This window comes from Lissotriton helveticus, chromosome 3_1, assembly GCF_964261635.1.
Source record: "Lissotriton helveticus chromosome 3_1, aLisHel1.1, whole genome shotgun sequence".
Classification (NCBI taxonomy): Eukaryota; Metazoa; Chordata; class Amphibia; order Caudata; family Salamandridae; genus Lissotriton; species Lissotriton helveticus.
The window spans coordinates 786,166,871-786,238,959 of NC_136061.1; the positions used below are offsets into that span (position 1 = coordinate 786,166,871).

The 72,089-nt window shown below is 44.4% G+C and overlaps 1 protein-coding gene across 3 annotated transcripts; it reads left to right on the forward strand.

Moving 5' to 3' along the window:
- Window positions 1-6,846: 6,846 nt before the first annotated feature.
- On the forward strand, window positions 6,847-42,953 carry CALCB (calcitonin related polypeptide beta). 3 transcript variants are annotated; one of them, XM_078683761.1, is made up of 5 exons: window positions 6,847-6,907; window positions 7,932-8,027; window positions 9,329-9,460; window positions 14,280-14,468; window positions 42,471-42,953. In XM_078683761.1, exons 2-4 carry the CDS (start codon window positions 7,942-7,944, stop codon window positions 14,440-14,442), a joined length of 381 nt encoding a protein of 126 aa, XP_078539887.1. In that variant the 5' UTR covers window positions 6,847-6,907; window positions 7,932-7,941; the 3' UTR covers window positions 14,443-14,468; window positions 42,471-42,953. The 3 variants fall into 3 exon arrangements, with proteins under 3 accessions (XP_078539887.1, XP_078539888.1, XP_078539886.1); XM_078683762.1 differs by having other exon boundaries at window positions 14,283-14,468; XM_078683760.1 differs by lacking the exons at window positions 14,280-14,468; window positions 42,471-42,953 and adding an exon at window positions 11,155-14,264.
- Window positions 42,954-72,089: the final 29,136 nt, after the last annotated feature.

A 72,089-nucleotide genomic window follows, 5' to 3' on the forward strand; every position in this document is an offset into this window, starting at 1 on the left:
CAGACCCCCAAGATTCTCCGTGGTACACTGACCACCAAATACTACACAGTTAACTGCTTCAAAAGCACCGCTCACCTGGTGCACACAGGTACAATTGCGTATTCTCCACTTCCAACTCTTGAAGACCAACACAGTTAACTCCTGGGTTACGCCCGTAGGACTCCGGTGAAGGGTCACTAGCAGCTTGGTCACTCTGATCGCGAGAGCGGAGTAAGTCATAAATTTCCCCTCCGTCCACCCGCTCGACCAGAGCTACCCTTCTGTGTCCTTACTACCCTGTTAGGGGAGGACGACCCTATCACGGAGTCCTCACGGAGTCCCACCAGATTCGCCAACTGATATATTATAAAAATAACATAAAGGACTATACCTACCAATAGCCCCAATCCCATTACCAAATAATCAGTCAGTTGGCAGTGAAGAAAGTTCAATCTTTTATTAAGCAAAATACTCTATAGAGGAGCCTTGCCAACCCTCACCCATCAGGTGCGCAGAGAAGACTGTTGGCTTGTATTCAAACATGAGGTTATATACTTTTCGGTTCAACCCATATAATTACTGTAAAAGGAAAAACACCAGTTGGCCCTCGAGCACCAGGATAGGACCATATATGGCACACATGACCAGTACAAAGCTTAACTATTTATTACTGGGAAGGTCCGGGTGACTCCCTTTCGTCTTGGTGCCCGGGAGTGTAGGCACGGCGCCTCCAGGAATGCGCTTATCGCTCCCAAAGCCAAATGCGACCTTGAGTCTCAGGACAGTCAAGTAAACAGCCTACTTTCAGCTGCTCCCAGTAACTCAGATGAACTGGGGCTTGACAACTGCCAGAGATTAACACATGATCACAGCCCGTGTTCGAGCATAGGTTCGAAAAATGGCGTTTGTATGGTTCTCGGCCTACTCTGTTAGCAGTAGATATGCAAGGAGCGAATAAATGTTCTCCTCCCTGCAAAAGCATACATATATCAAGCAAAAGAGGGTACTTATAGATGCATCATGCTAACATAATATAGGTCCGATACTCCTTATTTATGGGAAATCTACTTTTTATCCCTCAGTCACATTTCCTGAATAGCGTTTATTTACTTTTTACATCTGACTTCATAGGAATACATTTTACAGTGAGCTGTCACACAGCCAATGATCCATGTACAGAAGCTACAGAGCGTGTGGTACCACGACCTCCAGGGCCAATTCTGCATCACAAAAACAATCAAAAATGACATGCTGTCTGCTCGCCTCTAATAAGTTATAGTGTCATTTAGCGCATGAGAAAGAGCTGACACCCAACCTATGTATGGATGAATTTGTTGGGTAGTTTTCAAAGAACAAAAGGGCCTATATCACAGATAAGGTTTGATGTCCCTACTTGTGCCACTGCACACTTTTGCACACTTTTAAACAAATGCACGGGGTGCAAACAGGGGACAGTGCACACTATTATAATTAATACACTGCCCCCGGGCAGCTCAGCTAGGAACTTGCGCCTGCCCTTGGGGCAGCTCATTTAGTAAATTACAAAGCGGCTGTTAAGACATCCTGTGTTTCACAATGCAGGCAGCATGCTACCACTTTAAAGAGGGGAGAGAGATCCCCCTGTGGGTAGTTGCAGTGAGTGACTGTGCCTGCCTGCGGAGTGATGTCTTGGGGGGAATCCATGGAACGCACTGTGCCCCCTCCAGAGGACTGGATTAAGGTGGCAGACTGACAGTGCACCACCTTTTTGTGGTGTACTGTCAGAGAGCATTCTATGGTTATGTTTGCATTTGTGTCCACATCCATAATACGGGGTGGGCGTAGAGGCACAAAGATTCCCTCATTTGCATTGGGGCACGGCCCCATGAATATGAGAAAATGCCCTCTGAAGACAGCACTGACTTTATATGTGCACTAGCGCAATCAGTAGTAGAGAAGCGGCTGCACAAGTGTCTGAAGGCCCTTCTGTAATACCATAGTGCTCCGGGAGTGCACATAGCCAGCGCACACGCCTGTTGTGCCTCTGAGGGACTCTTGTGTAATACTGCCCCAGAAGGTTATGTCTTTCACTGCAATTACCAGTTTTACAATTGCCAGGCATCAAAATTGCTTTCAGTTGTCAAGAATATTGCTTTCTGGTTATTTCCAAACCTGTTGCTGTTTTATGAACTTTTTGTTATCAATGGAACTACACTGCAAAAGAAAGCGATGAAAATAAACAGTGAAAAACTTCATTGTGTACAAAAAAATAAGTGTTGGATTAGTTGCAAGGAGTAAATATCTAGTCTTCCTAGTGTGAAGTTGTCAAGGCTTGGGTGTGTTAACAGGAAGGTCCTTAAGCTTGAACTACTATTACAATTTGCTTGGTATCTATGTGCTTGTGTTGAAGCCCGGGTGCTGAAAATTATGAGGGTTGGGGCTGACAGTATGTACCTCATTTCTTACTCTCAATTACCTCTCTACATGTCCTGTGTGCATGTTTAGAATATGGTATAATCTAGATCTAGAGCTTGTAGGCTACCTCCAGAGCTGCACAAAAATTGAGCTCGCATTTGCCGAGTATGATAAAAAAATTCCTGGAACGGGGCCCCGTGACGTCAGAAGGGGTAGTCTGCACACTCAGCTGCAGTCGGTGGGCGTGCTGCCAGTATACTGATGTAATGCTTCCAGTATAGTTCCTGGCGCACAGGCACCCCCTTTTGGAAGCCTGCTTGTACTGCCTGGTCATGGTGTGCGCGGTAGTCTGGAGGCGTGTTCAGACTGCACAAAAAAACACTGAACTCCTGAGTCCTGCCAGCAGCGTCCGGGCTGCAGCGAATGACTTAAAGCCTCTCTGAGTCCCTGCGGTGCCATAAAAAGGCTTTCTACTTAGGTACTGAAACCATCAGACTGATTTACCGGCTCCTTCGCCCCCTCCCTTTCTGCGGCCCTGAAGCACGGGCTGCAGGCGGGCAGTGCGCGCCGTGCAGAGCTGTGGGACTGTGAGAGAACAGGGGGACACCAGTAGAGCGGAGAGCGGGAGTCTTGCTGGGCGAGGGGCTATGGGGGCGCGTGCCACCATCTTCCGAGACAGGCACCATATTGGGGGGGCGGGGGGGCACTTCATTGCATACTGCTTGGTAAAGTGAAGCCCAGAGAAAGGGGCTCTACGCCCTGCACATTACTCACCTCTGTTTGCTTTATTTAGACCTGCAGAAGCAACGGGTGTCCGGGTCAGGTGTACAAACCTCGCTTCGGGCATCAGTCTCCTTCTAGTGCTCGCTGTGACACTGGGCTAATGAGGCGCACGGAAACAGGTGCTCTACTCCACCCCCGGGATCAGGGAGGCCATATTTCACCACTGAGTGCCTGATGAGACACCGGGCAAAGGCCTGGATTTTCAAGTGCATTGAGTCACGCGGGAAAAAGGCAGCACCCCCCAGCAGGTGCTCAAACATCCCCGCTGGGCCAGGTTGCGCATGAATCTCCCTCAAGTGCTCGGTGTGACACTGTGCAAATGCAGTGCGAGGCAAGTTTAAAACCCCCACTTCGGGGGCAAGCATAAATCCATCAGTACCTGGTGACCCCAGACAAATGTAGCGCCCGGAGGCGGAGAGGGAGCTTTGGGCAGCTCTCACTCTGGAGCAGCGTTGTGAAGAAGAGAGTTTATTTCAACAGTTCGTACCAGAAGAGTAATTCGTAGCGCCTAGCTTCTCTACAGACACTAGAATTGTATCAGAATGTCGTTCTGAAGAAAGGTTCTTTGTAAACTCGGAATGCTGAGCTATACCTCTAACATCTAAAGACCTACTGTTCAATATATGTTCTATCTCTTCGATAAGCCTACAGGATTTATTTATTTACACCCCGACAAGCTAGAGCGAGAAGGCTACTCCTCGCCGCAGAGGGGCCGCTGTTTGATCTGTCCACCCTCCCCTGCCTGTGCACAAGGCCTGTCTTGTCTGTGTGTACACAGAGCGGGCGGAGAGGGCCTCCTTTGTTGTTTTTGTGAATACGTAACCTTTTCAAAGTGATATTTGCCTTGCAGCACAATGCCTCAGATTTATTTTGAATAAAGTGCAAACGATGACCCTTTGCTCGCTGGGTACTCGAGCTCCTCCCCCCCTGCGCAAATCTAGTTGATGCCTGTGATATATTTTAAGAGCTGATGCGCGCGTGGGTGGGCGGTGGTGGGGGGCGGGCAGTGAGAGATGCATCACCAGATACGGAGCGAATCAGAATCTTACTTTTGTTCTGCATTAAAGAACAATATTTCAGCGCCCTCCAGCCCTGTTTTCAATGAATGGGGCTTGAAAGGAAGCAGAAAATGTACAAAACTCAGCAATGAGATTTATTAATGGTGGTAAACGGCCACACTTTTCAAAAGTTTACGACTGATAAACTACCAAACACTGTGAACCAAAAATTCAAAGTCACTGACTGTCGCAGAGTTACTTGACTTTGACTGAATTTGGGCTGGGGGTCTCTTCCTGAGGGCTTTCCAGGCTGGCGGTTTATGAGCATGGGTGTCTCAACGTCAGGACCAGCATAGTGGGGGGCTAAATGCCCCATTCTAGTTCAGCTTCTCGGGTAAGAGCGGGGCGAGGGGCGGTTGTGGTCAAGCGCCTTCTCCCCGACGCCACCCTTGCGTTAACTATCAGTGCAGTACCGTGACAGGACAGGCAGTGCTGGTCATTCTTCTGTGCACCACGTATGCGCGCATTCCGGATCCCACGCATGCGCAGTCTTGCCGCACGTGGTTCTGTTTACACAGCACACGGTCTGCGCCTACCACGAAGACTTACTATGTGTGCTCTCTGTGTTTGCACGTTACATTCCCCGCACCAGTCAATCATTGTCACGTGTACTTCACGTGTGCACTGAGAGATTCCAGAAGTAACCACTGTAAACAGTACATGCTCGGACCTACTCACACTATTTTGTGTAATCGCTATGCGCATAGGGCCTTACCTGCACTAGCACATATATTCGATGGGTACACCGCAACTGCCCTGCATTCCTACTACCGTGTCTACACAGTACTTGTCCTTACCCTCGGGGGTATCATGTGCATAGGACAGGTCCTGCACCTGGCAGGCGCGATCATGTGTACTCTCTGTACACTTTGTATGCTCTACATCTCCCAAACGCTGCCTTGGGTAATGTGTGCATACGGTGTATCTCGCACTGCCCTTGGCCAGTGCCCTTGCACATTGTGCTGCGCATCCAGCACTTGCCAGCACTTGTCCAGTTCCGCTAAGTGTACTCGTTGTGGATGCAGCTACCGTGTGCCTATTTACCACACCCATGTGTGTTCTGTATATGTAGAGTACGTGTATTGTACTTGCCCGCCAGCCCTGGCACGTGCATTTTATGTGCACAGGCGCCATTCCATACAACTACCAGCAGTATAATGTGTGCTTATGTGTGACCAACTATTGGCACGTGAGTATCTACTCATATATGTACACACAGTGCATATCTTGCACCTGCCCAGGGCTGCCTTGTGTGAAAGCCCAGGTACTGCACGTGTCCAGGATTTATCTTTCCAGCACTACCAAGTGCACTCCGTGCACGAACAATGCATGTATATATTAATGCCAGTGTGCACCGAGTGTGTGTAGTGCATGTCCTGCACCAGTCCAGGACTGCCGTATGTGGTGTGTGTGTGTGTGCATAACAGCACTGTGTGCATTATATGTGTAGACAATACACGCCCTGTATCCACTCAGCACTACCTCTTGGTGAAGGACGCCTATACGTCCGCATGCAAACAGTCCATATCATTCGCATGTTCACCAGTAACGTGTGTGCTCTCAGTGTACAACGCAGCCCCGCACCAGTCCCTCGCTATAGTTTGCATTATTAAACCACAAAGCGTGTGACCTGTACTACCCAGCACTAGCACATGCATTCTGTGTGTAATAACTGTATGGCATGTATCTACCCAGCATGACCATGCAAACTGTGCGTGCGCTCATTACGTTCCCTGCACGTGTTCAGCACTGCCACGGGCGCTCTTTGGGTGCATAGTCGCCCAGGTCCTGCAGCTACCCGCCAGCACTGCCGCATGCGCTATGTTTGTGGAAAATGTATGTCCTACCTAGCAGTGCCACATGCACTTCATGGCTGCAACCTGTATGTCCTACACTTGCCCACTTGCACGGCTGTCTACACTTTGTGTGCGCACGGTGTCATGTGTATTCCTTGTGTGTACAGGCATTGTCCTGCACTTGCATAGCAGTACTGCCACGTGTACTGTGTGTGTGTATCGTGCATGTCATGTGTAATCCACCTGTTCAGGGTGCATGTCTTCCACTTGCCGGTCATCAATGCCACGGGCACTTTACGTGTGTAAAGTGCACGCTCTGCACCTGTCTAGCAGTTTTAAGTGCACACCATGTGCGCATAGTGTGCATGCTGCCCAGGGAGGGCTCGCGGCCCCTGAGCTGTCAGTGTCTGCCTCTGTCTGCAATGCAGCAGGGTTTGCAGCAAATGTCGCTTCTAATAAGTAAATAACCCATCCCGGAGTTTCCCGTCCAGGAGGATAGAGCTCTTTGGCGGAGGAAGTCCATAATTAATGGCCGGGGATGCTTTGGCTTACTTTTCATTAATCGCCTGTGGTTCCCCCCAGCCCCCCACCGCCCATGACATCAATGCTAATAGAACTGTCAGCCGGTCAGGGCACTTGCACATTTTATGAATGGGACGCTCGGTGACCGGGCAATGACGCAATTCGGACGCCGTGGGACCCTGGCACCCGACTGATTGGCTGCACCCTGTTCGCTCAGGGCACTGATTGGCTGACGGGCACTGGCCCGCCGCCCACACAGTCACACACTCTACTGCTGATGGCGGTATAAAGGGGCGGGCTTGCCATTCAGGAGCAGCACCACTGGGAAGCTGAGCGCTGTCTTCATCGCGGTCCGCTCTCTCCAGGGACAGGACGGTAAGCATGGCTCTTGATTATAGGAAAAGGCATTGGCGGAGGATATGGTCCTCACTTGGGGAGCAGGAGTGACTCTGCTATTTATTTTACCCCACAGGACTTAGAGAGCCCTGTGAGGAAGTTATTATCTTTGAAACAGGATGAGAGACAGAGTCGGATGGCAACTTTTAACAAGTGTATAGATAGTTAGATGGATAGATAGATAAATAGATAGGGAGATAGATAGATAGATCTTTTTGGCACTCTGGAAAAACAGATTTCCCGTGTCACTGTGAGTGCTGTACCTGCACCGTTACATCTTTTTTCTGGTGCTTGGATGACTGCATTTCTCGCTGTGCATCGGGAACGTAAAGTGCCTGAATGCAACGAGCTACTCACATCTTGCGAAAGTGAGGTCTCTGCCTGTGAGCACGGTGTTGGGTAACTCAACTTGATGTCTCCAAAACACAAGGTAAGGGGCCTTTATGGGGTGATCCGGTGAGGAAAGCCTCGTATAGGCTCAAAACCCCAACCCCAGCGCCATCAAAGAAGCAATGTCTGCTGCCATTGGCTGACCCTTTTAATTTTAAAATGTTCTCATTCACCTGTTGTAGCCGAGCGCGCATCCTGTTGTGCATCGGAATAGTTTCTTTGTAAAGTTTGACAACACGGTGACGCCAGGATGCGATCACTAGCTTTGAGAGCAGCCTAGCTGTCCAGGGCTTTCTACAAGCTCCCCTGCCGCCAGCATCCATCACAGTGCAATTCTATGTTTAACAGCTTTATGGCGCTTCCAAATTGATCGATTTTTAACCGAGAAGATGTTTCATTTAATTTATAATTACTGCAAGAGCTTTCTGTTTCATAAACATTGATCTATTACAGTACCAGGGCCCTGAGTGGGCCATAACTCCGAGCTGCAGCACAGGGACATTAACTGCGCACAATGGGCGGATGCAATTAAGGACAGAGACACTCACTGATTGATAATGGTGTTTGGGAAACGGATGCACAAGATCACACACTGTGTTTAACTCTGTTGCAGAGGAGGCATCATGGTCGTGCTGAAGATCTCCTCCCTCCTCGCCGTGCTAGCCTTCGTGGTCTGCCAGATGCACAGCTCTCACACAGCGCCGGCGAGGTAAGTGTCTCCCTTGCAGCCCGCGAGAACGGCAGCGCCCACGCAGACCCCAAACCTGACAGACCGTTCGACACAGGGGACCCCCCAAACCTCTCATACCGCCTTCAGAGCTTTGCGCGCCACTCACTGAGTGCAGGCGGCCTTTGGTGCAGGGTAAACTGCACGACACTGTCCGCATCCCTCACTGCATCCCGCGGGGACAGACAGCTCTCGGCTGCGCACCTCCGGGCTGAGATCCCGGAGTACCATATCCGGAGCTAGAACCTGTTGGATAACTCTCACATGTTCTTAGGGGGGTCTTTCGGAAAACCGTTATTTTCTAAGGCTCTCTGGAGTGCCTCTTCCCCCATCACAAGCATACAGCACTTCCCTTGGGGTAGAGAGCGGCAGACCTACCCCGAAAGTGGCCATATATTTCTTAATCAGGCTGTACAGAATAGAAGTGCAGAGTGCCACCCGGCCTCTACTGCCAGCACCCTATTCCACCCTAATCTACAGCTCCGGAAAGAGAAGATGATGCATTCCAATCTGCGAAACACCGAAAATTACTTACTTATTTTGCTGCATGTATTCGTATGAGTGCTTTTAAGCGAACCAATAAAACCCCCTGAAGCCCCCCTTAGATTTAAAATGTCCTCTGTACCCGGCAGCGCGCGCTTCAGTTAAGTGACATCTGCAACTATGTCCCTACACAAGTGGTGGTGGTGGTGGTGGGCAGTGGGGGAGAGGGGGATTTCTCGGCAGAAGTGGGCTCGAAAAACATGTATAAGACAGGTGAACATAACACGGTGGGCGGTGCTTAATTTGTAAATGTTTAATTTGTAAAGGTGCTCAGAAGCCCACGGCCAGAGCTGTTAAATGTTAGCGCGCAGAATATCAAAGTTGCTTAATCTTCAATCCACTGGAGGTTTATTTAATCCACTGCTAGACACCCCCTTAATCTCACTCTGACTGCTTTCTTCTTTCTCCCGTTGTGACGGTTTCCCCGTCTTTCTCTTCCTCCCTCGTTCCCTTTAGTGTGTTTTCCCTCTCGCGAAATGTCCGAGCAGGAACAATAAATTCCGGTCCCCCAAAATAAGTGCCGGAAGGCCCCACTAGTAACCACCGCCTCAAATTAAGCACTAACTGCGCGTAAAAATAGATCATGAATTTGGGATGTTTCGGGTTACAAGAGCCACCGATGAGCTTGTCTACTCTTGTTTTCAGTGTGCGCATTTGGCGGTCACACTTATTGCACTGTCGCCTGGATAGTCCCTAATCACATTGCCTCTTCTGTGCTCACCTCTTGCTTTCCCTCCCAGGCCCGGGTTAGAGTCGATCACAGACAGAGTGGCCCTCAGTGACTACGAGGCCCGGCGGCTACTCAACGCGCTGGTGAAGGAGTTCGTACAAATGACGGCGGAAGAACTCGAACAGGACACCGAGAGCAACAGGTAGGAACACACCTCCCCCACCCCCACCATCGCCGCGGATGCAGAGTCAAGTAGACATGTACTTACGTGTGGGGCACTGCTTTGCACGGACCATTTGTGGGCGATGACACCCTGAAGCAGCGCGAGGCAGGGCTTCTTTGCGCAGTGCGCTGGCAGCGTGCAAGGGTGCAGCCATTCCAAGCTGGCCTCTCCCAAGCACAGTAAGAGACTCTTCCTGTGGGTACGGGTTATCCAGATGCTTGCTCAGCTGCACTTGCGACGGGAAAGGGTCGACTGTCAAGTTAAGAATGACAACATAGGCAGGAGCGTGTGATTGCTCCTCCCAGACGCGTGCAACTTGAGATAGCTGCAGACCGCGTCCAACTCTCTATCTGGCCATCACATTAAATGGCCAGAAAGAGAGTTGGCCATATTATGACGTCACTATTCCGGTGACATCACTCCTTCATACCTGCCAACTTGAAGAACAATCTCACCGTGTGAGGAGGGGGCGGGGTCTCGTGCCAAGAAGTACCTACGAGGCACTTTTGAACCCCACCTCACTCCCAAGCCCCCTCCTCCGCAACAAAAAAACGTGTTGAGGCTGGAGCCGATGTCCTGGGGTGTTTTCACAACCCGGCTTAATAGACGTGGGCAGTTCAAAGCCTGGGAAAACCAGCTGGAAAACCACATTTTACAGTGGTTTTCAGCTCGTTTTCCCTGCCACCGTGTGATCTCTGCTCCTCTCCGTGAGACAGTGTGATGGGAGGTATCGTGTGTCACACGCTGGCACGGTGTGAGTTGGCTGGTGTGCACCTTGCATAGTTCATAAATGTTAGGCCACGTTTCTTGTCTTTTTTAATAAGATCATCCTTCTTGTTCTATCAAAGAGCTACGCCATGACAAATAACATGTTTATCTATTTTCAATGACTCAATTGTAGCAGAGCATGGCAGTCCAGGTTGAGTTGAGATTGCAAATGTTTACAACATGGTATGTTTCCCCTATCAGTGCTGGGGGGGGGGGGGGCTAGGGAGGCACCCCTGTGTCCCAAGTTTTCTCTGTCGGGAGCCTGCATGTTTCTCCCCACTCGGTGGCATGCACGGACTGCACGGATGCACCCAGCTCGCCTGCCTGCAGTGGAGGCCATTAATAATCCCAGGGCGTGCACCCATTGCACTCAGCGATGACTTCATTCCCAGGGCCACCCGGTCGATGGTAGATGCATGCACTGCATTTCAATGCGCTCCACTGGAAGGCAGCCCTCGAGCATGAGCACACCCCGACCTGACCGCATGCTGACGCCAAACCCAACTACCCCCAAAGCAGAGAATGCACACCCAATATGCACCGGCCACTTTTCCTTATTACGTTATTATGCATACAACCGCGCATGTTCGGAATGTAGGTTTGCAGGATTATGTATGAGGCATGGTTAGCAGTGCATGCAATCTCCTTAATAATGTTTGCACTAACGTGTTATGAGCTGCGACTGCCGATGCATGTATTTATGAGAATATAAACAGTTCTGCACTCTTGTTTTGATAAAGTCTGACTGCCGGCGCATGAAGTCCTGTTACAGAAAAAACAGTCTGCTCCAACTAGGCATGGGAAGCGGTGCATGTGACCTTTTATGTTGACATGTTGTTGTTGCAGAAGTGCACGTTCGCATGCGTTCCTTTCCTCCTGCTGGCATGTTCTTTTTCTCCCTGCAGCATGGATAGACGCATGTCCAAGCGGTGCTCGAACCTGAGTACCTGTGTGCTGGGCAAGCTCTCGCAGGAGCTGCACAAGCTGCAGACTTACCCTCGCACCGACGTCGGCGCCGGAACCCCGGGCAAGAAGCGGAACGCGCCCAGCGAGCCGGAGGCCGAGCGCTACGCACAGTACGGCGACCCCCTGGGCGAGCAGTAGCCGCGCCCGCCCGGCCGCCCCGCCCCGGCTCCATGCATGGCGGCCTCACATCCATGCTCAGCTTTCGGCAGAGAATGTTTGAGACGGACCCGGGCTCTAGGGGGCGCCAGGAGCGCAGCACACTCACCCCAAGGCAGACACTTTCATACCAAATAAAATCAAACATGAGCAGCACTACTTTGAGATTTCAGATGATTTACTTAGAAGTTTATGACAAGAAATCTGAGCGGGGCTTTACATTTCTGGCTAGTACATGTGACAAAAAAAAACATGAGCACTTCTTTCATGCCTGGTGATGTACTTGTTCAATAAACCTATTTTTCTACAAGGAGGAGGTCTGCTGTTTCATTGTGTTGCAGGTTCAGGGGAGCTCAGACTTATGTTTGTAGTAGAAGAATATGATGCACAAGCTTCATTTGTTTACTTTTCTACACCTGTCCCTTTTATAAAGCCCCGTTTAGCCAGGCCAGGCTCTAATTCTGACAAGAGGCACTTCACACGCTAGCACACACATTCTTTACTTCACATAGCCATCTCTTGCAGTGCGTGCCACTTCAGACGTCTCAGGTAAGAACTATGGAAATGTTTCTTTTGTCGACATATGTATGCCATTGTTTCTCAGCTGGGAAGCAGGTTTATGTACAGAGGGTGGGGCGGGGCATTCTCTAATGTGATTGTTGCCAGCTGTTTTTGCCTATTATTTACAATGCCACGTCGCCCCTGGGGTTTTAGCAAATGATACCTAAGTGTCTTGCCCGTGACTGTGCTGACGGACGAATGACTACGTCACCGGTCGTGGCAAGCATCGACCAAGGCTGACTAATGACCTATGACGTCATCTCTGCGGCGCCACTCAGGACATTGTATTCGTTGGGTGGTTTGCATTTCTTGTTTATTTTGGCATCAGCATAACTCAGCAAGCCCTGCCCCATGAATTAAAGGCACGTATAAAACCAGATGGGAAATGAAGCGAGGTCAGTGATTTAAGAACCGTTCGCTAGGGTATTACCAACAACACCCGCCAGCAGATATTTTCGAATAATTTTTTTTTTTTTTAAATAGGCTCTAAACATTATTATCACTAATTTCTCTTGAAGGACAGTAAATAAAAAGGGAAAACAAACGACATCAGCTAGATTATGTATGTTTAAATTAGTAAATAAAAAAAGAGTTGCTTTTGAAATGACATCTGTTCTTGTCCAGCCTACTTACTGACCCGCAGGTGAGCGAATATTTGATTTTTTAAAATAGAGTGTCGAAAACTATTTCTCAACCTTAAAACAAAAGTTCAGTTTCTTTTCCTATGAAACAATATATATTTATTTGCGTCGTGTATAATAGTGTTGGGTTTAACGAGGAAAACACCGTCACGAAGAGCGGCGCCTCCCCCAAATGTTTTTTGGCTCCGTAATTGGTGGCCGATTGTTAAGTTTTTCGAGCCGCCTTTAGACCCATTGTTTCTCATACAACAGCTTTACGCCCTATGTGCTTACACATAATAAAAATAAAAAAACAAGCCCTTCTGGCTTCAGTTTTCGACGTCTGTCAGCGTTGCAGAGGGGGAACGGCGAGCCGGTGCTCGAAGTAGGTGCCTGTCCCAGAGCAGCGCAGCCTTGCCTAGTTAAAGCTCTACCCCTGCTGAGTATGGAGTGCCCTCCCACAATGACCATGAAATGCTCGCGAGCCTTTACTGTCATTTAGGAAAATTAAACTGCACGTCCCAAGATGCAAAGGAGAGGTAGCTAAAATAGAAAGCCTATACTGTTGCCATGTATTAGTGAATGTCAAGTTAATACTAATATATCCCTTTGTGCGATGAGACATATTTTGTGAGCAACTCTTTGAAAGCAATTCTAATACAAGCAGGGCATTTAAATCACTTGAAACCCCTGGAAAACGCCCTCTCGCTCTGTAGGTTCATTCAAGTATTCACGCGATATTAGGCAGCTGTGAACTTGGTCGAGTCAGGTCTGCAGAACGACTGGAGCATTACAGATCAAAATGGCTGCTTTGACATATTTGTGAATGGCTTACTGTTTCACCAAAGGATATGTTAAAAAACATTTCTTCGGGTCAAGAAGAATGTCGGGTGAATTAATGGCTGATCCAATATTTTGTCTCTGCGGAATTCCCACGAGAGATTGAAAATTAAATGCGGTTTGTTGAATGTTGCAGAAGCTTAACACAACCAGTAAGGTTGGTCTCTTCTGCCACTCTGTTTCACTTCGCTGGCCGGCAGCTCAGATATGGTGATGGTGTGAGGCTCTCAATGCATGGATCATAGCAGCAAGTAGTAGTAACCTGTCTAACTTGGCAACCTGATTGGCTGGCCGTTGTCGAGCTCACTAATCAAAATAGCGGATTTTATGATAGTTTGGCCATAGACACCTGACTCCTGGTTACTGAAAAGAACCCCATTGTAAGTAAGCACCTTATCAAAAGTTTGGACCATAATATCCTCTCTGGGGATTTAGCATTTTTTGCAGAGGGCCCTTAATTAGAGTAACCAAAAAGGCTGGTGACCTTTTAGTGAAGTTCACCACAGAATATCCACAATAAATTAGTTGTGAATGCAAGGTTCCATAAAGAACATGGAACCCATTCTATCTTCTAGAGTAGGGGAGACAACATTATCTTTTAACCTTACTTTTGGAAGAACCAATTAAATAAAATAAAAAAGAGTCCTTAACTTAAGTCCAAAACCATTTTATCTTATGTTTCGTCTGTACATATCTAAAGAAATTTGACAGGAAAAACTTCCTTGGTCCGACTGCCTGGTACAAAAATAGCCCAAATGCTATTTTGTGGGTCAGGATTGTCTGATACTGGCTTCCCAAGGATATAACCCAACCAGGTTAGGCTATGTTGTCTTTAATGCAATCTCCAAGACGTCTCTCTGACATAGCTCTTGTCTTCTTTTCTCTAGTAGTGTTACAGCAAAGAAGCGAGCATGCAATACTGCTACCTGTGTGACCCATCGCCTGGCAGATTTCCTCAGCCGGTCTGGAGGGATTGGCAAGAGCACATTTGTACCAACAAACGTAGGAGCGAAAGCATTTGGCAGGCGAAGAAGAAGCATCCACGTGTAAAGTTCTTCCATTACAGTAGGAATAAGGTAAGACCTACACAAGCTCCTATTGACCTATTTGTATGTCCACTGATTGGGTTCCTGAGAGTTTTTGCAGTCATGGAAGAAACAAACATTTGGATTTCCATATGAACTTAGCTAGAGCCCCATCATATAGAAGGCTTTTGTGGGTCAATAGCATCCTGTCACAGAACAGCAGTGCGGAGGTAAAGCATTACAACAGCCATCTGCCGGGAGCAGTAGGTACCAGCGAGAAGTAATGATAATAAGAGACCGGAAGCAGGGACCTGGGTGTCTAGGGAGGCTCACAGACAAGCCTAGTACAGCATAAGTGATGAGCGAGTGTACTACCATAATAGTCCAGTGCTTAATTTGGGGAAAAAAGTACCAAGGCCCTCATCAGGAGATCACTGAAGCTTCCACCACCCATCGCCCCTGCCAGCGCTGCAAGTGACAGTACAAAAACAACTACTAACCATCACACTCCTACAAGTGTGACAATTCAGACTATTTAGGCTATCCAAAACTATAAGTATGGCTTGGAAGGTAGGTATTAGTCATTTTTAAGGTATATTAATTTAACAACTGTTGCGCTCGTCTCTAAATTATACAGACTGCGCCACCATGTGGCAGACTGTCATAACAGCCGGTGTTGACAATTAGGTGACAGTGCTGAACAACAGAACCCACCAGCTCAAATTAAGCACTCCATAATATCTTGTGCACCACAGGGAAAGCTTCATCACTTATATGTCTCATGGCCTGCTTATATGTCCAGTGACCTGGGGCCAAATTCAATTTATATATAACAACAAGGGCACCCATTCGAGTCAGCACAGGACTCCGGGGAACATATTAAAGAAAACAACAGTGGTCCCATGCACAAGAGAAATAATGGCACAGAATAAATATAGACACAATGGAAGCTATATTAAATAGTGACTTGTCCAGCCGGACAGAGGTCCAATTTTTACTTTCAACAACGAATGTTCTGAAGAGATACCTTCAACATTTCCATAGAGAGGGGCACAAGCCTGTACCCAAACATATACAATTTGGCATAGAGAGGAAAGTAGTAAGAGAATAGAACAGAATTTTTAGGCAGAAGGTGTTATTTCCTGTAAATATTACAATAACAGAAATTCAATTTCACACCATTACTCGCCTAACATGGCAATTTGTACATTTCGTGGTATATGGTGTTTTAAAAGTCGACGACGTTTCGATCCCATTTAAAGAATCACAGGGATCATCATCAGGCCAGAATATTGCCTAATTATTACAAGTCATGATAGCCTAAAGAAGAGAGAGAAATAAAGAGATCATACACGGTACAATATAGAAAAATATGGAAAAAGGTGCATTGTGAGAGAACTGTAAGGTGACATGGTTATAACTTCAAAAATTGGTGATGGGACTGTTGCCTTAAAGGTCCGAAGCTCTAAATCCTTATTTGGAAGAGACGGAAGTGCATACTATACATGCCATCTAGTGATAGTCAAGCAAGGATCTATAAAGTGAATGTGATGGTATTCACAACCATAGTGGAGATCGAATGTGTAGTTTTACAGTCGTAAGTGCCAGAAGTGAAAATCGGCTGGCGACGATAAACGGCGAAATGGTCGTGAGGCTAACAGTGTATTGACAGTTAACAGTGGTGAGCGTTGTTATAAATTTACAGACGCATGTGCTAACAATAATGCGCTATAAACGACGATAACCTGCGGGAAGGGTGAGACTAATGGTGAATTGGTCGTGAGGCTAAGGGTGTATTGACAAATAACAGTGGTGAGCATTGTTGTAGCTTTACAGACGCATGTGCGAACAAGTGATGCGATATACACGACGATAACCTGCGGGAATGGTGAGACTAATATTGAAACAACCGATACCCGCAGGTTATCGTCGTGTATATCGCATCACTTGTTCGCACATGCGTCTGTAAAGCTACAACAACGCTCACCACTGTTATTTGTCAATACACCCTTAGCCTCACGACCAGTTCACCATTAGTCTCACCCTTCCCGCAGGTTATCGCAGTTTATAGTGCATTATTGTTAGCACATGCGTCTGTAAATTTACAACAACGCTCACCACTGTTAACTGTCAATACACTGTTAGCCTCACGACCATTTCGCAGTTTATCGTCGCCAGCCGATTTTCACTTCTGGCACTTACGACTGTAAAACTACACATTTGATCTCCACTATGGTTGTGAATACCATCACATTCACTTTATAGATCCTTGCTTAACTATCACTAGATGGCATGTATAGTATGCACTTCCGTCTCTTCCAAATAAGGATTTAGAGCTTCGGACCTTTAAGGCAACAGTCCCATCACCAATTTTTGAAGTTATAACCATGTCACCTTACAGTTCTCTCACAATGCACCTTTTTCTATATTTTTCTATATTGTACCGTGTATGATCTCTTTATTTCTCTCTCTTCTTTAGGCTATCATGACTTGTAATAATTAGGCAATATTCTGGCCTGATGATGATCCCTGTGATTCTTTAAATGGGATCGAAACGCCGTCGACTTTTAAAACACCATATACCGCGAAATGTACAAATTGCCATGTTAGGCGAGTAATGGTGTGAAATGGAATTTCTGTTATTGTAATATTCACAGGAAATAACAGCTTCTGCCTAAAAAATCTGTTCTATTCTCTTACTACTTTCCTCTCTATGCCAAATTGTATATGTTTGGGTAAAGGCTTGTGCCCCTCTCTATGGAAATGTTGAAGGTATCTCTTTAGAACATTCGTTGTTGAAAGTAAAAATTGGACCTCTGTCCGGCTGGACAAGTCACTATTTAATATAGCTTCCATTGTGTCTATATATATTCTGTGCCATTATTTCTCTTGTGCATGGGACCACTGTTGTTTTCTTTACTGGGGCCAAATTCGTCATGTTGTCAGCTCCTTCGTGTTACACCCTGCTGTATCACAGGATTTTAGGAGCCTGCTGGGGATACTCCTGGGCCCATGGTGATTTGACTGACATGATGTCCTGGCATTACAGTTTATAGCTTCACCTCTAGGTTGCAATGTATTTTGTACCTCACCCATGTAAAATGTTGTATTGGAAACATGTGCCATATATAGTTAGTGGAACATTCGTCCTTTAATTTCTTCCTGTTATTTTGGGGCTCATACTTGCAGTAACAATTACAATCACATTAGCTTGAAAAAGCCTGACCTGCTGCCTTTGTAAAATGTCTGAGAATTATCATGAAGTCACCGAGCAGCACAAAATAGGACGTCAAAAGGATCATACATTCTAAAAGTAGTGCAACAAAGTAAACAAAAAATACCAAATCAAGGTAATAAAAATGTCTAAAATTGACAAAATGTATTAGTGAACAGCCACAAAAAAATCAGTTAAAGTAAAACGAAAAACAGAGAAAACGTTGCTTAATTTTATTCTATGAAAGTAATGGGGCTAACCAAAGGCATTGGGAATCCATGAAAATTTAGGAAAAGTGAAAATGTCGAGTCATTTTCCAAGTACCACTGTTGGTCTTTCTAGGGGGGCTGAAATGAAAAGTTATGCTGATCATCAAATAGGAGCTGGTGGTGTGGCCCAGTATAAAAACTTACCTTCAGACAAAGTGCTCAACCCTTTCCATCATTTCCCATCTCCAGGCTGTGTTTGGCAAGGATCCCGAGAGGCTGGATAAACTGAGTCAGAGCCACACTGAGAGCCTTGAAGGTTAGAGAAGCTAAACACCTCAAGGTGTTGATGCCTGATAGAAGGTCAGTGGGTGCACTCGGTGGAACCGGTCAGTTGCTTCTCCTGTTGCAAGTTATTCGAAGTGGAAGCACAAATCTCTTCACTAGGCACTGGTCACAAACCGCAACATAGTAATGTTCAGCTTTCTTTCTTGTGACGGCCTGTGAAGACGAGGGTTTGCAAGGATGGAGAGCTCAGAGAACAAGCAAGGTGTGAGTTGAGGCTGATGAAGTTGCATTGAAGTTGTGGCATTGCCGTGGGAGAGTTGAATGCAGCCAAAACACACTTTGTAATGATTTGAGGAAATTTGTAACTGGCTAACTAGGTTCAGCAGGTTAGTTGGAGCTCTTACTCTGGAAATGTACTGGCTGGTTGCCTTCTGACCATGCCCCAGAGAACCACTGAGGCCTGGATTTGAATGTGAGTGCTCCACTGCTTTTGAATTGTAGCTAAGCACAGCCTACCATTTGGCAGGAACTACTTCTTCAAGCCCTTCTGATTATCTCTAGCGTCCTGGACACCACAGCTTCTAGCACTCAAGCTTCTTGGCACTTGGAGTTCCCATCTGCAGTTAGGTAAGGTTTCCACCTCTGCACCATCTTAATTAGCAAATGGAGTTCTTCACATCTGGTAGAAAAGCGGGCCAGTCCTTGGAGGGCACGGGTGCAAGTGAGATGGGCTGTTCCTTTCCTTTGGTCATAGAGCCAGCCTGTTTGTACTCCCAAATTTGCCCCAATGGTTATGAGCAAAACCCACACCTTCTCCAGAGGAAACTCCATAGTTATGCTGTGGCATATTTGAAACCCACTGGCTCTACCCACATATTTTTGTCAACACTCGCCATTTTAATGAAGTTGGATTTTCAACATCCTGGTTCAATTGTTTTAGGCCTACTAAGGGTTCTTGCCTACCATCCGGGAAATCCAGAAAGACCACCCCTTACTTCATCCAGAGTAACTTTCTTTACTTTGATGAATCACATACATGGTAAGTGGTCCTATTTCTGCCCCACCATGCAACCCTGCTCATTTCTTTCTGGAACTGTTCTCGACTCTGTGTGCCTTCATGTTGACCATTCTATCATAGGAGTTTCCCAGATAGTTTCATCAGCATATACATTGGATTTCACAGGTATGGTCCTAGACTGAGAGATGTAGATTGTGGGAAGCTAGGATCGAAACATACATTTTAACCTTTGCAAACTATATTTTTGTAAAAAGGTCTCAACATCGTATGCTACATTTCTGAGATTTAACCCTATTCGCTGCGGCGGCTATTCCGCCGCAGCGCTAAGGGGGCGTGGCGGCGACGCGGCGGTCCCATGCTCGTGACGGAACCGCTCCGTCACGGCACGCGGGTGAGCTGTGCTTGTGACGGAATGGTTCCGTCACGACCTCGCCCACTCAATAGATCGCACCGCGCAGGTGCGAAATCAGCGCCGCGTCGGCGCGGCCGCGGGGCCGTGACGGAACCGCTCCATCACCAGCACAGCCCACCCGAGGCTCGTGACGGAACAGTACCGTCACGAGCATGGGAGGAGTTAATTATGCTGTTTCTATTTACCTACTGAAGAGTATTATGCTTGTGGCTGCTTTTCTTAATAAAGAGTCAATTCTTTTTAATGATTGAATCACACAGTGGCTTGTTGCCCTGCTGTGTACTATGTGATGACAATTAAGCACGCATGACAGATACATATAAAATGTTGACACATGTCAACATTGATTTTGTTATCTACTGCAAAATCCATGCATTGACCAAGGGCCTTATTACAGGTACGGCGGTCCATAGGACCGCCGTACTTGTGGTGGCCGTCTAACCACCGCCACACTGCAGGCCCACCCACAATATTACGAGTTGGGCAGTCGGACCGCCACAGGACCACTACGTCTGCCGGGGTAACAGGATCCCGTGGCAGTCACGCAGCGGTAGGGGAGCTATAATATGCTACCAGTGCCACTGCGGCACCGATGAGCATATTACGAGTTATCTGTCCGCCATCCCCTTCATGGCGGTGAGCCCGCCAATGAAAAGGGTGTCAGAGAGGCAACAAAGAGGACCCATTTGGGCCCGTGTTGCTCCTGTGCCTGGTGGTGCATGCTGGGGACACATGTTGTGCCCCCCTGGATTTGCACCCCCTGTTCCTGTGCGGTGTGGTGTAGGAACATGCATTCTGCGCTCTTACAGCTGCATATTAGGATCTCTCATGAGCATAACAGCCCACCACCGTGAGTCCGCCTCAGCACCTCCCACCTGACCAAGATTAAACTTGTAATCCGACGGGCAGGTCAGCATGGCCAGGGTGTTCCTCCAGTGGACGGCGCAGTGGCAGCGCCGCTGCAGGACCACAAAAGTCGTAATAAGGCCCTAGGTCTCATCGGGTCTTTTTCCTGCATACACATGCATTCACGTTAGAGATGCATTTTAATACAAATATACCCCTGCATGCTTACCAGGTGGCCAGACCACAGCCAAGCCACAGCCCTTTTACAGTGTGCCAATAAGTTGGATGATGATGGTTCAGTAAATGCCTGAGGCAAAATAATGGCCTCAGCTTTCAGCTAAAGTTCAAAATGTGAATTTTTAAGCAAGCATTACACCTGTGAGTTTACAGCTTGCAGATGCCTTTCACTCTCACACAGCCTCTGAAATAGGCTTTCTAATGTTCGAAGTTTTGGTTTTGAACACATTCGTTCCAAGACTGCCTTCCGTTCTTGCTTGTGGTATGGAATTTTGTGAAATTGAGTTTGGGGGTTATAGTATGGTATATTCCTATGCCACTGTCTGGGAGCCTAACTACCACAATTGTTTAAGTTTTATACAGGATAATGTCGTGCTTCTGTTGCTACCTACACTTGAAAATATGTGCTTATGTACAACTTTTGTTAAGTACTGGAATGTAGCAGCTTCTTTCCCCGAGTATTTAGTAGAACAGCTAGATTTTAAAATCAAAAGTGATTTATAATAAATTCACTTAATTAAATCACTGACTGCCATTTGGCTATTGATTCTCATAGATTTATTACACTACCCCTATTCTGTTTTCAAATAGAGGGAGTAAGGGCTAGGCCGTCTGAGTGCCAACCTTGGAGATATGAAAACATAGGCAAATGGGCCTCTCAAAACCTCTTGTATGGGCAATAGTCTGAAGCCCTTAAGGGTTCTCTCGCAGATTAGCTAGAGAGGCTATACATTTATGGAAATCAATAGCCAATGAGCAGTGAGTAATTCAATATATGTTAGTTTGTTATAAATAACTTTTGATTTATATGTAGCAATTGAGGTGTGTGCACGGTGACTTTAAGGTGTTCCTCTTACATTTGAGTGCTTTGAGACACTTCTCATTTTAGTTCATGTGAAATTCTTGTCTTTGCTTGTGGTGCAATTGTTGTCCTTTTTTCAGGATGCAAATATACATCAATTGCACTTTTGGCTCCACACCAAGTTTACCTCCACTATAACATAAAATAAAAATAACAAATGGATTAGTCAATTTTATGGCGTTATTCACCACAACTCTTAAGGGTTAATGTAGGTTTAGACTCAAAAGTCACTGAAATAGTCTTCCACCACTTGAGGTTGGGAGATTTCAGGGTAAAGAGGGACCAATGGCTTCTTAAATGTACTTCTAATCTTTGTTTCGCATAAAGTCAAAGCAAACTTTCCGAAGATCTAGGCAGATTTAAGTGAATGTTTTTAGTATAGAATTAGCTTAAACAATCTGTATAAATTGGTAAAAATTCATATATGCTAACTTTATTACCTAAAGCTCATGTCTTTTTAAATGAAAATGGGAGTCAATCAATCAATCAATCAATCAATCAATGCATTTGTATGGCGCACTACTCACCCGGAGGGTCTCAAGGCGCTGGGGGGAGGGGGTCCGCTACTGCTCGAACAGCCAGGTCTTGAGCTGCTTCCTGAAGGCGAGGTGGTCCTGGGTCAGGCGGAGGTGGGTCGGAAGGGAGTTCCAAGTCTTGGCGGCCAGGTAGGAGAAGGACCTTCCTCCTGTGGTGGCTCTTCGGATGCGGGGGACGGCGGCGAGGGCGTGGCTGGTCGATCGAAGCTGGCGTTTGGGAGCGTAGAAGTTGAGGCGGCTGTTGAGGTATCCTGGTCCTTGGTTGTGTAGGGCTTTGTGTGCGTGGGTGAGGAGCCGGAAGGTGATTCTCTTGTTGACCGGGAGCCAGTGCAGGTCTCTCAGGTGTCCGGAGATGTGGCTGCGGCGGGGGATGTCCAGGATGAGTCGTGCTGAGATGTTCTGGATCCGCTGGAGTCTCTTCTGGAGTTTGGCGGTGGTTCCGGCGTAGAGGGAGTTGCCGTAGTCCAGACGGCTGGTGACGAGGGCCTGGGTGACCGTATTCCTGGTCTCGGTGCGGATCCATCGGAAGATCTTGCGTAGCATGCGCAGGATGTTGAAGCACGACGAGGAGACGGCGTTGACTTGTCTGGTCATGGAGAGGGAGGAGTCCAGGATGAAGCCCATGTTGCGTGCGTGGCCAGTTGGTTTGGGTGCGCTGCCCAGGGCGGAGGGCCACCAGGAGTCGTCCCAGGCGGAGGGTGAGGATCCCAGGATGAGGACTTCCGTCTTGTCCGAGTTCAGTTTCAGGCGGCTGTTCGACATCCATTTGGCTACGTCTGTCATCCCTTCGTGCAGGTTGGCTCTGGCGGTGGCGGGGTCGTTAGTGAGGGAGAGGATCAGCTGGGTGTCGTCGGCGTAGGAGATGATGTTCAGGTTGTGCTGGCATGCGATGGCTGCGAGGGGGCTCATGTAGACGTTGAAGAGTGTTGGGCTGAGCGAGGAGCCTTGAGGAACGCCGCAGATGACTTCAGTGGCCTCTGATCTGAACGGGGGGAGGCGGACTCTCTGTGTCCTTCCGGCGAGGAAGGAGGTGATCCACTCCAGTGCCTTTTCCTGGATTCCTACGTTGCTGAGGCGCTGTACTAGGGTACGGTGGCAGACAGTGTCGAAGGCCGCGGAGAGGTCCAGGAGGATGAGGGCCGCTGTTTCTCCGTTGTCGAGCAGGGCTCGGATGTCATCTGTGGCTGCGATCAGGGTGGTCTCGGTGCTGTGGTTGGCCCGGAAGCCAGACTGCGAGAGGTCGAGGGAGCCGTTCGTCTCGAGGAAGGCGGCCAGTTGCTTGTTGACGGTCTTCTCGATGACTTTGGCCGGGAACGGGAGCAGCGAGATGGGGCGGTAGTTCTTGAGGTCGGTGGGGTCTGCTGATGGTTTCTTGAGTAGCGCGCTGAGTTCGGCGCGCTTCCAGCTCTCTGGGAAGGTGGCGATGTCGAAGGAGGTGTTGATGATGTCCCGCAGGTGGGGTGCGATGACTGCGTCGGCCTTGTTGAAGACGTGGTGAGGGCAGGGGTCTGTCGGAGATCCGGAGTGGATGGAGTTCATCGTGCGGATGGTGTCTTCGGTGCTGATCGGGGTCCAGGCGCGGAGGGTGGTGGTGGGGGGCGGTGGTTCGGTCGTGGCGTGCGTTGGTTGAGTGCTGAAGCTGTTGTGTATGTCCGCGATCTTGTTGTGGATGTAGGAGGCGAGGGAGTTGCAGAGGTCTTGCGAAGGGGTGATGTCGTTGTTTCCGGCGTTGGGGTTGGAGAGCTCTTTCACGATGTTGAAGAGTTCCTTGCTGTTGTGTGCGTTGTTGTCCAGTCGTTCCTTGAATGCGGTTTTCTTGGTGGCGTGGTGGTGTTTTCGGGTGGCGAGCTTGAGGGCGGTCATGTTGTCCGGTGTTGGGTCTCTGCGCCAGGTTTTCTCGAGTGCTCTGCAGTTCTTCTTGGAGCTTTTGAGTTCGTCGTTAAACCATGGGGCTTTCTTGCTGCCGGGTCTGCTCGGCGGGGTCTTCAGCAGGGCGAGGTCGTCTGCGCAGTCGCTGATCCATTTCGTGAGGTTGGTGGCTGCTTGGCTGGGGTTCGTTGTGCTGGTGGGAGGGTTCTTGCTCAGGGAAGTAGTGAGCTGGTCTGCAGTGATCTTGTTCCAGCTTCTGCGGGGAGCCTGTTGCTGGTGATGGTGGAGCGTGGTCCTTCTGTAGCTGAAGTGGACGCAGCGGTGGTCCGTCCATTGGAGTCCCGTGGCGTGGCTGAAGGCGATGTCCTTGCTGGAAGAGAAGATCGGGTCGAGTGTGTGTCCGGCGTAGTGGGTGGGGGTGGTCACCAGTTGCTTGAGTCCGAGGTTGGCGAGGTTGTCCAGCAGGGTGGTGGTGTTGCGGTCGTTGTTGTTCTCCAGGTGGAAGTTGAGGTCCCCGAGGAGGATGTAGTCGGCTGAGGGGAGGGCGAGCGGGCTGACGAAGTCGGCGATGTCCTCGCTGAATTGTGTGCGTGGTCCCGGGGGTCTGTAGATGAGGGTGCCTCTGAGGGTGGTCTTGGGGTTGACGTGGATCTGGAAGTGCAGGTGTTCGGCGGGTGCGAGGTTGTCGTCGGTGTTGGTCGTGATGCGGATGATGTTCCTGTGGATGATGGCGATGCCTCCTCCTGTCTGGTTGACGCGGTCCCTCCGGATGATCTTGTAGCCGTCCGGGATGGCGATGGCGATGTCGGGCGCTGAGGAGGCGTTCATCCAGGTTTCCGCGAGGAAGGCGGCGTCTGGGTCTGTGGTGTCGAGCAGGTTCCAGAGCTCGATGGCGTGTCTGTGGACGGAGCGGGTGTTGAGCAGGATGCACTTCAGGTGGGTGCTGCTGGGGTTCGGCTTGGTGGGTGCTGGTGTAGCGTGGGTCCGGTTGCAGGTGAACTTGCAGGAGTGGCAGCTGAAGGGTCCGTGGGTGCGTCTCGGTGTGGCTCGGTAGCAGCCCGGGGTACGGGCGGTGTTGAGTATGTTGAGTTCGGTGGAGTCGTAGGTTCGTCTGGTCGGCTTCCGGCGGTGGGGGCCAGTGGTCCTGGCACTGGGCGCGGTCCAGGCGCGGACGGGTGCAGACGGGCTTACCTTTGGCGCACCTTCGGCGCTCAATCGGTGCTCCCGCTGCGCGCGTCCGCTGCGCGCGTCCGCTGCGCGGTCGCTCTGGGGGCGTCATAAGAAGGGGGACGGGAGGGCGGGTCTGCTGGGCTGGGCGAGCGTCTGGGCCAATGGGCCGGTGGTGGGCGGGGCCGCAGGGGGCCAGCGGCGGGAAGAGTGGCGAGCGGGTGGCTCAGCTGTGGCTGGGCCGCTCGGGGGTGCTGGGGGGGCGACGGTGGCGGCAGGCAGGCAGGAGGCTGGCAAGGAGGCTGGCAATCAGGAACAGCGGGCGAGGGAGCAAGGGGGTGACCCGGCCTCGAGAGGCACAGTGGTCCCTCCCGCGAGCGACCAGGCACTCCCCTCAAGAAGGGGGACGGGAGGGCGGGTCTGCTGGGCTGGGCGAGCGTCTGGGCCAATGGGCCGTGGTGGGCGGGGCCGCAGGGGGCCAGCGGCGGGAAGAGTGGCGAGCGGGCGGCTCAGCTGTGGCTGGGCCGCTCGGGGGTGCTGGGGGGGCGACGGTGGCGGCAGGCAGGCAGGAGGCTGGCAAGGAGGCTGGCAATCAGGAACAGCGGGCGAGGGAGCAAGGGGGTGACCCGGCCTCGAGAGGCACAGTGGTCACTCTGTAATCTCTGTAATTATTTGAATTTTCTGGTGTATGGAATTGTGTTTTAATTATGTACTTTATGTGAAATTCTTCGGAATTCTAAACCATAATAGAATATTGAATTGAAAAGGCAGATTTAAGTAGTACAACAGTTAGATAGGCAAAAAAGTCAAATAAAGAAAAAAAGAAAAAAAGGAAAGTGCAATTAAGGGCTTTTAAAAATAAAGAGTTAAAGCCATAAGTCAAAAAACAAAAATAAAATAAAAAACAAAGTATTTTTTCCCGGACAAATAAACAACTTAACTGATGAAAATGACTCCTTTCTACCAGACAGGCAATTACAAGGACCAAGCATAAATCCTTACTAGTAAAGTAAGTATCCGTGATGGAAAAATGTTCTGACTAAGCCATGTGTGCACCTAGGCCCTTTGCACGAATTTTACCACTGGTATCTATGTTTTGTATATGAATTTCTTGCACATTGCTGTTTTGCAGTAAACTGATGGAGGCCATTTAGGGGTCGCAGCTGCGGCTCCTGACTTGCCCCTTGAACCCCTGGAACTGTTTTTGCGATCCCTGGCCTCAGAGGTGGCAAAATCAGTGCATAGAACACAGGGGCTGCTTTTCCTACTGGATGCTGGTTGGAGGTCCACTTGCCTGGTTTCTGTCAATTTTCTTATTATACAAATAGTGAATAATATTATTCACTATTAGTGTAATAAAAAGTGGAATACAAGAGCAGGAATAGTACCCTATCTGGGAGCTATGGTAAGTAAAAATTGCTCTTAAATGTATCCTGTATGCATGCTTGCAGGTGAGAGTGTTTTTATGTGTGCAAGAGTCTGTGAATGTGTTTGTATGTGTAAGCATGTATGTATGAGTCAAAGTAAAGGTCAAATCGCATATGGTAATTTCCGCTACCCTTGGCATTTTGCTGAATTGACATCCATGAGTACATTTAGAACATGTTCTTTACATTTACGGCAATATTCCTTTATTACTTTTGTATGAGGGTTTTTTTACACCTCAGCAAATGATTATGGTCATGCGCACTAGGATTGTCTGTATTCTCACCGGTATAAATTCTCGGGATGGAGAGGGAATGCCACTTTAAATACTGATTGAAGACACTGTGGTTCCGATTCACAAACTACATTGTTTTAGTAAGTGAATTAGTTCCACATTAGTACGTTCTACAACAATTGCAATTCTCAAACTATGACTGCAGTCCTCTGCCACTACGATGTTTCTTGTATGGAAATCTCTGCCACCCTGGCCAAGACCTCCACAGATGTAAGTACACTACTTTGTAGTAGTGTGGACGGGATTGGGAATAGAGGTTGGGAACACAGGGACTAATTACTCAACAAAAAGTGGGTTAAGGGGAACTTAAGGAGGGCTTTGGGAGGGACATGCTAATACAAACAGACATCCACAAAATAGTAAGACCATTGCAATTCCTAAGTTTCACTTCTAAAGTTAGTACAGTCCTAAAACTGTCAAAATAGATGTAAATATACTTCAACCCTGACTTGGACCAAGTCAGGCACCACACATGGTCACTCACTTCCATAAAAAAACAATGGAGTCACAGGAAAAAATGACACCCCATACAAATTAATGATGTTAAATTAATTTAATTTTATATATATATATATATATATATATATATATATATATATATATATATATATATATATATATATATATATATATATATACATATATTTACATCTGTATATTTTACATTTAATGATAAACTTAATTTACATCATGCTTTGGCATTTTTTTAAATACATAATTTTTAACCAAGCTCACTAAAAATGGGACAGAAAATAAAAATATTAGTGAGTGAACAATATTTTTAAAATTGTTTAAATAGTAGTATTTGTAAGTTACATTCATTTTACATTAATGTATTATTTAATTCATATTTAATTTGATGAGTTAATGTGCTTTAATCCTTTTTTTGTTAGTGTAATAATTCCCTGTTAGTAGTAAATATTTTTTCTTATTTTACATTTATATTGTACATTAATAAAATTTAAATTCCTTATTTTACATTTATAAAAAAATAACAATATTTTATTTAAAAAAATAAGTTGTGAACTTTATTAGATTTCTTTAAACTTTCCCAAAGGGAGATCACCACCTTGGTGATAGAGATCTCTGCAAACCGATGAAAAGTTATTAGTACTAAATTTGTACTAAAATCGTCTGTTGTAGGAGGCACCAACTTCAACTCAGAGGGTTTAGACATGCAAAGTTACATCTAGGTGTGAATCTCCACTCAGAAATGGTTAACAGGAAAAAAGTGGAGAGTTACACCTAAGAGTAGGAGTGTATCTAAATGTGACTAAATATACACATGTTCATTTACCTTTACGAATCTGCCCCTGTGAGAGTCTTGTTGAATCTGTGACACAAATGCTACTTCATTTTAAATCTTTGCAGTCCTTCTGATATGATAATCTCAGAACAAATTAGGAATATGAGGACATCTGACAAACTTGTCAGTTATGTCAGGTCTTTTGAATTCTGAACATGTATCCAAATTGTTCTGAATTCTTTAGTTGAATGTTGATGCACAATGCATTTTTTTATTTAAAAAAAAAAAAAACACCTTTATTTAGCGTTTTGTGAAACATATAGCAGAGCACTGAGTTCAATTGTGTGATATATAGGGTACAATTTCAACATAGCAGTTACAACATATTCCTTAAAGCACAGTAGGGCAACAGTTGCTTGCAACAACGTATCTAATACATGACAGAGCCCTGTCTAGTGCCATTCCAATGCACCAGTCCATTGACACCCTCCCTGCACTCCCTCCAAAACATGTATACAAGAAGAACAGCGGGCCCACATACTGCATGTGAGCAGAGTATGTCTCGGACCATTGATGTGCATGTTGATGTGCATGTTGAGTCCCTTTAGCCCACTCCTGTTCCCGTTGTGTGTGGGGGGGTCTTGCTGCTGTAGGGAAAGAAAAGATCGGAAGGGACCCCAAATGTCTTTAGGCCTGGAAGAAGGCAGGATGGTACTAGCATGTAGGTCACTCTTCATAGAGCAGGTGGTTAAGCATTGGATCAACCTATGTGTCGTCGGGGCCCTTTTTCCGCCCCAGTGGATTGCGACTTCTCTTTTAGCCAGGAGTAGTGCGATGGCAGCAAATCTGCGAGTGTTAGGGGGGAGCTGGACTACATATCCCAAGAGGGAGATTTCATGCTAGGGCTCCATCGGGACCTGTATCATTTTGCTTAAAATTTTGTGTACCTCAACCCAAAAAGTGTGTATGTGGGGGCACGTCCAGGCAAGGTGGGCGAAGTCTGCTTGTGGGACTTGGCACCTCTGGAAGCAATGCGGTCTGGTGGATCTATCTTGTGTGCTCGGGCTGGTGTGACATAAATTCTGCGTAAGACTTTAAAGTGGATCATTTTATGTCTGCTATTGAGTGACACCGTTTTAGTCGCCTTGCAGCAAGCCGACCATTGCTCATCCGTAATTGGGTTACCTAAGTCCGATTCCCATGCGTTACGTATTCTTTCGTCATCCACTGGAACCAGGTCGGCACATTCCTTATATAAGTGGGATATAAGGTGGATCCCTTTGCTGCTACTTATCACCATTGTGAGGGGGGGAACGAGGGAGGCTTTAGTGGGTAGTCAGGGAGCTGATCCCGCAGAGCAGAGCGCAATCTAGCCAACACAAAACTATCCATACATGTGGCATCAGGGAATGTGGATACATCATCTGGATCAAATATGTGGCCAGCAGGAAACAGATCCCCCATTGTGTTAATGTTGAATTTAGTGCAGGTCCTTTGAACTAGTTTATCACCAGTTTTAGGTAGTCGGTTGGCGTTGGGGAGTGGGGGGGAGGAAGAGTATAGTGTCTGGGTGTGTGTAATATGACTCAGCTTAGCCCATGCCCAACTAGTGGTGGAAACTGGCTGTATATCTTCGGGGTCTCTAGGTATACCTGAAGGCAAAACGGTTGCCAGGGTGTTACGTATAACAAAGTCTGACTCCGGGTGCAATTATGTAATCCTGGCGTCCGGGTGGTACCATGTCTGTGTGAAACTACATTGTGCTGCCAGAAAGTACAATTGTAGATCGGGGACCCCATATCATCCTCGATCACAGGGGAGCATCATTATCTGCCATCTCACCCTGGGTGTCTTGTTGCCCCATACTAGCTGGATTAGGTGTGGCCACAGAGTGCTGAATAATATATTTGTGAGTGGGATTGGTATGTTGTGAAATAAATATAAAAACTTCGGGAGCACAATCATTTTTATAAGGGCAACACGCCCCGCCATGGAGAGTGGGAGTTTGAGCCAGGAGTCTATTTGCACCTCCAGTTTGGAGATCCCCACTCCATTGTTACATCGTATGATCTGGTCTGTATCGAGATGGATGTGTATCCCCAGATATTTTACTGAATCAGTGCACCAGTCCAATGGGAATTCCGGAACCCAACGGGCCGTTCCAGCGATGAGGGGGAAGATTACCGATTTACGCCAGTTTATCCCCAGGCCAGAGAAGGAGCCAAAGTGGAGGATTTCTCTGAGAAGTGGGTCCAGGTTGGTTTGAGGGTCTCGTACATATAGGATCATATCGTCTGCATATAAGGAAACTAGTAGTGGGCCCGTGTTGAATTGTAAACCTCTGTATAGGTGTTTTTCCTTAAAATGCCTAATCAATGGGTCCATCGCTAAAATAAATAATAAAGGGGAAAGTGGACATCCTTGTCTCGTGCCGCGTGATAAGGGAAAGGGTGCTGATAGAGTACCATTAAGCCGGAGCCTAGCTGTAGGTTGTGTGTATAACAATGCTGTGGTGGCGATAAACCCCTGTGGCATTCCTATGCGCTGCATTATGGAAAGAACAAAGGGCCATTCCAGGGAGTCAAAGGCCTTTTCGGTGTCTAGCAGGATTGCTGCCCTGAGAACCTCTGGATTTATTCTGTGCTAAGTGTTAAAGAGGGTACGGAGGTTGAAGGCGTTGTATCGGTGCGGGACAAAGCCTGATTGAGCAGGGGATATTATAGATTCCATAAGCGATGAGAGGCGGCATGCCAATGCCTTAGCGAAGATCTTATAATCTAAGTTTAGCAGCGACAGGGGACGATATGAGCCACATAGTAGTGGGTCCTTGCCCGGCTTGGGGAGCAAAATAATGGCTGCTTCTCGGAGGGTAGGAGGGAGCAGCTGTTTCTCTAGAGCTTCAGCATAGACATCTAATAGTCGGGAAGTTAGGAGATCTTTGTAAGCTTTGTAAAATTCGCCTGTAAACCCATCCCATCCGGGGGCAGTGGATACGTTTAGGGCCATAATGGCTTCATATATACTATCTGCCGTGATGGGCTCTTCTAAAAAGTCTTGCATGAATCTCTCTAAGTATACCAATGCTATCTCGGAAAGGTACGACTCATTTCGATCACGTCCCAGCTTGGTAGTATACAGTGTTTTGAAATATGACAAAATTCTTTCTGGCTCATCAGTTGATCCGTAATTGGGTGCCCTGATTCGGAGCTCAACTCTGTGATGTATGCTTTGGCGTATGGGGGTTGAATCATTTGAGCTAGTACTCATCCAGGGCGGTCTCCCTCACCATAAACTTTAGCTTTGTGATATTTCCCCATGTAAAGCATTTGCCTGTCAGCTACCTCTCTGTACTCCAAGAGCAGAGCTGCTCTCTTAGTACTGTAGCTTGGGTCCGCAGTCACTCTCTGTGCAGCATCCAGTGTGTTCAGTTCTTTTTCCAGCCGTGCAAGTGTGCCACGTAGGTCGCGAATCATACCCGAACTCTTTGAAATGCATACTCCCCTCATGTAGGCTTTTAATCCCTCCCACAACACTGCTTCAGAGTCTACAGAACCTGTGTTTATTTCAATGTAACCTTCTATGGCTTCTTAAAGTCCTTGTCTGAACATCTCGTCATCTAATCCGTGGTTTGGGAACCTGCACTGCCTTTCGAAACCCTTCAGGGCGGGGGATCATCAGCGATAATAAAACTGGGAAGTGATCAGAATATGATCTGGGCAGTGTTTGTATCTTGTGGAACCATCTAGAGATGTCAGGGGATGTTAACCAATAATCAAGTCACGTCCATGTGTCATGAGTGCCGGTATAGTGTGTATATGTGGTGTGATCTGGGTTGCGCACACGGCCCAGGTCAAGCAGAGAGAAATGTCCCACAGGAAGTGCAAGGCTTTTTGTGCTCTCGGTTTAGGTCCGGGGCAGTGGAGGTGCTATCGGAGGCCGGATTGAAGGTAATATTAAAATCACCCCCCAAAAGTAGGGGCGTTGAGCCCAGTTGTAACAGTTTTGAGTGAAGAGCATGGAAAAAATCAGGAGAGTCAATATTAGGACCATAAATGCAACCCATCGCTACCTTATAGCTAAGCAGCGTGCCCTCCGCAATTGCAAATCTACTTTCGGCATCAAAGGTTATAGAGTGTCATTTGAAAGGGAGTCGTTTATGAATGAGAACGCCCGTGCCCCTGGCATTGCTGCTATAGTTTGCAAAAAATCTGTTCGGCCCGCATGTGGATGCAAATCTGGGCTGATCACCAGGTGAGAGATGTGTCTCTTGTAGGAAGGCAATGTCTACCCTATGCCGGATCAAATAATGCAGGACCTGTCTCCGTTTGCGGTTGTCGTTCAAACCCCGAACATTCCATGTAGCTAGGGTAACCCTAGAAAGGCCAAGGTTGTGACCTAACTGTGCCATAACAGAGTTTTGTTTAAGATAATGAAGAATAACTTGTGCTTGTACCAATCAAAAGCTTCTGTGAACAAACATACCATAAACTCAGTGCAAAGCAAAAACAACAATTCCCCACCCACCGCCACCCACCCAGCCTTCCCACCCATTCGGAGAGGCAATACCAATTTTCCGGAAACAGTGCATGGTACCAGTAGATCCCTTGACATGCTAAGAACCGTACACTTGGGGTACATGCTATTGTTATCAAAACAATCTCTGGGTGTACACCAAAGGGGGGTTGTGCACTATCCAACGGTCTAGTAACCAGTAAAATATGGTACCTTTTTAAAGTAAAATCCCAGCATTTACTACTAACAAACAAATGCGCAGCAATGTAAGCAAATAAAACATTCAGCCATGGCCCGAGCTTGAGAACAGTTCTGCACTGGCGTCCAATCCACAATGTGTGGGGCAAGAGATAGTGGAGTCCGTGGGGTGTTTGTTGTTAAGTTTGTAAGTATGGCAGAATTCTTGCACCTCCATCGGGTTCTCGAATATTCTGGAGTGGCCGTTGACTTCCACCCGTAGCCTGGCAGGATACAGCATACCATATTTGAATCCCAGGTTTTTAAATGTTGCCTTAACACCAAATAACTTTCTTCTGGCGTCTTGAACCATGGCAGTAAAGTTAGGGTATAAAGATAGCTTGGAGCCCTTCCAGGAGAGGTCACCCTTTTACCGAGTCAGTCGCAATGCAGTATCCCTGTGTCTAAAGTTAACTATTCTTGCAATAATGGGCCTGGGATAGGCCTTTGACCAAGTGGCCTGTGGGCGCGTTCCACCCCGAAGCCGGGGGTGAACGCCTCTTTGCCGAAGAGATCGGTCAGGATAGTTTCCACCATATTAGTCATATGCCCAGCGGCTGTGGACTCCGAAACGCACACGAGGCGAATGTTGTTACGGCGACTCCTCGCTTACAAATCCTCATTTTTTATCGCAATTTCTTTGAGTATTCGTTCCATGCGATCAATTCTTTTCAGGGATTGGCCCAGCCCGTCCTCCAGGTCGGATGTGCGGGACTCCGCTACGTCCAGACGCCGATCGTTCATCTGGATCTTTGTCCCTAAGTCTGCCATATGTTTGTCTAAGGCATCAAAGCGAACATCTAGTGGCTTGAATCCTGCCCTTATCTCCAGTAGCAGTGGACCCAGTTGGCTGGCATCATCCACCAGGGCGGTGGGCATCTGCCCGCCCGTTGCCATGTTGCTAGGATGGTCCGAGTTGTTTCAATTATTTTTTCAAAGGGGAGTAGGCGCTGCTTAGGGTCTTTGCGACCCATACCGCGATAGCACTAGAGGGTCTGTATTATAGGCTATTATTTGGATTGAGTCAGAAGGGTCCCTCGATGAAAGTCGACCTGCAGGCCAATTTTCCTCAGTATGAGCTCAGTACTCCGTCAGCGAGTGGACTGGGCCAAGTGCACAGGAGCTCTCCGTGTGGATATGGTATTGTCAGGACAGGTCACGGTCAAATCTCTAGGTATCCGGCAGCTGTTTACGGCATCTGGGTGGACCGCTAGCGCGATGAAAAAAAAGATTGCTCCTTGACAGTGTAGTTATTTAGCCCTCTGCACTAATCCAGTGTCACCAGGCGGGGGCAGGGTTCCCATGTAAGTTTTTATGGTGTCTGGATGGGTTGCTGGCGCCCCGAAAAGGGTTCCCTATTAATACAGTTATTGGGGCCCGACTAGCTAATATGGCTTCACAAGGCAGGGGCAGGTCTCTGTTTGGTATGTGAATCCTACTGGGACAGGGGAGCCGGGGAGGGACGGGGGGCCCAACGTGCATTCAGCTGCCAGACCACAGTAGCATTCAAGTCCCCAGGAGCGCCGGATGATCTACCTACGAGAGGCCCTGGTCTGGGCCTGCATAGCGTTTATGGGCATCAGCGCGTAGGCCCTCCTCCCGCTGTCTTCGCTCCTCGCGGCTCCCGGGGTGAGAAGCGTACTCCGTGCCGGAGGCCTTGCGGACCCCTCAGGCTGCGGGACGCTAGTTGCTGATCCGTGCGTGTTCTGGGTGCCACAAAGTTGCCGCCGCCACTCACCGCACTGCCCCCGTCCGAATCCCGCCTGTCTCCTTACTCTGCCGCTAGGATTGTGGTTGGGCGTTCCGGTCGGGCCGCCATTTTAGGGAGCGTGTCTGTTTGTTACAGCACTGTTCCCTTCAATATCTCCCACTCCAGGCTTATTCGTTCGCCACCAACACTGCTGGAATATCACACATTGGTCCGCCGGCTGTAATCATATTATGGGTCGCATTGGAATCCGGGAAATACTCAGATGGTTACTCCGACCGGGAGAGCATCAGCACAGTGCGGCCATTCCGGTCGGCGGCTAAGCCATGCCCCGATGTACAATGCATTTTTAAAAAGGTTTTTGAAACGTAAATAAAACAAACCTTTAAAGCCTTCTGCCCTACTACACTCCACTTTCTCATACATACAAAATCCATATGGAACTTCATTTTAGAAGGCTCTTTAAAAACCCAAGTTTACCAACACCAACCAGAGATGGAGGTCCAGAACTCAGCATCTTTTAGATGATAAGGCCGTGGAAGGGGCTACATTCCTAGAATTATATACAAACATGAATGATTTTCAACTTTGTGGACTTTAGGATAAAACAAGGGACTCAAAGATGCAATTACAATTCTTTTAAATCAGTCAAGCAGTCTTGCTGAAGTTTGGCAACATTTCCAAGTCAGTTAAGGGATAGCCTGAGTAAACAATCATGTTGCCCCACTTACTTTCCCCAGCTCGTTCTGGAGGCGCAGGATGTCAGAAAGGACTAGGGTTTTGTCTCTGCAGCAGGGGTAAAAGCATACCTGAGAGTGACCTCTCTTTCATGTTGCCAGTGTTGCTTCTTTAGTTGTATTGGCAACACTGATCAACAGTCATCAATTTTCTTTACCACGTCAGTGTCGTGTTTGTAATAAGCATTGGCTTCATTCAAAAATGAAATAGTCATTTGAAAAATATTGTACAAAATGTGTAGCTGTGGAAAAACAAGTTCATGATAATATATATAACATAGTGACCCTAATGTGGTGTAATTGATAATCTTTTCGCCATCTACATGACTACACTGAGTCAACGACGCTTATGGTGGTTTTAACTAAGGTCAATAAATCAAAGTCTCCATACTTATGTAGGTTGAAGAGTGTTAGTCAATCTTGTGTTCTTCTAAGTAATACTCAGAGCTTTCAATGTAAGGCCTCTAATTTGAAGAACTTGTCTTAGAATGATTACCGACCTCCCAGTTTGCAACTATCGCCCAACTCTACAATTGTCTACTGTGCTCAGAGCTGAAGATTTTCTACCCGTTGCAGTTATTATTATCTTCCTAGCCTAAGAATAACTTGGGGACCGATTACAAGTAAAGTAAAATTCCATGTTGAGATTCTGGGCAACCAGAATTACCGATACTGGCTGGAATCTCTGCATAGAATAACTGTATTTATGAGTTTTACCCCACAGAATGGGGAACTACCACAGCTTGAGTTGAGGGCAGATGCCATCTACCCACTATTTTCAGAGACTACCTTGCTGCAAAGCTGGCCCCTTTCAGCGGAGTGCCTTTTTCCGTTCCTACTGCTCCTGCAATTCACAGAAATATACTGAACTCGTCCAGGTGTAATTTTCTGACACTAGGGCACTTCCAACATCACCTGCACATTGCTTTTGTTCCAAGTAGCAACGTATAGGGGAAGGGGATGATCAAATTCCAGCTGGGCCCATAGTAAAGGCCAAAGTTAAGGGGCAATTAGGTCTCTGTTTGTTGGAAGATCCTGACAAGAAACTATCAGGAGCCTCACACCTAAATGTAATGGAGGGGAAACAAAAGGAACACTGCGTATCACTTCACAGGTACTTAAGAGAGGCCTGCATTTGACTTTGTTCAGTCCCTGTATCTATGAGATATGTATGCACTGTAGGAATCTCAGATGTGTTGGTCTGTCCCCGTATTTACACAAATAACAATTTAAATACCACTATTTGCTTTTATTTATTTTATAGTGCTTTAACACTGCTCATCCCAGTACAGGGGAAGGGGATGATCAAATTCCAGCTGGGTTCATAGTTAAGGCCAAAGTTAAGGGGCAATTAGGTCTCTGTTTGTTGGAAGATCCTGACAAGAAACTATCAGGAGCCTCACACCTAAATGTAATGGAGGGGAAACAAAAGGAACACTGCGTATCACTTCACAGGTACTTAAGAGAGGCCTGCATTTGACTTTGTTCAGTCCCTGTATCTATGAGATATGTATGCACTGTAGGAATCTCAGATGTGTTGGTCTGTCCCCGTATTTACACAAATAACAATTTAAATACCACTATTTGCTTTTATTTATTTTATAGTGCTTTAACACTGCTCATCCCAGTACAGGGCGTCACAGCACTTTACATCACACGTACATAAATTGACAATAAATACATTGCATAAACGTATATACATTGTTACTGTACTATATTAGAAGGATTACAACTTATGAACTGCACGTAACAAAGGGATCTCTGTCTTAAACTCAGTAGCCTACTCAATCATTTCCATAAAATAAAGATCTGTCAGCTGTGTGTTACATAATGTGCTTTGCGGGAGACATATTAACCCTCTATGCTACTTTGATTTGAAATTGGGACTAGGCAAAACGCAGATTTCTCCAGCAAAAACATTATGCTCTAGAGGTCTCTTACCATTATTATTATTCCCTGAGATTTAGCTGGCACTCGAAGATCTCTGCAGCAGGTGCCTTAACCCCATAAGATATTTTAAAATACAGACATTGCAACTAATTAAGCAGGAAAGGTTTACTGCCACGTTTCTCCTGGTTGCCAATTTCTTTGTGGCATGGTGTAAAAAAATAAAATGTATAAATTGATGCCCAGATTTTGCATTGGGGATACAACAGTATGTTGGTACTACACCAATGCAAATTTTAAATTGTTAAATATTGTAATACGCTCAATTGTACTCATGATAGACCTGCTAAGCATAATGAGGTCTTAACATCTGATGCCACTACTGGGATGACATGGGTTGTGATGCCATTTCCTGTGACACCACATTCGATACAACGAGCCGTGATGTCACTTGCTGTGATGTCACATCCTGTGATGCCACACGCGTTGATGTTGCTATCTTTGATGTCACACTCGGTGATGTCACGTGCAGTGATGGCACACCCATTATGCCTAACTTGGTGAGTCCTTTCACTTCTTTTTTTAGGACTTGAACACAACTGCGGAACCGTTTTAAACAGCATTCCATGCAGAATTCTGTATTGCGTGGGATTTAACCCAGACACTCACCATATGCTTTGAGCGGTGGAAAATATATGCCAGGGTTGCTCTGTGTAACAAGAGACGGAAGGCATGGTAAAAGTGGTGAAAGGGAGGAGATATGTTGCCTGGCAGGAGTAAGCATTATATGCTGTCTCCGTGCCTTAGCTATTGGTAACGTGGGGGCTGAGAAGTTGGCCCAGGCTGTAACGCAGCCTTTACCCAATGTAAATATACTGGCCAGAATATCCCACCAGTAAAATCTGGTCCGTTGTTCCTGTACCCAGAATATCCAGGTGTGGGGGTAAGAGCAAACTTATAATTGTGCAGATTGGAAACCCTCGTGGGAAATCCACTCTGCATAACTTGTAGTCGGGTCCCCAGTGAGCACTTGTGTGCTGTGTGACTTGTAAAACAAGCATATTTCTTCTGCCATTTTTACTTGCTAAAGTCAACTCAGACCGACCTCGGTGTAGGAAGGAAATGTTTTCATGAAAATGTTATACTGTGCTAGAATAGTAACATTTCTTAATTGCGCTTCCAAAAACTCAAAGGCTATCAGCACGACTAAATAGCTTTGAGTTACACAAACCCAAGGCACATGATCGTTGGATGCACAACAGCTGCACAGGCACAATTCTAAGACATCAAGGTTTACATCAATTGCTGGTCATATCTTAGCAGTTCACAATTCTTTGGAATCTTGGTCATATGTTAGAAGTTCACTTTTCTTTTGGCATGAAGTGACAGCCAATTGATTGTTAGGTCTGATGAAAGCCAAGACCTTGTTTTAAAAAAATATATAACATGCACATGGAGTGACCTTTAGGACAGCCTCCTTCAGCCATTGGCTTTTTTTTGGCACTAGACCCCTCACTTATTTTTTGACACTTTGACAATCACGTCTTGTATCAACCCAGAGAAGTTTTACAGTCTCACTGTAGGAACATTTACAGTTTGACTGTATCCTTCCACGTTCATTGGGATGGAAGCAGGACTATTTTACATCTGACACATTTTGTCATTCATCACACATTCAATATTTTTTCTGGAAAAGTACATCACAAATTCATTAAAAATGCTCCTCTCTGCTGGGCTAGCCACTTCTTTCTTTCTGATTTTGCAGTGATTTAGCCTGGCATTTCCTCTCTCCTACTGCTGGAACACTGCTCAAGCTGCTTGTTCCTTTCCATCTGCACATCACTCTATTTTCGTTCCCAACTGGTGGCTCCGCTACTCTGCAACCAGAATGATGGTCATACAGTGATCATGCTTTTTAGCTCTTAAACCTTGTTGGGGCACTGGTCAGTGTTCTCCCTTACCAGCGGGTTATCGCTGCTGTTAAGTATTCATGAATGCTTCTCCTAACTGTTCACCAACGTTGGCAAGATCAATTGGTGTGGCCTGTAATTTATCCTCTGAGACAGACCTATCAGCTTGGCCAATGCTTATTTATATCAGGCTACAAAGCTGTGCCTTTCGAATCCTCGAGATTCATTTGCTTAACAGGCAATGTTGAGGTGGGATCAACAAGATTTAAATTGATTTATTATTTATAAGTGAAAATGAAACTTACTAATGGTTTTATGAAACTCACAAATAGGCCCAGGCGAACTCCCATTTAATATTTGTCACGAAAACAGGAAAACTGGAACATTTTCACAATGCATCAAAAAAGACTATTGCCTCCATTGTGGAAGACAATAGTCAATGTGCAGTACACACGACACAGAAACTGTAATACTGTCCACAGACCTCTGAGGATGTCCACAGACCTCTGAGGAGGAAACATCTATGATGACCTCCTGGAAACCGCCTTACCCTACGACTAGACCTACTACAAATATTTTTTAAATGCTGCACTCCTGGCTGGGGTCTGCTACCCCTAAATTAATTTAAAAAATCATGCAGTCTGATGAATAGCCTCCTTGAATCCTTTTTGAGCTCATGTGAACAAGGGGGATGTTCAAGTGAGATAGAACTCTGAAATACTGCTAAATTGAAGCAATTCATTATCTGTCCAGAATTCTTTATCTCTACCCACTATAGCTATATAGCCCACTGCTGGGGGTTATACTAGTTGTTAAAGCCCCATAACCGAAATGCGGCTCAGGCCTATTACGAGGATGAGGGCCTTTAACAACTGGTATATATGGCACAATGCAGCGGGGCTATAAGACTGTTTGAGCATTCCTTCCATGTAGGGTAGTAGTTGTAAATTTAAAAGGGGGAAACAGAAAGACAAACATTGGAATGTTGGAGTAGAAGGCTAATATCAGCTGTTATAAGCCCAGAGCCGCACCATGGTCTTCAATGGAGTTCTCAACATTCCAATGTTCTAATTCCGATTATGAACTGAAAGACCCACCCTCTATCTTTGAATGAAGGTACAGAGTCTATTGAGTGAATGAGTCTGAGCAGGGTTTCCTTCTTGTGACTGGAAGAACTGCATACAATACTAAATAAGATATTTGTCAAATTAAGGACACATAGGGGCCTATCACGATGGCGGATTTCCAGCATCCACCGGGCCGGCGGAAGCCACCGCCGGCCCAGAGGATGCGGGAAATCCGCCGCGGAGGCTTGAAAGACCCACCGCCAAATTAGGATGGCTGGTGGGTCTTACAATCTGTCCTATGCTTTTCTGCCGCGGTCGCCTTCCGACCGCGGCGGAAAAGCATTAACATGGCTGGCGGTGTCTATCAGACACCGCCAGCCATATTAGGATGGAGTACAAAGTATGCTTTTCCACAGCGGCTTTTCCACTGTGGAAAAGCATACGGACCTTTACTTCGGGGGCCTGTTGCGGGCCCCCTGGGTGAAGGGGGGGTGAGGGGCGCACATGGGGGGTACCTATGGTACCCCCCTGCATTTGCGTGGACAAAGCGGCAGGCACCGCGCGGTGCCTGCTGCTTTGTGCACGCAAATGCCGTGCATGCATTTTTAACATTGCGGCGGGTGCAGCTTGAAGCTGCACCCGCCGCAATGTTTAAGATCGAGGATGTGACTGCCACCCTGGTGGTCACATCCTAATTTGCACGGAGGGACCGCCGCTGCCCCTGCGGACGGTCCCTCCTACTCTATGGTGGCGGACGGACTCAGGTCCGTCCGCCATCATAATCGGCCCCTATATTGGTGCACTACACCAACAACGGCTGGCCCAGAATTTGACCAGAGATGGTTGCAACATTGCTGACGCTTCAAAAGTCGCTAAGATTCCTCTTGCAGTGGTAAGTCATTCCAAACCTTTCATCCCACAACAGCACTCAGATAAAAACGTCCAATGCTGTCATAGCCGTAAGGCAGGAAATTGCCCACTGGTTTTCCGAAGATTAGAAAATCAGAGTTGTCATTTTTTCAAGGTTACCACCTAGGTAATGTTATTGTTTCCTGGCTTCTGGTGCAGAGAGGGATTACAAAAGGCACTCCCTGTTTGCCGTCTGGACTGTAAGGTAGGTGAAACCTGCTGGCACTCCATTGGTGCCCAGCCAGAATTTTCGCATTTGCCTAGGCAATGTGTTTTCCCCATTCCTTGGGTTTCCATGACAGCCCAAAACTCTAATAGGTCTCCTGGTCACCTGCTTGAGCAACCCCCAGTAGAGAACAGAATTTCATAACCTTGTGGATTCCGGCTGGGCTTCAAAGATTCCTGTATCCCTCGAGAGATTCTACGACTGGCGAAGACATGGGCCTGGCTTGGGTGCACTGGGTTTGCCTTTTGTTCATGCATTTCTCTTGCTGGGGTTTTCCCTCAGTGATGTGATACTCTAGCCGCAAGTCTGTTCCAGAAAAACCTACTACTAATCTCCACCCACATGTAAGGGGCATTACTATGCTTCCCAATGTTATGCACTTAGCAGTGTTTTTAATACGTTTAAATGGAATTGACGAACAGTCTTTAACTACCCAAGATGTGGGCTAGAGGAAGCTGGGATCTGCAAAATGCTTGCCAATTGTAATATTTTATTAGTATTTCAAATTCAATTATTATGAAGCTGGTTATTTTACACAATTTGACCTTATTTTGATGACCTAAACCATTATGTTCGGTAAAGATAACACCATTTTCCATTGTTGTGTGTATGAGGACCTTGTATGGAAGATTTAATATATTAATTCGAATTAATAGACAATATAATGAGTCTAATTTTTTTGTAACGCGGCTATGCTTGTATATGAAATATATTTATTTGCAAAAGATTTGCAAGATAATGTGCTCTAAAATATATCTCTTGCAGTCCTCAATCTGCTAGTCCTGAAAGTGATACTATGGAATCTTCTTCTTAGGGATGATCAAACCATGCTGCACATTGAATGGATGGGTGAAATTTGCTGCAGGTTATGTTATGCACCCTGGATTAGGATGCAGCATGACCACTGACCTGCTTTACACCCAGGAACAATGCAGGAATTCTTTTGTTCTTGATATTCCTTTGGGATACTTCTCGCTTACATGTACACTAATCAGATTGGCTGAAATACATATACCAAAATATGGGAGTAACAGCTCCAATGCATTCAGCCTGGATATAGAACAGAAGAACATGGAAAATATTACAGGGTTCTGTAATTCCCTCTGCCTGAGAGAAAGAATCACTAAATGAAAAAGTAATAACATCAGTACAGTAATTTTTGTAAACAGCATTTAAAAAGTAAGAAATCCTATTACGTGGGAGAAAATAATCGCCTACCTCTTACTGTTTTTTTTCCAGATTGCCATGAAAATCCTTTTATTTCAAGCAAAATCAATTTTCTTTTGAAGGATGGAAGGCCGAGCAGAAGACACCGTTTGGCATTCTTCGAATATCTGAACATATTTTCTTTTGTTATAAACAAAAGCTAGAGCACTTCTGTTATGTATAGTACAAGAGAAGGGAATTATTAAAAGTAAATTATTGTATATTCTTTTTATATGCAATTCTATTTCAAAATAAAAATGTGACAGCATCTATTATTTATTTATTTATCTTCTGGACAATTTGTGCAATGTGACCCATGCTAATTACCATGGCAACACTCTGCCAAATCTCGGGGATTAAACGAAATTGCTGCCTATCAAGGCATATTTGTAAAATATGGTGTGCTGTGCCTTGATGTAAAACATTTAACAGACCAGATTGTACAGTATGTTAAAAAAGATTCAGTATTGTATCAATTGTGAATTTCAGCAAGATTAAAAAAGTATTTTAGATACACTTGGATTGAGATACTTCTTTTTATTCACATATACGCATATGTAGACATGCATCTTTATTGTTTTTATGGTTTTATCAGTAGTGAAAAATGACTTGCCTGCCACTGAATTCCCACTGCCAAACCATTATATTGTATGAATTATAGCAGTAAGAAGTGTATTTTTACTAGGAGTCTATTCCTATGTTGTTAGGTGATATTATTGTGGATTTAAATTATTCTATGATTAACAGTCCTTGACGTCCACCACGTGAAGACATTTTTGTTATTAGAAAAGAAAGGCATGTGTATGCAAAAAGTTATCATAACTATTATTTGTAATAAACAAAAATGCATACCTTTATTTAGATTTATAGCATTGGTGACGACGATGGTAATAAATACAAATCAACAGAAGAGTGTCTAAAAGGGTAAAGGGATAGTTAATAGCTACCACCAAGTAAAGAAATTATTCCAAGCAAAGAGCAGTCAAACAGTAAGGGTTGAATGCAGAGTGCCACAAGAAGAACCCTCAGGCACCAACAAGACAGTCGGTTGCCATTTATCTTCATTGGGTCCTTTTCAGAAAGTAGTGATTGAAAAATTAAAAGAAGTGTGGACTACTCCCCCAAAAGAAATTATTTTATTAAGGGGGTAGCTCTAACTTCATTAAAAATCTTAGTAAGAATAGTCGGACAGGAAAGTGGTTATGTTAGTTTGAACCACCCAGTCCTAAACAAAAAACAACAATATAGGTCGACATGTTTCTGCTAATACGAGCCCAAACTCGGCTCAGCATTCATCAGGACCATACGTAACAACCTCACTTGGGTGGAGCACGCTAAGGCTTCACTGCCACCTGAGGTAGACAAAGTATCTAAAAAAGATTACGACCTTCTGTGTAATAGGGACACTGGAACTTCCAAGTGTTATTCCTCCTACATGTGAGGATTTTAAGTATGAGTGTCGTTTTTACAGCGCCGCATGGGCTCGCGGCTGGGGGAACTCTTCACGCTCGGGAATCTGACACCCGGCGACTCCCCGCAAATAAACCTGCTCGTTGCCAGGTCCACGGCCCGAAATAATAAAGGCATTTGAGAAGGTAAAGAGGATTTAAATTCTCTTTCCCTAAAGCCATTTAAACACTATGCAGCTTCTATTAAATCCATTGCTAAAATAACAAAACGGATCTACTAGTCAGTGTGTAGCTCATCCGCACACTTCAGTACAAATTCATAATAACCCCCCCAAATACTGTCAAATATATCCAGATGATATGACCAGCGATAGCAAACAGCACCTAGCCGCCTGCTCAGTTTCATTTTCATAACCCTTCCTTCCAATGAAGTGGTCGTCTCCATTTGTTGTGTTAGGGAATCAGGGAGCTAGGTAAAGAGTTAGACAAAAAGTAAAAGGTTAGCCGGGGAACAGGAGCTAAAAAGACCAATCTTCAGAGGCACCTCACTCATCAAGGCTATTCATTTCTGTTTAGAGCCGCGAACCCAGGCCTAAGTATGTATGGAAAACAAAAGTCCAAAACGTATGAATTTGGGACAGTGCTAGACTGAGTGTTCCCAGCCTCCAGTCACTTGCTGACATCAAGTTAACATACCCCAATATTCGGTGCCAATATGATGCAGCCGCTCTAGAGTAGGATCTGATTTATAGGGCCAGGAATACGAAGTTTGGTGCTAATTAATAAATGCTACCTGACAAAATAGATAATTCTCCAGTCTTATCCCATTACCTTTATTACAGATTAATCAGGTCAAATCTGACAAATACTCTGGATCGAGTCAGTTCAGCATAAGGTATAGAAATATATTGTTTGCAAGGTGCTTGTCGAAGGTATCCTTTAGAAAGACCACATCTTCATATCAGGTTTCAATTCAAAGTGAGTTTGCAGATGCTACTATGTAAAGAAGCTGCCCCAAAAATGGTGACTGAGTCTATCATATAAAGGAAGAACGTAATTAATCATAACCTCACACGGCCATGTGGACTGAGGTAGCTATGAAAGCATCTATTTCATTAATCAAGAAAACCTTGCTCCATTAGTCAAGAAAAAAATATTCTGTTATCATTCCTAGGAATTGATGACTGCACACCACAGAACGGCGCATTTCCACTCCCATCACATTAAGTTTTCCATAATTCCATCAACTATTACAAATTGGGAGAGAACGATTCATATTTTGATTTCATTAAACTATTTAAGGCCTTTTTAGCTTGCTGACCAGACCCACTGGACCAAAGGATTCTGTCCTCACATTTACTAATACATAATTGAAATTATATTTCCTGAAATTGCTATATGTTTGAAGGTTTGCCCAATTGCAGCAAAGTAGAAAAAAATCAAAATCTAGGAAGCACCTGCCTCCCTCCAGCACAACTCTAAGTGGCTGATGAGATAACATTTCTCTGGCAGCACAAATGAAGTGAAAAGACAATTAAACATCAGAAAAATCGAGTATTTAATTTACATGTTAGGTTCAGAAGAGAAAGCGACACTAAGTTTGAGAAACTATTTCATAAGAGAAATGCCACCAGTATTGGCAATGGAATATCCTTCCACTTCTCAGTGCTGAATTTTATCTTCATCAGCATATTGTAATTCATTGCATACATGTCTTTTAATAGCATGGGAAACTTACATACTGCAGAGCTCCTTAGTCTGCAACACTTGGGGAGTACATTTCTATACACGTTTTTATAATGATGTCTTTTAAATATATATTTACTTTATTCTGGGACAGGAATCAAAATTCCAGAATCACTTCTAGACACTTTCCAAAATTTGCCTTTTTTGATGTTAAATAGAAAACAAGGCTGTCTACAGAAAGTTGAATTTTAGCAGCTCAAGAACTACCATTGCTGACTAGAATGTCACGATGCACCTCTTTTCCAAAAGTTGAATAAGTATGACAAAGAGAATAGGAAACTCTGGCGAGCACTATCACCTTTCCTGATCCATAACCCACATATTGTCCATTCAAAACGAACTTGACTGATCCGATCACCGTCTCTAACCGGGCTGAGAAGTTCCTACTACTCATCAGCGAAAATAAAAACTTATCGGTCACCAGGTTATATGCCTCTGTGGTGTCCAAAAACCTAATTCATATGATTTTGATAGGGGTTAAAGCATAATAGTAGCCCTGAGCATATCATGGCTGCTCAAAACCAGATCTCCTAGAATAATACCTATCACAATGCAGTATATACGATTGACAATAATACTTTCATTAAACTATTTAAGGGCTTTTTTTTTCTTTCTTTCATCACCTCCATCTTGACAAAGTTCAATAAGCCTCCCCCCCCACCGGCATGCACCATCTTCAACATCAGCTATCATCATGACCAGCAGCCAGCTTATCTTGGCAATAAACTCAACATATCTGGTAGCTCTCGGCACACCTTCCGAGAGAACACCATCAGACTAGAAACTAAGAAGTGTATAAAAAAAAGAAGAAAGAACAAGGTAGCAGGTCTTTTACATGTATGCACCCAAGACATGGAACAACATCCATGTATCTATCAGGATCATGGCAACACTGTTCCAGTTGCTTAGGAAATAGTTGAAGAAGCATCTCTTTAAAAATGAAAAGCTACCTCTTCGATCAGTCGACCACATACATGTATACCACACATACACGCAGATAACACATAAACATACATACCTATATACATCCAGCAGAAGTTCATGCTTGTGTCTAAGGCACCTCTACAAGCTGCAATCTTGGTTTTTTGCCAAGATACTGTTACATATTTGGATCAATAGTTCCTGCCTTTCTCACTGTTTTGCTAACAACTATCAGAATAATTGTATTTCTTGCCTTTATTGTCTTGAGGCAGACCTTCCTATGATATAGTCATAAAAAGCGACTTATCTCTAACTACGGGATTCTGGGAATCATTTGATACCTCCTTGTACAGCATTTGATTACCTTGAGAAGATCTCCTACTAGCCACAATCTGCGGAATTCCACCCCCAGCAAAGTTTCAGAGAGGTTCCTAAATTCTATTGGTGGGAAGAACCTACTCTAAATGTAGTTCTCACATGAATATGAACCTCCAACACACAGCTCAACTCGCTCGATTATTATATATCCATGATGTGACTCAAAACTGCCTCTTGATGCTTACTAATTTCTTAAAACAGTGGAGAAAAACAGGCTCATTAGCAGATCTGATGTAAAATATATTCTGCTAGAGTTACTGATAATCCACAGCCGACCAATTAAAAACAGTTTGTGAATTTTCTAACTCGATGGCATTTATACTCCCTTCCAGTCATGGTGCAATGATCCTAAGTGTTTTATTCACAAAGAAATGTTCAGTCTTGAGTTTCACATCATGTTATACGTTTTAGCTTTTTTCTCTCCTGACATAAATTACACTTCATTTTAATGCAACAACATTATTCTGCAGTTTAACGTCTTCACCCTAAAGCCAGATTTGTTTAATAGCTATTAAAACATGCTACAATTGGCAATTTTGTTTACTGTTGGACTACATCTCATATTCATGTTTAATTGGAACATTCACCAATTACACAAGAAACAAAGATGTCCAAGGCACAGTCCCCTAAATTGTCTGTTGTATTTTCTGCAATACCATTTGCAGAGCTGCATAATTCGCATAAAAGTAATATTCTTTTGAAAATTAGTCAGTCTGATTTCTTATCATATTCTTTCTTCTGAGCTCACATTACCCACCTTATAAAAGAAAACAGCTACTTTTCGTCTCACATGAGGATCAATGAGGTGTCTTAATTATAAGATATGTTATGGTGTTTCACACACGAGGGCATCAATTTAATCAGTATAGAATATGGGTAATATTCTGCACAGACATATCACATTTTGTGTGTTGGATTACCTCCAGTGCTCACATAGAAACAACAACTGTTTATTGCATTTGATGAATACCCAGCCGCTCATCTCTGTTTATTACACTTCAGAAATGGAGGACGAAAGGAATGCTCCGATTACTTTAGATAATGGATGACCCACTTCTGAAAGACAATGGGAGTAGTTTAATTATGAGATCGCACTATTTATTTTCTTTTATTGTCACTAACAGGAAGATACAGTGTGAGATTGCTGTAGGGAAACTGTTAAAAGTATACTTGTATATTTTCAAAAGGTCCAATTGTGGACGAATCCTGGAAGACAGAGTTTAGAATTTACAGAACATTCTAAACTCATTGACCAACAACAATGATGGTAAGCCACCACACGTATGTGCAGCATGCACTTAATTAACCGCATTGGTTAGGAAGTTCTTGTCTTAGCAATGCAGAAAGCAGGTGCTGTAGTGCCACTGGGCCCATTTACAATGTCTCACTTTATCTCCTACACTACTCCTCAGACTCATTTATTTGGCCCACCGATGGGTCTTTGAACTGTGCCATGAGTGGTCTGATATAGGGGATCCAATCCAGTTATCCAATGAGAACCAGGAATTGGGTAACTGACCTACAAACTAGTAATTAAATTCATGTATGTAACACTCAACACTATACTATACAAATACAAGATTAATATAGCTGGACCAAATTGCCTGAAGAAATTCAGTCGCACCAGAATCATGCAAACCAAGAATTCAGTTAGAGCTATACAAAATAGTATCATTAGAATCTATTGACAAAAGACTTTTCTATTTAGATACCCACCCCTCATTAGTACTCGCTTGGAATGCCCAGTAAATCATTGGAGGTAAGTCATAGAGAGACTGAAACAGGATTGAAGGATGGTTAGATTTTTTCAGTAAATTAAGAAAGTAAATGCATCAATATCAGACATTTGAATTTAGGAGTTCAGAATAATCAAATGAATCTCTTTCTGGACATCAGTACCAAAGTTCTAGAGGGAGAGTTAAGGAAAGGGCATGAATCATATCAGCTCAAAGATTCTCTCCCAATAAGGAAAGAAGTGTAGTGCACACAGCGTATGCGTCAACCAAGAGAGTCAGGAAATCCACAAAAGAGCAAGATCTCCAAAGGGAAGGGAAGGATCTCCAATAGCAATTGCAACTTGTTTGTCACACAGCTTATATTACAGTCAAACGCAAACTCAAAAATCCTTTATTCGATCTTACTCATAAGATCATAAAAGTGTTCACAGTCACAGTTTATAAAAGACATAGTAAAAATTATCATAAACCAGGTATAAAAATAATGCAAACATTCATTATATCATAAAAACGAATTCATCAATATGTATACAATAAAAACATGATAAGCCATCCTACTATATCTTAAGGGCCCAACTGCTTTCTCTTTTTCAGACTTGCCCAGAGAAATAAGGCTAGAGAAAAATAAACATAAGAGTTCTGCAAGGATTTGAGGAAGAACAGAGCTGCACGGCAACATTTAAAATGTGACTCTTACAAATTGGTACAATACATTTATGTCGTTCTTGACAATAAAAAACACAAAAAAACAAAAAGTGGAGATCATTTTATGGTGACTTGTTGTCACAAGGACATCCTGAGAGATCGGAATGTTTATATTGCTTCCCTGGAAATCCTATCATCAACAGGATCATATTTAAGCGAAATCTCAGTAAAATGTATTTGTGGTGTGAGAGTGTGACATCCGCCAGACACAGAAAACTTCCCTCCATCAACACTGGTGTTAGTTCATACAGACGAGCCATCTGGGTGTGGGAGTTTTTTTCCTTTCTCAGATATTGAGCCTTCAAAATTAATATCTCAACTAGTTTCTGCTTAGACATGGACTTACAAGTAGAGGGGGTCTTTAAAAAGGCGGCTTAAACCAATGGCAGATAAGTCAGACGCCACATACTGTAGCCACTTAACCCTACTGTAATTGTCTGACTTTTGAATGAGTGTTCCCAAGTTTTGCCTTTGAAATGAGCCACCCAATCCTCCTCCCCCACATTAACAACAAGGTCTGGGTCATTTGGAGTTTTAAAATGCGGGCCATTTATTATTCCCTAGAACTCCTTTGAGTTGCCTGGGGCCGAGGCCTGCTCTAAATTTGCCCAGGTTTCTATTTTAAGTTCCTTTTCCCTGTTTTCCTCACCGCTTTATAATCCCTTTTAAGTATAGAAATTTCTGACATATTTCTAGGCTTGACTCCTAGAGTTTTAATAAGCGCTTTTTTTTCTGGGAACAAATAGAGTCAAACCAGCCCTTCCCCCTTTTCAGCTTGTTAGGGCTGTCCTTATACATTCTAAAAAGTCTACAAAGGAAGATATAAACAGACTGGGGATCGTTGTCAGGATCTAAACAAATACTAATGGCGAGAAGGGCACTCCTGATGATTTTTGGTATGAGCTTCTTTTTATCAATTTTTGGCCACTTCAGTTGGTATTCATTTCGCCTTGCTAATATTGGTTGGCCAGTTATCTGAGGGTTTGTCGCCGACTTCTGGATACATTTAATTTCACACATTAAAATCGCATGATCAGTAAAAATATTGAATTCAGTAGTTACTTTACTATATCTAATATTTAAAGAATTTGAAACCAGTATAAAGTCAATTGTCGATTCCTGGTGAACCCTACGAAACATTGACAATAGGGTATCATTTCTAGAGGCTAAGTTGTTGACCATAACCATATTTCTTATTGACATTAAGGTATTGAGAGAGTTTTCATGAGTATTATGCGAAAAGTGATGGACAGGATTGCCCCTCATATCCCCCACACCACAAACCCTCTCTAAATTGTGTTTACACGGATGTATATTAAAGTCTCCCAACCATAGAATATTAAGGGCTGTCTTTTTTTAAATATAAATAGTTGCCTTGTCAATGGCACGATTCACTTCATCCAAGATTTTAAAGCTATTTATGCAAAAATTATTATTATAAAAATGTATTAAAAGCCATTGATCTCGGTTCGTAAACTCTAAGATCATGAGATGAATATTTGGGGAAGTTCCTTCCATCATCTTTACTTTTACTGGTAGAGTATTTGGAATTAAGGTGATTACTCTCCCCTTTGCTCTTCCCGATGGGGACGGAGTGGCTCTCTTTTGTTTGGAAAGAGCAGTAACCGTTTACAAAGATATCTTCTATGGCCCAGGTCTCTTGAATGCAGGTGATGTCATTGTCCTGCCACTGACTGAGCCTTTGGGCATCCCCAAGTTTGTCTGCAAGACCTGCGACATTCCAGGATGCTATTCTTATTACCTCTGACAGCCTACTTATAGTGTTACTCTGGGTTATAGTCATTTCTCCAATAATGGAATTTGTGAGACTTGTTATGGGTGGTACCGCCTGCCCCATCTTTCTGCTCTCTGGAAGTGAATCACACAGATCTAACCCTGAAAGGGGGGCAAATCTGTTCCCCAGCGGGACTCCCTGGTTATTCGTCTCATTCAAATTTCCTATGTTTTTCCTAATATGAAGGGATGGTCTCAACACAGGAGGTGAAAATGGCCTATAAAAATAACCTAGCGAAACTGCGATAATCTGCGTCACAACGGGAGGAAATCTGGACAAATGATCCAAAAGAAGTTTTACGACATAGGAATTATTCAAATTAATCACAATGCAATCACCAAAGGAAGTTTTATGGAATGCGACCACCCACCCTGCCCTTCTGGCCATAATCATTTGATTCGCTAGGCGTGGGACCCTGCTACTAGGGCCCGCTACATAACAATTCAGCCAATGAAGGGACTTGTCTATCAGCTGCAGAGTAGTTTCCACTTAACCCTCCCTCAAAGGTGGGACATTTCTCAGTACTATTACTAATGGCATTGCTGCCGCTGGAGATGGATAGGGTGATTCTCACTATTCATATACTGTCTTTGATTGACTGCTTTATCGCAACCCCCCCTTTGGTCCAATTGGTGATTAGTAAAAGGAGTAGGTCTAGTGGAATTTACAGCCAAGGGTAAATTCTTCTGATCCCTTCTGGTTCCTAGAGTTTCACCTTGTGTGTTATTAATATTATTAGTAGTCAATGCAGCTCCTTTCGTTGTATGGAGAGCTGACACCACTGTGGACCCAGTGGGCCCAGAAGACTGGTGAGAGACATGGCTATCTGTCTCCAGGATAGGGAATGCAACTATGGCCAGAGTAGCTGGAGTAACCTGTATTTGTGCCAACACCCCCTCTGTTGCATTTGCCTGGGATCTAGAATCAAGAGTGCTTTGCAATCTGGAACCAACCTCCAGTAATGACAACCTCTCTTTTATTCTAGTTAGTTTATGCAAGACAGGGTTCAATAAAACAAAAACCATAGTCTCTATCTGCTTCAAAAAGTCCTCCTCATGTGAATTTATAGGTATAAGTATCGCGAGAGTATCTGGGTCCCTTGAATTGACAGGCTCAAATTGGCCCGCATCCAGATCATCTGTCCTAGGTTGTTTCCCAGGACAGGGTCCTTTTGCAAGCATTTGTTTAGTGTGGTCACCCCCCTTCTTCTCTTGATTGGGGGTGAACTTTGACCTGGGTCCGGCTGAGATGGTACTGACTTGGCCCGGGTCACTCTAGTACCAGGTGGTGTTGCTCCGGGGAGGCAGAAGGGACAGAAGAAATGTCAACGGCCAAGTTGGAGGCAAGTTTCTTTGTATAACTCACTAGTGGAAGCATTGTAATGACAGTATTAGAAGTGCTAGAGATACCAATGGAGGAAACCTTTGTGGCATGAGAGAGTCCAAAGAAAGCCATTGCTCCATCAATTCTGTTTCATGCGATAAGACAGACTCAGCCCTCGTGAGAAAGGCATCCAACGTACGTGCAAAAACACCCCCTGGCTTCTCTTTTGTTCTCTTTTGTTTGCTCATTTTGAGAAATGAAGTCAAAAATCAAAAGTATGGACAATGAACACAGTACCTTCAAAGTTTGTCACGGGCCCAGCACAGCCTCCTTCTGGCTCGAATGGGTGTGGACGGGCCTTGGCTGCGGGGAGCCCTGGCCTTGTTTAGTGTGCCTCCTGATGCCTCCTGATGCCTCCTGGTGTGTCTGGTGACAGGCAAAAGGCGTGCGCGCCGCTAGGTCTGGTGGGTGGTGTAGTCCTTACCCCTCACAGCACCGAGTGCTGACGGGCGTTCTGGCCAGAGAACTCAGGCGGCTCCCGCGCCTCTTCAGTCCCGCTGATCTCCGGCAGCTCCCCACTCCCGGCTCAACCCCCTATGCTGCTCAGATCTCCGGCGGCTCCCGGCTCACCCTCCTGTGTGTCAAGAGTAATGAACTGTTTATCAGCAGTCCATTGGTCCGTTCATATAGAATGACTGTAATATGGCATAAAGACGACTCATTTTACTGGAAAGAGGTGGTGAACATCACATAAGCTGTTGTACCATTCAAAAATGCAAGTTGTGAACAATAGTCTTAGCAAAGGCACCTGAGTGACAGGGTCAGCTACTCCATTTGAGCGGAGGAGTTGCTCCGCCTGCTGCAAGTGCAGCAGGCACATGTGAATAAGTAAAGTGGTATGTCAATGCCATTTTTCCTAAACGCCGCAATGCGAGGGCAGTGGGTGGGCTGAATCCTGCAATTGCAGGATTACAGCTGCCATTGGAGTGTTCATGTTTAGTTGGCCTATTTCTACGGCCAGCCCAACATGCGTAGTGCGCACCCAGCAATCCCCTGACTGTGAAACAGCTGGGGGATTGCTGGCATAGGCCCACAGCCTCAAAATGAGTGCTGGGGTAACCTCCTACCACCAATCCTGGAGCTGCTCTCAGCATGAGGTATGTAAAACAGTACGGTCCTCCTGGTACCTTATCAATGAAAGATGCAACATTTAGTTTGGAATGTAAGCAAGCAAAAAACAAGGACAACACAATGAATGAGTCACACTCAATGCGGAGTCACAGTCAAATAAAGTGTTATATCGAAAATTCATTAATAATAAATAGGCAAAAGAAAACATCAAATTCATTCCATAGCTATTGCTCCAAATAGAGTGAAAAGAGAGGTAATTGTAGTGGTGCTCATGTGCGCAATGATAAGAAAGAAAAGTAAAGAGGAGATTAATAGTAGTATTCAAAGTAATCTTAGTTCAATAGCTATGGCAATGAGGAAATCCAATTTAACCAAGGCCAAATAGCCTGTCTGAGGGATTTGCACAATCTCTTATTTCTCCTTATTCTGAAATGGGTGGTGTCTGGATAGGACAACCTCCCCACAAAGGTATCAGTAATCAATCAAGGCTGGGATGTCTAATAATGTCGACATTTTGAACTGACTGTTGCACCGGGTGAATTGAGTCCTAGCAGGCGGGTCTTCATCAGGACAATAAAAAGTACAATGAATTATAGGGTAACCTCACAGCAGTGCAGCCACACCGTGTGATGTGAGAGGTGTAATTTCATTGAACATCCTCCCCTCTTGTATTTCAATGAGTGTGGTGGAAACTTTAACGCCTCAATCTTCACATGTAGGTGTTCCCTGATAGATTCAATATGATCAATAGCGCAAAGCATAAGTCCATAAGTTCATGGGTAGCAACCAAGGTTTCTCACAATGATTGTTTTACAGATATGGGTACAGTCCTCATTAAGGCAGAATTAGCTGCCTTTCCTCTGGTACTTCAGACATGAGGTTTATCTGGGAAATGTCTTCACGTTCTGGTAGCATGACCAGAAGTGTGATAAAATTAATCTAGCTACTGTTTGACTTGGCCCTTTCTGCAAGGTCATCCCCAAACTTTTTGCCTTCACTCCTCCTATTTTTGCTGTATTAGTTTTCGTAGGCTTTAGGTCTATGTGCATTTTACCCCTGATAACCAGTGCTAAAGTGCATGTGCTTTACCCTTATTCATGGTAGAATTGGCTTATACCCAGCTGGCATATTTGATTTACTTGTAAATTCATTCTAGAGTGGTATACCATATACCCAAAGCCTGTAAATTTAATGTTACTAATGGGCCTGCAGCACTGGCTTTGCAACTCTCTGAAGTAGCCTGTTAAACATGTCTCAGGCCTGCCAACGCAGAGTCTCTGTATGCAGTTTTAACCTACCATATCAACTAGGCATTAAAACCCTGTTGCCAAGCCTTAAACCCATCTTTTGCCACATATATGTCACCACTAAGAAAGGCCTGGGTAGCCAATAAGGCAGGGTGCTGTGTAACTAAAAGGTTGGACTTGTAATCTTTGAATTTTGCATGTCCGAGTAGTGAAAGGAGCTCCTAAATTCATTTCTCACTACTGTGAGGCCTACCCCACCCCCATAGGGTAACACTCAGAATTCCTTATTGCATTTAATAATTTGCAATCTCCAATTGGGAGCTGGTAGCTCCACCATGTTTAGTGTCTATGGAATTGTAATGGTAACCACTCTTTAATGGTAAAGTCAGATTTGTCATTACAATTTTGAAAATACAACTTTTAGAAAGTTGGAATTTTCCTCTACTTAGCTCTTTTGTGCCTGTAGCTTATCTTGGGTCACATGACTGGGTGTAGCTGACAGTTAAACTTTGTGAATTCCTCCCAGAAAGCCACCCAACAGAGGGATTAGGTGTGCCTGAGTGGGGTATCTACTGGCATCATGGGGGCGGAGCTGAGCACAGCTCCACTAACACCTGAATAGCCTCTGCTCTGCCTTCACATAAACTGTAACTTTGGCCAGTTTGGACCTAGGGCAGGGGAGGCAGGAAATTCCATGCACTATAAAGCCACTGTCTAGAAGCTTCTTCCACGTTCCAGAACCAGGGCATTAAAGTATAAAAGAGGGACCTCAGACACAAACTCTTCAGTACACTTCTGGGCCTGTGGATACTCTGCCAGGATGAAGGACTGTGGGCTGCTACAAAAACTCCCACTTTGCTGTACTGCTGCTCTAAAAGAACCATTGCCCGGCTGTGCTGATCTACTTCCTGCTGCTCTCTTGCCTGGGAAAGATTTGCACTGGGCCTGCAGCTTCATTTATCTGCCAGCTATCTGTTGGCCTCCTAATCTGAGCCTCTGGGTCATAAAAGGCTCTCCAGACAGCTCCTGGACCAAGCTGCAAGTGTCTGACCCCAAGTGGTGCTTCTGAGATCTTGGACCCTTGGGGTGGCTCATGGGGTCATATATCAAGCTAACAAGCCCCTCGCAACCGCAAACAGGCCAGTTTAAAGCAAGACCGCTCCGCTTGCACCGAAATCAGCGCGAGCCGACACCTACCCGTCTCTTTGCACAGCAATCATTGATCACCTGTGGATAGACCCCAGCATGAAGCTCCAGCCTGCCTGTTCGTGAAGCCCTACCTGAACTTTGCATTACGCCGACCACCGCCAGCGATGCACTACTTGCTCCCTGCAACCCTTTCCAACGCAAACAGGATATGTTTGTTGTTTTGGCCTTGTATTATTTATTAAATTACGCTATTTTTGTGTTTTGTTTTCACTGTTTTAATGTTTGAAGTGTTGCACAAATACTTTACACATTGCCTCTAAGTTAATCTTGACTGCTCTGTGTCAAGCTACCAGAGGGTTGAGCACAGGTTAGTGTGGGGTGTGCATGTGCCTTACCCTGACACGGATTGTGGTTGCTGCTTGACCAGGGCTCACACCCCAGTCAACCAACAGTACAATTTCTAACAGCTACATTTGGCTTCATGGGGGCGTAATGTGAGAATAACCGTACAATGAACAAAAAGCTGTTTAGATTAGCTTTGTATATTCTGCAAGTAGTTTTGAATAGCCTTTTATTATCTAATGTGCGAAGAGCTGTTTCAGCCGGATAAAAAAAGTCTAGGAAAAAGGTTGGAAGTATAATTGTTTTATTTGGATGGAATTCTGTGATAATTTTAGGAAGGGAAAAGAGTGAGTGCTTAATGAAACCATACTGTGATGGAATATTCTTTTCACTTAATAGCAACAAGGATAGCCACACATATGGAGTAGGAGAGAGATGCTCTAATCATTAGATTTGCCTGAGGGTCCACCCTAAGTTGAAAGTGAAGTTGCAAACATGCTAAAGGTAATCCCTAAATGAGGGATTTTGTTTTTTTAAATTGACTTCATTGTATTATTGAACCTAAAAATTACCAATTATATAACATGGCACACTGTAGGTATTGACAAGTATTGTTTACTGCTGTTGTAGCTTTTCTTTTCTGTGTTTTGAACTCTCTGATTAATCCAAATCTTATTTGAGCTTCATTCCATGAATCATCTGTTTAGGCTCTCTTTGCCTGGCTTCTCCCCACTCGCCTACATTTTACCTCAGATCCAACGCAAGGCTAATACCTGATTGTTATAATGTTGTTGCTTCTGCCGTCCTCGTGCAGGCATGAGAATCGGTGCTGTCATCCATGGAACTTAAGTTCCAGATTCTCTGCATTATGAGGAAGGCGGTTGCCGAGGCAGGATAGTTAGAGCTTCTTCCGCGACATTAAGCTTTACAATAAATATTTTGAATTGAATGGAATCCTGTGTCCTGTACTTCAACATTTTGGCGACGATCCTGTTTTGACTTACCTCGTCTTCTATCAAGATCATCAAGACCCCATATCACCTCTCGTCAAGACTCTGGCACAGCGTTTTCCATTCTCTTTTACGAGGTTCTTTGGCGAAAATTATCACCTTTCAAGGTACTGTTTATCATTACCAATTATTATTTTTCTCTTTCTTTGTCGTTTGGCATCCTCCCCTTGTGTCCGTTCACGCGCATTCCTTAAGTCGCGAGACACATTTCATGTTTGATCTGCGCGCGCAGGCATTAAGTCGCGTTGTCAAGGACACCCGGGTTGTCAAGTTATGCGTGCTTTTACAGTCGCGCTGACAAAGACATATCGGAGCTGTTCTCTACTTATGTCATCACGCTCCTTACGCTTGGCGGCCATGTTATTTTGCTATTTTTGCCAATCAATATTTGCCAATCACGTTGCTTAACGAGGCACTTTGCTACTGATTCTGCAATAACGTCATCACGCTCCTTACGCTTGGCGGCCATTTTTATTTTGTTACTTTTGCCAACCAATATTTGCCAAGCTGCATTTTCCAATGTACTTTTAAGTACTTTTCTACCGATTTAGCAATTGTGCTTATTTCTGTGCATTTGCTGTTTTATTCGATTTTTAACACATTACTATTGTTTATATTACAGTCAATACTATAGCTCTATCAATCTCCTGCCTCAGCTTATTTCCGCGTGAATATATAGTTTTTATTTATTCATGGCAACAACAGCCATTCGAACGATTGCCTCGCCGCCTCCATTTCTTATTGATGGGGACATTCCTAATATTGAATGGGAAGAATGGATAAGCATTTTTGAGAACTATTTGGAGGCCATTGATGGTCTTAGATTTCAAGCTTTAAGAAAAAAAGCTATTTTTTTTAATTCTCTTGGAAAAGCAGGCCAACATGCTTTTGAATTTTTACCAGAACTTTTAGGTACAGATGGTCAACCAGTTGATAATCCTTACAATGAAGCAAAACAAAGACTAGAAAAATATTTTGGAAAACAAGTTAACATTGTGATGCAGTGACACAAATTTTACACTGTTCCACAAAAAGAGAAAGAAACTGTTGATCAGATGGTAACTCGCTTGAGAGAACTCTGCTAAAATGTGATTTTGGTGCAATGACAGACCAACTTATTAGAGATCAACTGATTGGCCAGTGTAAAAACAAGAGGATGCAATAAAAACTTTGGGCAGCCAAGAATCCGACTTTAATGGAAGCTATTGCTATTGCCAAAGTCGTAGAAGAATCTGATAAATTTATGGAAGAAATGCGTACACTTGAAATGAAAAAAGAGGATACAGTCATTACTATCAACAAGCATGACAAGTCTGAAAAAGATCCTTCTTTATCTATTGACACTACATATCCTGATGTTAGACCTAAATTTGCTTCATTTAAGTCTAAACCTAAAGGTTCTTTCTCTGAAGGTAGAAGCAAATTTGTTGGTTGTTTTCGCTGTGGGAGCATGACTCATGCAGCGCATTTTCATGGCTGTTTTGCTCGAGATAAGACTTGCAGGAAATGCGGAAAAAAGGGCCACATCAGCAAAGCTTGTGGAAATCCTTTTGTCAATAGGGTTGCTTTTATAGATGATGATGTTATTCCTCCTGATATGTCTCTGTGTATTGAAGATAATTCCTGTGGTGTTCTTCAAAGACCCAAAGCTGTTTTTTTTAATGGGGTTTCGGTGACACTCTTAGTTGACCCCGGTTCCATGTTCACCATCATTCCTTTTCGCGTATTCAAAGAGTGTTGGCTGCATATGCCACTCTCTGAGAGTGATATCACGCCAAAGGGATATGGAGGTGAAATTATTATTATAAAGGGTGTCATGGATACCTCTTTTGAATTCAAAGGCAGATCTTCGTCAGGAAAGGTGTATATTTCTGATGATGGTCCAGCAATTTTGGGTTGGATACAACAACATGACTTACACATTATTTTGAATCCTAGATCTGTGGATAAGGTACTTGTTATCAATGATTTCCTAATGTTAATGCTGTTCTCACTAAGTACAATGATTTTTCGTTCTAATTGGGTAAGTTGGAGGGGTATGTACATGAGATTAAATTAAAGAAAAATTTTACTCCTGTAAAACATTCTCTTAGGAGGATTCCTATTGCGATAAGAAAGGAAGTCAAGGAAATGCTTGAAGATATGCAGAAACAAGATATAATAGAATCGGTGGAAGCCTCAGAGTGGCTTTCTCCGGTCATGGTCACGCAGAAGAAAGATGGCAAACTTTGTTTTTGTGTTGACCTCAGGTCTCTCAACCAGAACATTATTGTAGATAAGTTTTCCCTCCCTAATATCTCAGAAATGGTACTCTTGATGGACAAGGACATTTTTTATAGCAAACTTGATTTCAGATCAGCCTACCATCAGGTAGTACTACACCCTGATTCTCGAAAACTTACTGCGTTTTTAACCATTGAAGGTGTATTTCAGTTTAAAAGATTGCCTTTCGGGCTGGCCTCAGCGGCCAGCGTACTCCAACGCATGATGCATTCTTTACTAAAAGATTTTAAACACGTTCACTATTTTCAAGACAATATATTATTACTGGTATAGATGAGTCTGAACATAATGCAAATTTGGCTAAAGTGTTACACATTTTGTTAAATGCTGGTCTTACTTTGAGGAAAGACAAACATAAATCTCTAATGTCATACACCATTTCTCAATCTGGAGTCAAACCAAAAGAAGACTTGTTGAAAGCTATTAGATGTGCACCTATTCCCTCAAATAAGGATCAGTTGATTTTTTTTTTAGGGTTAGTGGAGTATTACTCCAAATTTGTGTCAAATTTTGCCCATAAAACTGAAGCGTTGCGTGTGTTGCTTAGGAAAGGAGTACAATTCACATGGGAATCTCAACAATCTGAAGCCTTTGAGAGAATTAAACTTGAGATTGTTAATGCAGGTATTCTTACTACATTTGAACCAGGTAAAGACACTTATGTAACTGTTGATGCAAGTGCTCATGGCATTGGTGCTATTTTATTGCAGAAGAAAAATGGTGTGGAGAAAACAGTGGCTTTCGCTTCTCGCTCTCTCAGTTGTTCTGAACGTAATTATGCTGTGATTGAGCGTGAATCGTTAGCTGCTGTGTGGGGAGTTTCACATTTTCGCACTTATGTATGGGGAATGTAATTTTCTTTAAGCACTGATTACAAACCTCTCATTAGGATACTATCACCAGGAGGTGCTAACAATGGTTGTCCTCGCTTGATGAGATTCGCAGCCAAGTTGCAAGAGTATACGTATAAGTTGGAGCATATCTCTGGGTGGAAAAATATACAAGCAGATTGCTTATCTCATTTGCCTATTCAGTCTGGAGATTGTGATGAGTTTGAGGAAGAAAATGTATGTTTAGTGGCAAGCTTTGATGATGTTTGTTCAGGTGGATTCAAAGCCATTTCTAAAGATGAATGGCATCAGGCAGTTATTGAAGACCAAGATTTTGTTGACTTGGTTAATGCCATACGCCTTGGTTGGAAACGTGAGGGTGAGGTGAAACCTTCCTTACGTAATTTTATCAAATTGTAAGAGGTTGTTCCAATGATTTGGTGATGAGAGGTGAAAGATTTATTCCACCAAATTCACTCAAGAAAAAACCTTTTCTTCTTGCGCATGAGGGTCATCTCGGCCAGAGCATGACTATTAAACACCCCAAGGTAAATTTTTGGTGGCCTGGAATGGATGACGATGTTCGAGGGTGGGTTGAGAATTGTCCACTATGCAAAGAAAGTGAGAAAAGGTTTAAAATTGATTCACTTTCTCAGGGTTCTATTGCTTGTGATACGGACTTACCTTGGGATAAAGTCTGTTTGGATTTTATTGGTCCGATGGATTTCTTATCTGTGGATTGTCGTTTTGCTATGGTTTTAATGGATGTTTGTTCATGTTGAATATGTGTCGAGTTCATGAAGAATATAACCACTGAAAGCGTAATCAAACAACTCAGATCTATTTGTTTAAAAGAGAGTTTTCCAAGTATTCTACTTACAGATAATGGTACCCAACTAACTTCTTTGTCTATGCGCATGTTTCTTTCATACCATGGGATCCAACATATGTGTACCTCCTTGTATAATCCACAAGGAAATAGTATTGTGGAGCGTATGAATAGAATGGTGAAGGGTACTATTCAAATGTCTGTTCAAGGTCAATGTAATGTTCGAAGTGCTGTGGAAGAGTTGGTTTGGTCGTACAATACCACTATTCATAGTGTCACCAATGCCATTCCTTTTGAGCTCATGCATGGTAGGGTTCCCAAAACTACATTGGTTCCTCATTGGCTATATGAAAAGCATGTGTCTCTAAATACTACTACACTCTCTAGTAAGATGGGACGGGTGGAAGTAGGGGATTTAGTCAAAATTAAGTTAGGCAGAAGGGAACATGGTGTAAATATATTTTCAGATCCTTTTAGAGTTAAGGAGGTTCACAAGTAGCATGTAGTGTTGGAAAATGGGCAAAGTTGGAACTTCAGAAAAATTGCTCTATATTCAAAGAGAATTAATGTCACAGATTCAAGTGTTGATGTTTTTAGAAAAACCTTTCCTAGCAAAGAGACTCAGGAAGTTAAACGAATGAAATATGTACGCCAATGTCGTCTTCCCAAAAAATATGACAATTTTCTCATGTATTATGTGTGTCTACCATTGGAAGATTAATGAAGAAATTCTTAGTTGAAAGAATGTTATTGTTTATTTCACTTTTGTAGTGTGTTTATGCAACTTAAGTATTTGTACTTCTCACCTGTGTTCTATATTTTTTTATGCATTGATTGTTTCATTGTTTATTGTAAGAAAAGAAGATAAGTTATAATGTTGTTGCTTCTTCCGTCCTCGTGCAGGCATGAGAATCGGTGCTGTCATCCATGGAACTTGTTAAGTTCCAGATTCTCTGCAATATGAGAAGGCGGTTGCCGAGGCAGGATAGTTAGAGCTTCTTCCGCGACATTAAGCTTTACAATAAATATTTTGAATTGAATCTTCATCGGAATCCTGTGTCCTGTACTTCAACACTGATCATGGATCAATACTCAATAATATCACAGAACAATGGCCCATGCACATTCACCCAAATCCCTGATGCGCTGGGGTCAATTTATATACGTTCAATACTTTTCCTTCTAAAGTCCATGTGTGACATCATAAAATTATTATCTAACTTATAAATCAACTTTTCTTCCACTTGGTCGATGAACTAATTAGTTGAATAGTTGATGGTAATGATAATACTATCTAACTAACTATTTGGTCAATTAAATAATCACAGACTCTCAGTAAAATTAATAAAGTTTTGTCTCAAAATAATTGGTTAATGCTCATTGCATACGGTCACAAAATGCAAATAATGAAATTCACAAATGGAGAGAAAACATCAACAACTTTAAATGAATACACACTCATCATACAAGCAATGACTTTGTGCATGAAGGAGTGGAATGCAAAACAAAATTCACCTAAAGGAGGGGATAGATGAAGAGACAATAGGTTCATCTAAAATAATAGGTATCCATAAACTTATGATAGAGAGGATAGGTGAAGAGACAAAAGTTTCAGAGACAAAAATACATTTGCAAATACTTTTGGAAGAATGAGTCAGAATACTACAAACCTAATGGCCTGTGGAAAACCACCCCTTTGGCCTAGGTGATGGTGGGGGTTCCCTGAAATAGAATCAGGGGACAAAGATTCAGAACCCAGGAGCAGGACAGGGACAGTACCAGCTAGGCCTCTCTGCAAACCGACGAACAGCGACGCATTAACCCATCTTCTCTTCCTCCCCGCAAGCCTAAACCACACCCCTAAAGGCACCCCAGTTATACCCTAAAACCTACATGTCCGTCCCACATTTATTGAAACATTTTAGGAAACTCGACAGATGATTGGTGAGTTTAGGAGGTTGCTCTATCACACCACGGTGAGGTCATTTAAGTTTTAGGTTTATTCATTGTTCTACACCCATTCCCAAGATTTATAATTGTTCCGTTCACACAATTTAATACATGTTACAAATACACATAAATGTAAGCAATGTCCGCAGAAGAAATCTTCTTGTCCCACGGTCCATCACATCCCTTGTCAGACAATCATCACATTGGCCTTCAACCCCTGCGTCTCTTCTGCTGTGCTCAGCGCTTCTGCCTTGCCTTTGACTGATCAAATTCACTCCTTTGTTCATCCCTCGTCTATTCGGCTAATTTAGGGAAGATGGCATTTCATCCAGCTCACTATAGCAAAAGGAACATGAACATTCATTAATTATATGTTAATGCACTTTTCACTGTTTACCACCCACCTTTGCATTATTCCTTATTAGCGTTACCTAGCATAAGCTTTTAAGCAAAAAGCTGAATTATTTATTATTTCAAAGCAGGATGCAACATGCAAACTATGAAATGCACATGCAGCCTAATCATGCATTATTTCTCGTTTCTTTCAAATCATTTGTGTAAATACGTTTTTCGTTTTTTCATATATTATTTCACCTTAGTGCATACATGCGCAAAGCTTTTTCCCTCATCTTTGTGTAAAGTGCACTTTAGTTTCTTTTACAACTTACTGTTAGTATGTATTATGGGGGTGTCAATTTGAACAGGTTTCCTTTTGCAAACCCCTGCTCCTTTATTTATCTAAAACTCAGTATTCTTCTCTCTTTTTATGGCACTTTTGTCTAAATCTTTCATCATATCATAGCATTCTCCTTTCATATCTTCGAATTCTATCTCTTCTCTTTTTCTCTGTCTTGCTCTTCATTGATTATTTGATTCCGTCGCTTCTTTTCTTCCACTCCTACACTTACAACATTTATTTTTTGTTATTATCACTAAGGTTACTGTGGTTACCGAAATAATTGGCATTATTATTTTCCCTAATAAACTACTTTCAAAAGTAGAACACCATTTACCTACAGAGGAGAAACTGTTACTAATTCTCTCCCAAACACCGTCAACCTCCAGTTGGGTCAAGTCTTCATGTAATTTCGTAATATTCTTTATATATCCCTCGATTCCTTTTCTCTTATCAGGGATATATGTACAGCAGTGTGGAATTTTCAACATGCCACAGACTCCACTCTCTGTTGCCAATAAGATATCAAGAGCAAGTCGATTTTCCAAAACCATTGATCTGATTGCAACCATTTCCGTGTCAATAATCAAGAATCCACCAGCAGTATCTGTTGATAAACGATCAACCACTGTGGAGAATTTTTGAATTTTGTGTGAATTCAGAACGACTCCAACTGAGGGTATCAGTGCACCAAAAATATCATCTACTATCTTTGAGAGACTTGCTCACTTGTTACGTGTTAGTCCTTGTTTTACTTAATCTAGTTTGTTGTTGTTTCGGTCCATGTGATATACCTTAGGAAAGACAATAGCAAAATAACAACTACCATACCAATGTGCAGGCAACCTATACCACACACATAAAAGACTCCTGGAAAGACAGGATCAGTTCCAACTTTTAATCCCCATCCTCCAGTAATTTGGAAACTATGCTCACATTCACTTGAAACAATGAAATAATTGTTATAGTTAGTTTTCATTCTAAGCAAACATATTTTTCCCTTTTGAAACCAGTCTAGGGACATTGCAGCGTATGCTGCGACTTTCTCATAAATTTCCTTCTCTAAAAGCCCATGGTGGTACCTGTGACTTCTATTCAGCAGCTTTTCTTTGGAAACTTTCTCTTCTATCTTCTACCATTTCGATTTACATACATTTCTTTTCTTCAACCTGCAAACTACAAGTCAGGTTATTTTTATAAGCATATTCTATATCTAAGGTTTTAGTAATATGGAAGAACTCTCCCATATATCGTGCATTTTTACTACTTATAACTTTATTCAGCTCCTTAATAACAGGTATTTCTGAAAATACTAAATCTATATTGGAATAGTGGTATTCGAGCTTCCTCGTCACCTAGTTAGTATACTGGTATACTGCAAGACACAACATATGTTAAAGGTAGGTGGTGATAGCTCACCCCCTCTGAGACAGACAAAGGAAATTGCATGCACACATAACAATCACTCACATTCATTGTAATAATGTATTTGTATAACAATTTAGTAAAGACATTTCATGAGAAATTACGAATTGATTTATCATGATGGAGAATGCTTCTATCCATTTGTTCTATATTAGTATTAGAAGCTTCATTAGTGACATCACTCATTCTTTCACTTGTTCCATCATTAGTATTGTTTCCATTATTAGCTACCATTAAAATAGGTACAAGGACAGTTAATAATATCCACATAAATGTTAATAGAAGGATACTACATAAGCAAGCTTTAATACATCTAGGTTTTAGACTAAATTGTGGATGTTAAGTCACTTCTACTATAGCCATTTTGTATTCTATAAAAATAAAAATCTATCTAAATCTACGAATTCTAACTTGCTCAAACATTTCTACAAAATAGTAGTGTAATCCTACACTTCAAGGCTTTCGTCTTTACCCCCTTCTTTTCATTCTTTCTTTGAATTTTCGGAATCCTTTTATTCGTGTTCTTTTCGGTTGGTAAGTCCATTCAGGTGCTGTGTATTTCTTGCTTGGGATTCTATGGGGCATATTCTCAAGGAGCCATTGCGAGTTAACGGCACTTTATCGCAGCCAAAGTTGCGATAAATTTATCTCCCTATTCACAAGCTGATGCTAACAGCCAATATCACCAGTTTACCTGTGATAGCAGCCGCAAAAAACATTGCCTCAGTTGACCCCTGCAACGATCGCTAATGAGATGCAGAGTAGGCATTCCCGTGCAAAAAGCAACAACGTCACTCCGCAACATTCACAACGACTAGGCAGATCGGCGATAAGACCACATAAGGAGCATTAGCAGTAGGAAATTAACACCTGCTCTGACCTGGTGTAAAGTCAGACAACAGCCTACACCAGAAAAGGGAGCCCAGAGCAACACCTGAAGCAACAGATGCCATGGAGCCAACAATCATGCAGGCCGGAAACCAAAGAGTGCCACAACACCCACCGCCACCACGCCCAGGACCACACCCTAACCCCCCAGAACCTCAATGCCCCCGGAACATGGCAGCGCAGACAAAGACAGCGACCCTCAGAAAATGCACCAACCTCACAGACCCAACACCAGAGAATGCAATTGCCCACTACAGGCCCAAAGGGACAACCATCCTCTGCATCCTGACCATCATTGTCCACAACGGACAACCAACATCCCACCTCAGACAAAGCTGCTGGCCATGCTGCATCTGTTTGCCCCAGGAACCCTCCAACCAACAACTCCAGAGTCAGAGGAGTCTCACAGCCAGCCCAATACAATTTCCACATAACGGTCGTAGGTGACATCATCAGCTTGGTACCCCACCATCTATACCTCCCCCATACTGCGCAGGAACAGCTGGAGAGCAAGCAAGGCGTCTACGCCATATCTGGCTTCCTGCACGTGTGAGAGGGCAATTGACTGCACACATGTCCTACTTGTGCCCCCTGGCACCACTGCACACAATAACCGCAACAGAAAGCACACGCATTCCATCAATGGGCAGGCAATAGTGGACCACCCGGAAATCTCCACGAACGTCGAGCCAACCACCCAGGCACTGTGCATGACACCTATATTTTCTGACATTCCACCATCAACCAGCGCTACTATGATTGCACCTACGGAACAGCACTGCTCGTTGGCAAGTACCAAATAAACACAACACACAGCTCAACTCCACAATCATGCAATGCACACCACTGGGAATGCACACTTTACAAACTCACATACAACATGCCAAACAACATGCCCATCCAACAGACACGACAGCACAACTTACTGTGGGAACCTGGGCCAGCCAGTCACAGAAGCCATCAATGGCATGGCACCTCAGCCACAAAACAGCAGATTGTGGGGAGAAGTGGGGACCAAGCATATGGAAAGGAGGCAAGTGGCCAATGAATGAGAATGTACACAATGTCAAGTGTGGCATGGATGTGATGGCCAGACTGCAGTATGCAGACCACACACATATCCATGTCGACATACACCACTGGTGTTTGAAGTGCAGTGGACTCAACCATGTCACCCCAACCATTGGGGAGGATCGCGGAAATGTAGCTTGTTACACCCCCCTGGGCGTGAGTGGAGTGGGCTGGCACGGCTTATGCCAGGCCAGCGTAGGGGCGTGAATAAAAGGCACGTGACCCTGGGCGTGGTCCTCTTCCGTAATGCCCAACGTGTCTGCTAGGGCGGCGCCTCTCACCCCGCCACAAAGCCGTCGCCGTGAGGGGATTTCCTGCGATCCTGTGTGCCTGCTGCACACCGGGATGCTGGTCCCCAGACCAGTCTTGCCCGCCCCTGCGAACCCAGGCCTCAATTCTCACCTGCTGACACCAGTGTGTGTCGAAGAGGGCCCACAACGTGCCGGTGCACGCTCCAAGCCCAAGGCCTGTGACCCTGGCAACCTCCTACGACCATCACGGCCTCTGCAAGCAAGGCCCGCAGTACTCCTATCCCGTTGACGTACTGTACTGGCTGACACAGCAGATTAGTAGGTCACACATTTGGAACTGAGTCTTGATTACACTATGGATGAGGACGATGTTTATGGCTGACTTGAAGTCACTATACTACCTTTGATGTGGTGCCACCAAGTCTGTGCATAGCATTCCAACAACACGTGTCTGTGGGCCCACGCGGACTACTGCTCCCCGGCCACACGGCTCTAGGATCGGATACACATGTTGAACTTAGTTGTTACATTTAAATGGCAGAGTACACATTCTTGCACAAAGAGATAGTGGTGTAAGAGGATGACACTTTTCAGTCTGGAGGAAAAAATGGATCATCGTTACGGAGGTTATTGAACACTACCGACCACAGCCCTGGTGTCACTAACTCTGCATCTCGAGCCAATGAAACGTGGCTGTGGGCCACTGCTGACCGCTGCCTTCAGCCTACACTGCGGTCAAGTAGGTCACACATTTGGGACTGAGTCTTGACTTAGCAATGGCGGAGTTCATATTATTGTACCAGCATCATTGCAGACTGCATCCCCTCTCAGCCCGGTGCCACTAAGTCTTTTCCCTGACATACATGAACACTCTCTGGTAGAACTACGGTGGCGTCTGAGTCAATGGACTGGGGGTTGTCTTCATCCTCATGTAGCTGATACCAAAATGTTGGTGGAAACGAGGCTGTAGCATTCCACTCCTTCATTTTCTGCTTCCGGACGGCTTATGCCCTCTGCTTCATGACCTGGAGGACAACTTCCACTGTCCCCCGCAAACCTCCACCACATTCACCTCGGACATCAATGATGACACGCTCAGTCCGCATGGCCCGGCCTCAGTGAACTGCAAGGCACTTTCCTGTGGCGGAGTGCCTGTGCTGGCCACTGTGCATCCGGGGCCACTGACTCTGTGCAGCTAAAGTCAGGGACTCTGTCTTCTGAGATATTGGATGGCCTCTGAGATGATGGCCTTGGGTCATCAACGCCATGTGTCTGTGGCCCTGCGCTGTCCGCTGCATCCGGCCTCAACTGCGGTACACCAGGGCTCACACATCAAATCGTGTCCTGACCGGCCCGGTGGTTGCATCACTGCAGGAGGCATGTGTCACCACCACTAGGACCACCTCTAACCGGCAACTGCAAGTGTTGAAACGGTCGTAGTGGCAGACGGAGTTGCTAACACCTGTCGTGGATGCCGTCATCTGCCTGATACCCTGCTCTCGTGCCTTCTCATGCTATTTTGATTGGTGTGGCTCATGAGGTCCCTTTGACCCTTGAGGTCATACAGAAGGTACATGGATATGTTCCCATCAAATGTATTGCTCATAGGTTTGGAAAATTGAATTTGTATTAGATTACACTGTAAGAAGTCGATCTATAGTAATTGTTGTCTTAGTGCAAATATAGATGTGTTCATGATGTTTGTTTATGGCTACAAGAAATAGCCTTTTTCTGTGTCCTTAACAACCAGTTTTGAACAACCAGTTTATGTGTTTGTATAAAGTTATGTCTATGTGATTTATATTTGTCAGTTATGTGTATTTATATGTATATTTATGTCTTTGGCATCTACAGCCCCGAAGAAGTCCGCTCCAAGGACGAAACGCGTTGGCTGTACCGTTGTGAACAAGTGATGCTCATGACCTTGTTTTTATGACACAATCTTTTAATATTGGAATAAAGGAAAGCACTTTTATGGAAAAACACAGTTGTTGAAGAAATACTTTATATTTGTTCTTGTTGAATATTAATAAGTGGTGCACCTGTGCTTTTGTTTATGTCTATAGGCACAATGCAGCTTCCGCTCAATTTTTAATGCTGCGCAAATCATCCGAATTATCTCATTATTAAAATGTGTTCCTATATCTGTCTCTAAAGAGACTGGAAATCCAAACCTAGGTATCAGCTCTCTCAAAAGTAGCTTAGATACAGTGAGGCTATCATTTCTTCTCATGGGATAGGCTTCGACCCAGCGAGAGAACAAGCAGACGACCACTAACACATACTTCAACCCATTACATGGGGGAAGTTCGATAACATCCAATTGGAGTTAGGTATATGGTCCTCCTGCTCTTCCAATTGTACCCCAACTGACAACTGTCTTTATGCCTGGATTTTGCTGCTGACAGGTGATGTACCTCTGGCAAAGGCTCTCAGCAATGACCCTGAACTTTGGGTTATACCATGTCTGCTTGAAGAGTCTGATCATTGCATCTCTTCCAATATGCGCATTTACATGGTACATCCTGGCCATGTGGGAAAGTAAAGAATCTTGCAAGACTGGTCTTTCATCAAAATAGACCCATAATTCATCTTCTGCTCTTTTTCTACAGCCTGAATTACTCCAAATGTCCTTTTCCTCATCACTTGCCTCTTCTTGCATCTGCCTAACTTCATGCCAAGTTTCAAATGTGGTTGTAAACATAAGATGGCATTCAGTATTTCCCCTTTCAATTGATCTTTTTAAGGGCATTACATTTCATGGACAGAAACGCAATATTTGGTCAGCGTATCTGTTGCCCTTCATCACATAATCATATTCTGATTTATGTGCGGCACATTTAACCACTGCAACTCTATTGGGCAATTGCAAAGCATCCAATAATTATTTTACAGTTTTGCTGGTTCTGATAGGGGAACCTGAAGAGGTCAGAAATCCCCTTTGCATCCATAGCTGTCCAAAATCATGGACAACCTTGAACCCGTATTGGCTATCTGCAAATATGGTCACCCTCAGGCTTTTGGTAATTTTGCATGCGCTAATCAGAGCTATCAATTCAGCAATTTGAGCTGAGTTTACCCCTTTTAGACAGGATGCTTCAATAACACCCGCTATGGTGCAAACAGCATAGGCAGTACATAATTCCCTTTTCTCATTTCTTAGACATGACCCATCCACAAATATCTCACAGTCTGGATCTTCCAATGGTACACCCTCTATATCAGGCCTGGATTTGGTGCACAGTTCTGTCACATCCAAACAATCATGAGCCACTTCCTCTCTCACTTCCTTGCAATGAGAATTCGGTAATAGAGTTGCTGGATTTACAGTTGTGCACCTCACCACCGTCACATTTTTAGCACCCAGAATCACTCTCTCATACTTAGTCAGCTGACTAGAGGTCAGGTACTGCGTCCTGGTGCGAGTTAGAAGAATCTCAACAGAATGTGGCACTTGCACCTTGACTGGATATCCCATCACAATCTCTTCACTCTGTTCCAGACTCACGCAAGTGGTGGCTACTGCTTTCAAAAAGCCTGGTAATGCTGCAGACACTGAATCCAAAGTAGCAGAAAAATATGCTACTGGATGTCATGCCAGTCCATGTTTCTGTGTTAGGACTGAAAGTGCGCATCCATCTCTCTCTCACAGCAGTACAACATAAACTCTTTTGTATAATCTGGCATTCCCAATGTAGGTGCTCGACAAAGACTGTTTCTCAACTTAGGAAAAGATTCCAGGCTTTCATCATTCAGAGCAATCGGATCTTTTCCGGTCAACCTCTGTAGAGATTTTACAATCAGTGAGAAACCACTGATCCACTGCCTATCAGTTTCAATCTTTATTTCGGTTGTAAAACCATAAAAGATACACACATATGCTTCCATAACAGTAGAACTCAAGATACAGTTAACAAAAAATAAAAGTATTCGATACACCAAGTTCTAGATGTCAAGTATCTCATAATATAGATTGTAGACACAAGAAGAATCACATAAAACATAATTGGCTATGTGTCATCTCTATTAAAAATAGATAAGAATAGATAAAATGAGAGTACAGTGCAAGTGCATTAGTAACTAATAATCTCCACAGTTATCACTCTGAAGCACTCATTAGAGGCCCTTTTGCCCTTGTACTTTAAAATGAAGATGGTAACATTTGTTAAAAAGACTTTACAAAGAAAGTTAAGAACAGAATCCTGAAAATTAGAGCACCCTCAGGTCGTAGGATTTTTACTGCAATTAGGCCATAACACTAGGAAGAGTAGACAGTAGCCTTCGCCTAGTAGCCCAAAACTGGCCACAAAATTTTGCGACTGTGCCTACAAAAAGTGGTCTTGTATTTGATCCTAGGATACGTAGGGCTTCGAGGTGGCTCCGGGACCCCAACTGTCTATATATGGGAACCAAGCAATTCCTTTTTAATCTAGCATATTCGGAACATACAAAGAAAACGTGGCCTACAGTTTCATTTGGGTTTGAGCAGGATGGGCAGCCCTTAGGCTGGCTGTTATTGTTTAGCCAAGAATTGGTAAAAGCATTAATAGGTAAACA

Excerpts from the sequence above, each read along its gene's own strand:
- CALCB (XM_078683760.1), top strand. The coding sequence starts at position 7,942 with ATGGTCGTGCTGAAGATCTCCTCCCTCCTCGCCGTGCTAGCCTTCGTG. Across the intron at positions 8,028-9,328 it reads TCTCACACAGCGCCGGCGAG|GCCCGGGTTAGAGTCGATCA; the intron begins GTAAGTGTCTCC and ends TTTCCCTCCCAG. Across the intron at positions 9,461-11,154 it reads CAGGACACCGAGAGCAACAG|CATGGATAGACGCATGTCCA; the intron begins GTAGGAACACAC and ends TTCTCCCTGCAG.